This window comes from Nicotiana tabacum, chromosome 21 (assembly GCF_000715075.1).
Source record: "Nicotiana tabacum cultivar K326 chromosome 21, ASM71507v2, whole genome shotgun sequence".
NCBI lineage: Eukaryota > Viridiplantae > Streptophyta > Magnoliopsida > Solanales > Solanaceae > Nicotiana > Nicotiana tabacum.
In genome coordinates this window covers 25,894,504-25,966,592 of record NC_134100.1, presented here as the reverse complement: position 1 = coordinate 25,966,592, position 72,089 = coordinate 25,894,504, and the positions used below count along the sequence as shown (strand labels likewise).

General features: G+C 39.8%; 1 protein-coding gene across 2 annotated transcripts; it reads right to left on the bottom strand.

The window, feature by feature from the left end:
• Positions 1 to 23,591: 23,591 nt before the first annotated feature.
• Positions 23,592 to 28,431, bottom strand: LOC107791637 (uncharacterized). Of its 2 annotated transcripts, none has more exons than XM_016613734.2 (3): positions 27,969 to 28,431; positions 26,393 to 26,889; positions 23,592 to 24,660 (listed from the first exon to the last, which is right to left on the bottom strand). In XM_016613734.2, the coding sequence occupies exons 1-3, from the start codon at positions 28,009 to 28,011 to the stop codon at positions 23,821 to 23,823; spliced, it is 1,380 nt and encodes a 459-aa protein (XP_016469220.1). In that variant the 5' UTR covers positions 28,012 to 28,431; the 3' UTR covers positions 23,592 to 23,820. The 2 variants fall into 2 exon arrangements, with proteins under 2 accessions (XP_016469220.1, XP_016469219.1); XM_016613733.2 differs by having other exon boundaries at positions 26,393 to 26,949; positions 27,969 to 28,429.
• Positions 28,432 to 72,089: the final 43,658 nt, after the last annotated feature.

The following is a 72,089-nucleotide window of genomic DNA, read 5'->3' as shown; positions in this document are numbered from 1 at the left end:
CGTCTATCGGATTTGTCCATTAAACTTGATAAGTTTTCCTTAGCTATTAAGGTGATAATCTGATCAACAACATCTGAATAATGCATTAGAACAATTATTAACTGGTCATTTGCTCAAATTTGAACTACCGTGTTTGGCTTAGTCACGTGGGCTTAACCATTTTTTTCCCCCAAGAGGTGTAGTCTCCAGATAGATAAACGAGCAACCCAGGTCCCATTTTATGACTGCATGCGCTTGGGCCTGGGCTGAGATATACGGATGGCCAGTTTCGAAGCCCGATGCTTGGCTTTGGTACATCATAACCAATTAGTCTGCACCAACCCCGTAACAAATCGATTAGGACCTTTTTTTACTAGAGATCAACAAAAAATAGAAATCATAGTTACTTTAGGATTTTCCCTTTAAAACAAATAATAGAGGAGACGAGCCTCGCCAAATAAACGAATAAATTGTGGGGCCCTCAATAAAGGGGTAAAATAAAACATTTAGACTTCGGGATGGGCCATTTAACAAAAGTCCACGGCCTTCCCAAAAATGACGATACGCTAGTCGCTTTAGGAGCGCCTTTAATAATTGACTTTCTTAAACCCGGACGCACATTTATGTGACCCGAATCCAAATCTCAACGGAGTTGAAATGTGTCGATGACCACGGGTACATTGATGTGACGTGGTTCGAGATACGTTTTCACAACATTGCAAATCTCTGTTAAATAATAATGATAATGACAAAAGCGATTAAAAATTAAAATTTGCACATAATTGTATAAAATCAGATAATTAAGCCGAATATGACAATTGAGCGACCGTGCTAGAACCACAGAACTCGGGAATGCCTAACACCTTCTCCCAGATTAACAGAATTTCTTATCCGGATTTCTTGTTCGTAGACTGTAATACAGAGTCAATCTTTTCCTCGATTCCGGATTCAACCGGTGACTTGGGACACCATAAATCTCCTAAGTGGCGACTCTGAAATAAATAAATAAATCTCGTTTCGATTGTCCTTTAATTGGAAAAACTCCCTTTTACGCCCCTTTGCGGGTGTAGCCGAAAAAGGAGGTGTGACACACCTCACTATCATTGTCATGGGGTACCTTATATGGTACTAGTCCGTAAATACCGGGTATCATAGCTCGGACCATATTTTATTCCAAATTAATAAACTTCGACGAAATTTATTTTCTTCGATTTGCTTACCCTCTCACCTTCACGAATTTACTTATCACTTGATTGAAATAACATAATACTTATAATCCCAAAATAATCTCATTCGTGAACTTACGACAATTAACTTACGACGAACTTTAACGTACGAAAATGCAAGATGTAACAATGGGGACTCCTTACGAGAAGGTTGTGGAGATAGCTCGGAGGATCGCGGGTATTCGTTAGTAGGGCCGAAAGCGGGCGTCGAAGGACAAATGGTTTCGATATTCTAGAGGGTTCAGTGGTGCTCCATCTAGGGGCAGAGGTCAATTTGCGAGGGGCCAGTCTAGCTTGCCCACGTATCCTGCACCGCCACCTTCTTGGGGTGCTCTTGTGTAGCCCTATTTCAGTGCCATTCCAGAGAGTTCCTATCATCCACTAGCTATTTAGAGTTCCTCCAGTGGGAGTTCAGGTCCTCAGAATCAGGTTCAGGGTCAGTCATCTTGCGCACCGAGAGGTTGCTTTGAGTGCGGGGATCTTGATCATGTGAGGATATTCTGCCCTAGGTTTCGGGGTAAGGCAGTACATCAGGGTCATCAACCCATGATTACCGTATCAATTGCTGCAACAGTCGTCTAGCCACCCAAAGACGGATGGTAGGTGGGTAGTGGCCGCCCTAGAGGTAGAGGCCAGTCAGGTGATGCACTAACTAGGTTTTATGTCTTTCCAGCCAGACCAGATGTAGTAGTCTACGTATTCATATGCTTTATCTCTGTTTGTTCATTTTCTGGGTATTCCTCGCGAGTCCTTAGGTACTTTTGTATATGTGTCCAAGCTATTGGGTGATTTTATTGTGGTGGATCAGATTTACCGATCCTGTATCGTAACTTTCTCTGGTTATGAGACCAGAGCAGATCTTCTGTTGCTCGACATGACCGACTTTGAGGTCATCCTGGGCAAGGATTGGTTATCCTCATATCATGCCATCCTTGAAAGCCATGCCAAGACTGTTACCTTGGCAATACCAGTGATGCCTAGATTGGAGTGGAAGGGCTAATCTATCAGTGCATCTAGTCGGGTCATCTCTTTCTTGAAGGCTCGACACATGGTCGAGAAGGTTTATTTGTCTTATCTAGCTTATGTTCGGGCTACTGCTGCAGAGACTCCGACAATTGATTTAGTGCCCGTGGTGCGGGAGTTCTCCTATGTGTTTCCTTCTGATCTACCAAACATGCCACTAGATCGTGATATCGATTTCTGTATTGATTTTCGAAAGAGTTGAAGGAGTTGAAAGAACAGCTTGAGGAGTTGCTATCAAAGGGGTTCGTCAGGCCGAATGTGTCTCCCTATGGTGCACCAGTGTTGTTCGTGAAGAAAAAGGGTGGGACTATGCAAATATGTATTTATTACCACCAGTTGAACAATGTTACCATTACAAACAAGTACCTGTTGCCGTGTATTGATGATTTGTTTTACCAGGTGCAGGGTGTCAAGGTGTTCTCTAAGATCGACTTGAGATTAGGGTATCATCAGTTGAAGATTCGTGCTTTGGATGTACCAAAGGCGGTTTTCCGAACTAGATATGGACACTATGGGTTTCTAGTGATGTCCTTCATCTTGACCAACTCCCTGACGACGTTTATGGATTTGATGAACCAAGTGTTCAGGCCATATATTGACTCGTTTATCATTATCTTCACTGATGACATATTGATCTACTCGCATAGCATGAAGGAGCACGAGCAACATTTGCGAGTTGTTATTCAAACCATGCGAGGACAGAAGCTATATGCTAAGTTCTCCAAGTGCAAGTTTTAGTTAGATTCTGTGGCATTCTTGGGGCATGTTATGTCAATTAAGGGTATTAAGGTAGATCCCAGGAAGATCAAGGTAGTCCAGAGTTAGCCTCATCCTACTACAGCGACCGAGATCAGGAGTTTCTTGGGGTTAGCAGGTTATTATCGCCAGTTTGTAGAGGGCTTCTCATCTGTTGCAACACCTTTGACTAGATTGACTCAGAAGGGTGCTCTATTCTAATGGTTCGATGATTGCGAGTCGAGCTTTCAAAATCTCAAGATAGCTTTGACTACAACATTGGTCTTAGTGTTTCCTTCCGGTTCAAGGATGTATACTGTGTATTCTGATGCTTCACGCATTGGCCTGGGCTGTGTATTGATGAAACATGGGCAAGTTATTGCATATGCTTCATGTCAGCTAAAGCCCCACGAGAAGAATTACCTCGTACATGATTTGGAATTGGCTGCGATAGTTCGTGCTCTCAAGATCTGGAGGCATTATCTTTATGGGGTGTCATGTGAGGTTCACACCGATCATCGTAGCTTGCAGCATTTATGCAAGCAGAGGGATCTCAATTTGAGGCAGCGCAGGTGGCTTGAGTTACTAAAAGACTATGATATTACCATCCTTTATCATCCGGGCAAGGCGAATGTGATTGTGGATGCCTTGAGCATAAAGGTCGAGAGTATGGGTAGTTTGGCCTTCATTTCAGTAGAGGAGAGGCCATTGGCTTTGGACATTTGGTCCTTGGCTAACAGACTTGTGAGGTTAGATATTCCAGAGGCCCAGTCGAGTTCTTGTATGCATCGTCGCTCAGTCTTCATAATTTGAGCAGATCAAAGCTCGTTAGTACGATGATCCGCACTTTCCGGTTCTTAGAGAGATGGTACTACAAGGTGGTACCAAAGAGGATACTATTGGTGAGGATGGTGTTCTACGACTCCAGGGTCGTCTATGTATTCCTAATATTGATGGATTGAGGGAGAAGATTCTAGAGGAGGCACACAGTTCTTGGTATTCTATTCATCTAGGTGCTATGAAGATGTATCGCAACCTAAGGCAGCATTATTGGTGGCGGTGGATGAAGAAGTACATAGTTGAGTATGTAGCGAGATGCCAAAAGTGCCAGCAGGTTAAGTATGAGCACTAGAGGCCAGGTAGCCTACTTCAGCAGATGGCTATACCTAGTGGAAATGGGAGCGCATCACCATAGACTTCGTAGTTGGGTTCCCGCGGACGCTGAGGAAGTTTGATGTCGTTTGGGTCATTGTCGACAGGCTGACCAATTTGGCACACTTTATTCCGGTCATGACTACGTACATTTTAGAGATATTGGCCCAGATTTACATCCATGAGATTGTTCGGTTGCATGGTGTGCCTGTTTCCATCATTTCAAATAGAGGCCCTCATTTCACTTTGCACTTCTAGAGAGCAATATAGAGCCAGTTGGGTACAGGGGTAGAGCTCAGTACATCCTTTCATCTAGACCGATGGGCAGTCAGAGCGAATGGTTCAGATATTGGAAGATATGATAAGAGCATGTGTGATTGATTTCGAAGGGCAGTGGGATCGATTCTTGCCTTCGGCCGAGTTTGCTTATAACAATACTTATCAGTCCAACATTGAGATGGCTCTATTTGAGGTTTGTATGGTCGACGATGTCGTTCTCCCATCAGATGGTTTGAGCCCGACGAGGCTAGGTTATACCGCAACTATTTAGTGAATGATGCCTTGGAGAAGGTGAAGTTAATTCAGGAGTGACTTCGCATAGCACAGTCCAGACAGAAGGGTTACGCAGATCAGAAGGCACGTGATTTATCATTTATGGTAGGCGAGAAGGTTCTCTTGAAAGTCTCGCCGATGAAGGGAATCATGAGATTTGGTAAGAAGGGCAAGTTGAGCCCAAGGTTTATTGGTCTATTTTAGGTCTTGAGACGAGTTGGGGAGGTTGCTTATGAGCATGCTTTGCCCCCAATCTATCGGGAATTCATCCGATCTTCCACGTGTCTATGCTCCAGAAGTATCATGCTGACAGGTCGCATGTGTTAGACTACAGCAGAGTTCAACTAGATAAGAGCCTAGGTTGTGAGAAGGAGCGAGTTGCCATTGTTGACATGTAGGTTTGCCAGTTAAGGTCTAAGATGATCTCTACGGTAAAGGTCCAGTGGAGGGGTCAATCGGTCGAGGAGGCGACTTGGGAGACTAAGGAAGACATCCAGAGTAGATATCCACACCTATTTAGCACTCTAGGTATGATTCTAGGCTCATTCGAGGATGAACGTTTGTTTAAGATGTGGAGGATGTAACAACCCAACCGGTCATTTTGGTTTTTTGGATCCCTGTTCCCCTAATTAAGACTCCACGTACGTGTATTTACTATTTATGACTTGCGAGGATGGTTGGTTTGGGTTTGGAAGGGTTCGGGTTAAAATTGAAACACTTAGTTCCTTAATAGTGACTCATAATGTCCAAGTTTGACTTGAGTCAATGTTTTGAGTAAACAACCTTGAAACCAGGATTTGACAGTCCCAATAGGTTTGTATGATAATTTTGGACTTGGGTGTGTGTTCGGATCAGGTTTCGGATGAACCGGGAGTGTTTCGGCACTTAATGTTGAAAGTTGGCGCATTGAAAGTTTTCAAGTTCTTTAAGTTTGGTTTGGAGTAGGCTTTTGGTGTTATAAAGGTCCGTTTGGGATTTTAAGCATAAAAATAGTTATGTATGGTGATTTATGACTTGTACACAAAATTTGGTGTCATTCTGAGTAGTCTAACTATGATTCGGCGCATACGGAGTAAGTTGGAAAACTTGAAGTTCATAAGTTGATTCGATTTGGTTTTGGGGTGCGATTCTTAGTTTTGATGTTGTTTTACGCGTTTTGAGGGTTCGAGCGAGTCTGTTTTATGTTTACAAAGTTGTTGGTATGTTTGGTGAGGCCGTGAGGCCCCCGTGTAGGATTTGGAGGGTCGACAGAGCTTGATTGCTCTTTGGAGAAGAGATGAAGGTGGTTGGCATCTGGTGCGTTCGCACCTACGGTGGGAACGACCACATGGAGCGGCACCGCAGGTGCGGTGCCTTGTTCACAGAAGCAAAAATGGAGGGAAGTCAGCGAGGTTCGCAGAAGCAAAACATTTCCGCATATGTGGAAAGAGGTAGCCTGGCCATGGTCGCATGTGCGCGAGGCGAGTAGCAGAAGCGGTCTCGCAGATGCTGGACTTGGACGTAGGTGCAGCTGGTCGTAGGTCATGCGTGTTTCGCAGATGCGGACAATCGAGCGTAGGAGCTATCCCGCAGAAGCAGAGATTCTTCCGCAGGTGCAGAAAACCGTCGGGCAGAAGGGGTGAATTTAAGTCAAGACTTAGGTTCATTTCTTCATTTCTCTCACTTGTTGGTCGAATTTAGAGCTCTTTGAGGAGGGATTTTCACCTAGCACTTTGAGGTAAGTAATTTCTATATAATTTCAGTTTAAATCATGCATTATGGGTAGATTTTAATGTTGAAATTGTGGAAATTATAAGTTTAGTGGAAAAACCTAAGTCTTTGATAAAAATGGGATTTGACCATGAAAATGGTTATGGAATTGAGTAGAAATTATATATTTGGGTTCGTGAGGCTATGAGTAATATTTATCTTCGAAAATTTCCCGAATCCGTGCATGTGGGCCCGAGGGCGAATTTTAGGAATCTTCCAATTTGGGTTGGGTTATGACTCTACAAGCTAAATTATGAACTTTTGGGTATATATGGATTAATTTAATAATATTTGACTAGTTTTGGATTGTTCGGCATCGAGTTGGGGATTTTACAGCGAATTTATGGACTGGAAAGTGAGCTTGGGAACGAGGTAAGTCTCTTGCCTAACCTTGTAAGAGGGAATTTACCCCATATATGTTTTAATTACTATTTGCTGCTAACTATGGGTGCTACTTACGCACGAAGTGACGAGAGTCCGTGTAGCTACAAATCATGCTTGTGTCCGGGTAGTTTTAGGAGTCTATCGTGTAATACTTGTATTAATTTAATAATATTTGACTAATTTCGAATTGTTCGGCATCGACTTGGGGCTTTTAGAGCGAATTTATGGACCAAAAAGTGAGCTTGGGGATGAGGTAAGTCTCTTGCTTAACCTTGTAAAATGAAATTTACCCCATAGATGTTTTAATTACTATTTGTTGTTAATTGTGGGTGCTACGTATGCACGAAGTCATGAGAGTCTATGGGTAGCTATAAATCATGCTTATGTCCGGGTAGTTTTAGGACTCTATCATGTAATACTTGTATTATTTGCACTCTACTTGTTAATTTAAGTGCTTAAATTATATTGAAACTTGATAAAGGATTTATAAAGATCAAACTTCATTTACTTTGAGTTTTTGGTAGGTTAGTTGAACGTTGGTAAAAATTGTGCCTCCTTGTGTATTAGTCTTGTAGTTAGCCGTTAAATTGGAGTTTGTAGAGTACTCGCTCTTCTTATGGAGCAGGTCGAACGCCTCAGCAGTATAATAGATGTATCTATGGTTCGTGCCGGTCGACCCTCGGTAGTGTATACATTATTCTGGCTCGGGCCGTACGACCTCGACATAAATAGTGCGTAATAGTGCTCAGAGTCCGATTACACTTGATATTACTTTTATGACTTGAGAAATTATAATTTACCTGATGGCTCGTATTTGTTGAAGTTAGTAGGTGCTAATTGGGAGCTCTTAATTGACATCTAGTTAAAGAGTCATTTATTTATTGTTCATTGTTGCATTATTATTATTGATGTATTCCATGCCTATTTAGAATTTTTGTACTTTATTTATTGGCCCATATTTAGTGTCGATGTCGATCCCTCATCACTACTTCTTCGAGGTTAGATGTAACGATTCGACTGGTTATTTTGAGCAATTGCATCTGGTTCAGCAGTTTGAGGTTACGAGTAGCTTCACACAGTGTATTATGACTTGCGTGCATCATCGGCTCGGGTTTTTGAGAGGTTCGGAAATGATTTTAAGGAGTGACTCTCATTTGAGAAGCTCAAAGTTGAAAGAATTGACCTGATTTGACTTTTAAGTATTTGACCTCGGATTGGAGTTTTGATGGTTCTGATAGGCTAGGATGGTGATTTTGACTTAGGCGTGCGTCCGTATTTGGAATTGGAGGTCCGTAGGGCAATTGAAGTGTTTCGGCAAAAATTGGAAAGTTGAAGTTTTAGAAGATTGAGAGGTCTGACCGAGAGTTGACTTTGGTGATATCGGGGTCAGAATGCAATTCTGAGAGTTGGATTAGCTTTGTTATGTCATTTGGGACTTGCATGCAAAATTTGACGTTATTCTGGATTGATTTGGTATATTTCGGCACGAGTTTTAGAGGTTGGAAGATTTGAAAGTTTATAAGTTTGATCCGTGGTGTGATTCGTAGTTTTGATGATGTTTGATGTGATTTGAGACCTCGAGTGAGTTCGTCTTATGTTATGGAACTTGTTGGCGTGTTTCGATGGTCCCGGGGGCCTCGGACGTGTTTTGGATGGGTTATGAGCCATTTCTCCATGATGTTGGACAACTATTTTGCTGGTGGTTTCCTTAATCGTGTTCGCATCAATTCCTCTGCGTTCGCATAGCGTAATTATGGAGGCAAGAATAATTGTTCTTCGCATTCACACACTACATTCCACGATCGCGTAAGTGTGCATTTTCCTTCAACGCGTGCGCGTTTAACCGTCCGTATTCGAGTAGCACAGCCCTATCTGGTTCCCTTTTGCGACTGCATTCTATCTTTCGCGGTCGCATAGTGCATTCCTTGGGCATAAGAATTTTCCCTCCTTCACGATCACACTCATCTGTTCGCGATTGCGTAGCATTAATTATGGACAATAGCTATTTCCTTTTCGCGACTGCAATTGAAATTTCGCGATCGCGATGTAAAAATACCTGGGCAGAATATAAAAGTACTTTATTTCAAGGGTTATCCATTTTTATCATTTTTGGAGTTGTAGAGCTCGGTTTTGAGCGATTCATTGTGGGTTCTTCAAGCAAATCATTGGGGGTAAGTGTTCTTCACCCGAAATTTATTATATTCCATGATTCTATCTTTATTTTTATCTTATAATTAGTGATGTGAGTTGAGAAAAAATGGGAATTTTTGAAGAAACCTTTCAAAATATAAAATGATGATTTGAAGGACAAATCGGTATCAAAATTTAATAATTTTGGTATGGTTGAACTCGTATCCGAATGGGTGTTCGGGTTTTGTAAATTTTATCGGGTTCCGAGGTGCAGGCCTGGGGGGTTGACTTTTTAGTTCTTGTTAAAGATTGAAGCTTTATTATCCACAAATATTTTCTATGAGTTTTATTTATGAATTGAAGTTATTTTGGCTAGATTTGAGTCGTCCAGAGGTTATTTTACTCGAGCAGGTCATTTTAGAGTATCGGTCTAGCTTCTTCGAGGTAAGTGTCTTGTCTAACTTTATGTGGGGAAAACTACCCCTTAGGAATTAAGTTAATTTTACTATCTTGTTATGTGAAAGTCATGCGGTCTATATGTGGTAATTGACCAGTGCAGGGTGTCTACTATCTTTCCATGCCTTTAATTGAATTGTCATAACATGTGATATCTCGTTATTAGTCTACTCTCACATGCTCTATTTGATGTTGTTAGCACTGATAGTACCTCTTAATCGTTATTTGACCCTTTGATGAGAGGCTATAATGGTGTATTTTGGCCACTAATTGCACTCTAATTCGCTGCACTTTACTAATGTTTGAGCTTTAAATGGTATTAATTTGCACTATGTATTTTATGCTTTGCAGGATAGATTCCGGGCTACGATGAGGTTAGGGAGCATTTTTGAGCTAGTATGGAGCTTTGAAGGCTAAGTAAAAGCTTATGGAGTAATTTGGGATTATGTTCGAGGATCAAAGGACGTTAGCGCACTTAAAAAGAAGAACGAAAAAGAGAGTAGAAAGTTGCCCAGGTATGCTGACATGCACTGGTCGCACATGACAAGCAAAAATTGGCCAAAGTGCGCGGCCACATGCGTGGTCACCTGCCCAGGTGCACGGCCGCACACGTTTGTCCGAAAAATTTTCCCAAGACTAATTTTGTAATTTTGGAGGTGAATTCCCTTGACCTATATTGAGCCCAGCTCGTCTAAAAGAGGGTATTCGAGATTTTGAGAGCAACTTTGGAGGGAGAAGAAGGACGGAAGCAACGAGAAAGTAAGATACTTGATCCAATTCACTCAATACGAATATTTGTTTGAATTTGGGAATTGTAATGTCTTCTTGTTCTTCTAATACTCTTGCTATGGATATTTTCTCCATTATGGAGTAATTCTCCATAGTGTTATTGATGGATGTTGTGAATTGACTATTGTTTTGGGTGTTACTCTTTGTTAATTGCCCCAATTTATTGAATGAGTTACTAATTGAATTTCAAGGCTTACTGTAGTTTTACTTTAATCGAAAAAGAAGTTTTGCTGCTATTTGCATTGTACCATCTTATTTGGGTTGATTTCATATCTCTTATAGGTAATCAAATGAGCTTTAAGAGTTATTGATTAACCCAGTTCAAAAGAATAACCGAGAGGTGCTCTTTGAAAGATCGTTCATTCAATATTTTAGTGCATATATTCATAGGACCTATTGTTAATCTAATTTAAGGAATCAAATTTACTCGGAAGAAGAATTTAAACCCCTGAAGTGGCCTAATCATCTGTTGAAATCGAAAGAGTTAACAGAAGTTAAGAGTGAATTTAACACAGAGTTGCCCGGAACACTAGTTGATCACACATCTTGTCATTGTCGTTATTTCTAGCACTGATAATCCATCGTTGTTACTAATTATTAGGGTATAATTAGTTTCTTACAGTCGATAATATTAGTTTTATTTGCAGTAGATAATAACATCAATCAAAAGGTTTATTATCGTGGATAGTGTTGAGCTAAAAACTTAATAGGACATTATTGAAACCAATCGCTGTGGAGATGATTAAATATTGTACTATCTTTGACTAGCGAGTTTACGTTTTATACATGGATTTTGCGCTCGTCAAATTTTGGCGCCGTTGCCGGGGATTGGCAATCAATTGTGTTTAAATTAATTTTCAGCGCTAATTCAGGAACAACTTTATTTTATTTTTGTTTTTGCCGCTCTTCTCATCTGTGTGCAGGCAACTCAGCGATGTATGAGTCAATCCTCTTCAAAGGACTTGGGTCAGCCTTAAACTCAAGATACAATGGTGAACAATGACGAGATAGTAGACCTAGCCGCTAGAGAGGCGGCTTAGAAACATGAAGCACGGTTAGCGGCTGAAGCAGCCCGTAGAATTGCAAATGAAACGGTTGATGGGGATCGAAGACTCAATCCCAACTGAATTATCGAGGATGCATTTGAAAATGCAGTTCCTAGGCCTGGAAAATCACTGGGTGATTATGCTAGACCGGTGTACAACCAACAACAGTCTAGTGTGAGGCCCCCACCCATCGATGCCAACAATTTTGAACTCAAACAGGGAGTCATCTAGACCATTTAGAACAATTGCATTTTCAGGGGCAAACCCAATGAAGATCCCAACAACCATTTGATGGAATTTGATGAAATTATGAACATATTACGCTACAATGGAGCATCACATAATGCTATATAAGCATTCCCGTTCTCACTGAAGGATGATGCAAAGCAGTGGTTGAGAAGTCTACCCACAAGGTCAATTCATACTTGGGAGGAGATGACTACCAAATTTCAAAAATACTTCTCGGCTACTAAAACTGGAAAGATGAGGAAGGAGATTCACAATTTCAGCCAAGGTGAAGGAGAGACAGTGTTTGAGGTATGGGAAAGATTTAAGGAGCTATTACGGAGGTGACCTCACAACGGAATGGAGCAATGGATACAACTTCCGAACTTTTGGGGCGAGCTAAATCCGTCATCAAGGAGATTGCTTAATAGTGCAGTTGCAGGTCCTCTGATGAAGAAAACTCTGGAAGAGATTGAACTATCTGAAGATGCAGATCAATGGTCCACAGACCAAGAGGATCAGAGAAAATCAACAGGGGTGCACCAAGTAGAATCGTCTATAGCTATGCAAGCCCAAATTGTATCTATAGCTAAGGACATCAAGCAATTGACTATGGCTCAGGTGCAAAATCAACTACAGGTGGGTTGTGACATCTGTGGGCTGGGACACCCTACACATGAGTGTCAAGCTACAACTGAGGAGGTCAACGCTGTGGGAAACTTTAATAGAAGAAACTACCAAGGTGGGAACAACTTTAATGTTATGGGTCAAAGACATCCAGGTTTTTTGTGGAGTTCACCTAATGGGAGCTTGAACTCATGGCAGCAAAACAATCTTAGACCCCAGGGTCAAGGACCACCAGGTTTTCAGAACTAGCAAAGGCAACAATACCAGCCACCATAGCCAAATCAGTCAAATATGGAAGATCTCATGAAGGCATTCATTAACAAAACAGATGAAAAATTCGAGACTCAGGGCACGGCTATCCGAAACTTAGAAAGGCAAATGGGACAGATTGCAAATTTGTTGTCTGAGAGGGCTCCTAGGACTCTCCCATCCGACACTGAAAAGAACCCAAAGGAAACAATCAAAGTTGTGTCTCTGAGAAATGGAAAAACATTGACTGACCCAATAGTGAAGGCTAAACCTGAGGTAGTTAACAAGCATATTGAGACACCAGCGGAGAAAAAGAGTGAAGAGCAAAAGAGTCAGGATAGCGGGGTACAAAAGGAGATTGAAGAAAGTAGACATATGCCAGCTCTACTGTTCCCTCAAAAGATGAAGCGGGAGAAACTTGAAAAATGTTTTGGGCGATTCTTGGAGATGCTCAAATAACTTTATGTGAACATTCCCTTCACAGAGGTACGCACTCAGATGCCTACTTATGCAAAGTTCTTGAAGGAAATCCTATCCAGCAAGAGAAAATTAGAGTAGACAATAGTGGTCAAGTTGAATGCCCACTGTAGTGCCATATTGCAAAACAAAATTCCCCAAAAGTGTGGGGACCCAGGAAGCTTCACCATACCATGCTCGTTGGAGAGTGAAAAATTTGACAAGGTCCTTTGTGATTCTGGTGCCTCTATAAATCTAATGCCTCTGTCTGTATTCAGGAAATTGGAAGGTGAACTTGGAGTGATCAATTCAATACTAGTGTCCCTACAATTGGCCAACCAGACCACCATTCTACCTGAGGGAATCATTGAAGATATTCTAGTACGGGTGGACAAGTTTGTGTTCCCCATAGACTTTATTATGGCGGATATGGAGGTGAACAAGGAGTTGCCTTTAATTCTAGGGAGGCCATTTTTATGTACAGGTAGAGCCATCCTTTATATCTATGAGGGATAGCTTATGCTCAGAGTGGGCAATGAGAAAGTGGTGTTCCAGATGAAGAGAATGATGAAATATCCCAATGATGAGGCATTTGACTACTCGTGTTTCAAGCTAGATGTCATTGGGGAGTTGGCCGAAAAGTAAAAGTTTGACAAGCTTGTGGGGGATACTTTAGAGAGGTGTATTACTCAGTCTATCACAGTGGAGGATGAAGATCCTGGAATAAAGAAAGAGGTTGAAGCTCTTGAAACTGAGGATCAAGTGGTTGATGAGGAGGAACTAAAAGAGGAGGCTTCAAAGCCCAATGTGAAATTGAAAGTCCTCCCCACTCACTTGAAATATGTTTTTCTCGAAACTAATAATTTTCTTGTGATTATTTCTGCTGACTTGACAGGTACACAGGAGCAAAAGCTGGTGGAGTTGATGACAAAGCACAAGAAGGCCATTGGTTGGAGCATAACTGATATTCGGGGAATCGGTCCAGCCATTTGCATGCATTAAATTCTATTGGAAGAAAATAGCAAGCTAGTGGTGCAGCCTCAATGCAAGTTGAACAAAAATTTGGAGAAGGTAGTGCATTAGGAGATCATCAAATTTCTAGATGCGAGAGTGATTTTTCCCATCTCTGATTGCCAGTGGACGAGTCCAGTGCAAGTTGTACCTAAAAAGGGGGGCATGACCGTGGTGAAAAAGAAGATAATGAATTGATCCCCACAAGAATAGTCATTGGGTGGAGAATGTGTATTGGTTATAGAAGCTGAATAATGCAACAAGGAAAGATAATTTCCCACTTTCCTTTATTGATCAAATGCTCGAGAAAGTGGCTGGACATGGATGCTACTGCTTCTTGGATAGGTATTCAGGCTGCAATCAGATATTCATTACCATAGAAGATGTTGATAAGACCACATTCACTTGCCCATCAGGTACTTTTGCTTACAGGAGGCTGTCGTTTGGGCTATATAATGCACCTGCCACTTTTCAAAGGTGCATGATGTCTATATTCTCCGATTTAAACGGGAAGTGTCTTGAGGTGTTCATGGATGATTTCACCCTTTTTGATAATGACTTTGAGGATTGCTTGATGAATTTGAAGCTCGTGCTTGAACGTTGTGAAGCCACTCACTTGGTTCTTAATTGGGAGAAGTGTCACTTCATGGTGAAGGAGGGAATTATCCTAGTCCACAAAGTAACTGCTCATGGAATTGAAGTCGACAAAGCTAAGGTTGATATTATCGCTAGGCTCCCTCCCCCGGCTTCGGTGAAGAGCATAAGAAGCTTCTTGGGATATGTTGGGTTCTATAGGAGGTTCATCAAAAACTTTTCCAGCATTACCAAGCCATTAACAGCATTGCTAGCAAAAGATGCCAAGTTTATTTTCAATGTGGAGTGCTTAAGAGCATTCGAATTGATAAAGGAAAAGCTTGTTGGTGCTTCTATTATGGTGACACCTAATTGGAGCCATCCATTTGAGATAATGTGTGATGCTAGTGATGTAGTTGTAGGAGCAATTTTGGGGCAACGAAGAGATAAAATGTTTAGGCCCATCTAATATGCAAGAAGGACATTAAATGATGCCCAAGTAAATTATGCCACTACTGAGAAGGAGTTTTTTGTTGTGGTCTTTGCTTTTGACAAGTTTAGATCATACCTTGCGGGAAGTAAGGTGACTGTACACACTGATCATTCAGCATTGAAATACCTATTAAGTAAGAAGATATCCAAGCCACGTCCGATGCGGTGGGTGTTATTGCTCCAAGAGTTTGACTTGGAGATAAAGACAGGAAGGGCACGGAAAATCAAGTCGCAAATCATCTATCTCGACTTGAGAAACCTCCAGTTGAAATAGTCAAAATAAGGGAAGAGTTCCCTAATGAGTAGATTTTCTCCATAGCTGCGATCTCCGAACGACAGCCTTGGTATGTGGATATATCCAACTATTTTGCCCCATGACCTCACTCATGATCAAAGACGGAAGCTTCAAGGTGAGGTAAAAAGTTATTTTTGGGATGACCCTTTCTTTTTTAAACTGTGTGCAGATAGTGTGATTCGAAGATGTGTGCCTGAAGGAGAAATGACAAGCATTCTATCTCATTGCCATGATGGAGCAGCTGGAGGACACTATGGTGGAAATCACAATGCAGCAAAGGTCATGAAAGCTGGTTTCTTTTGGCCTACTCTGTACAAAGATGCAATGGCGTATGTAGCTGTATGTGACAAGTGTCATAGAGCATGTAATATTAGCAAGAGGGACGAAATGCCTCTCAACTCCATTATGGTATGTGCAATTTTTTATGTTTGGGGCATTGAATTCATGGGTCTGTTCCTAATGTCTCATTCTCATGAATATATCCTAGTAGCCATTGATTATGTCTCTAAATGGGTCGAATCAATTCCTACTAGGACCAATGATGCTCAGGTGGTATGTGAGTTTTTGCGGAAAAATATCTTTACCTGTTTTGGGACACCTCGAGTGATTATCAATGACAATGGATCACACTTTGTGAATAAATAGTTTGCCGCACTACTGTCCAAGTATGGTGTCACATACAAAATAGGAACCTCGTACCATGCCCAAACTAGTGGGCAAGTCAAAGTAGCCAACCGGGAACTTAAATGAATTCTTGAAAAGACGGTTAGTGTTTCTCGTAAAAATTGGTCTGTCAAGGTGGATGAAGCTCTATGGGTGTATAGAACTGCTTTCAAAACAATCATAGGGACTTTGCCATTCAAACTAGTGTATGGAAAGTCATGTCACCTACCTGTTGAGATAGAACATAAGGCTTATTGGGCAATTAAGATGCTTAATCTTGATCTTAGTCTTGTAGGTTATCACAGGTTGGCGCAAATAAATGAATTGGAAGATCAGGCTGGATACGTATGAAAGTGCAGATCTTTAAGGAAAAGACTAAAAGGTGGCATGATAGTCTGATTAAGCTAAAGGAGTTTCATAAAGTGGATAGAGTCGTAATGTACAATAGTAGACTCCAATTACTTCCCGGAAAATTCAAGTCTAGATGGGAGAGACCATATGTGGTGAAACATATATCACCATATGGGGCAATTGAGATCCAGAACCAAGACGAAATAGAAAGTTTCAAAGTAAATGGGCACAGATTAAAATTGTATCTCGTTGGGGGATTTGCACAGCAATCCTCGAGCATCAAAATCAATTGAGGATGCCCGGTTGAGTCAAGCTCACAACTATAACTTAGAACTACCTCTAACCCTTCCTCTAATTAGATTTTCTTTTTTCCAATTCACTTTTGTTTACAACATAGAATAGATAGAAATTAGTGTATACTACGGTGTAGTAGGTACAAGAAGGCACATAACGCGAAAATTACAAAAAAACGTGCACAACCACACACTGACCGTGCATATGACCACGCATTTTCAGACCCCCACTGCCTCACATGCGCGGCCGCACACTGACTGCGCATATGGCCGTGCATTTTCAGACCCCCACTACCTCACGTGCGCGGCCGCGCACTCACTGCTCACTGACCATGCACAAGTGAGCTATTTTTTGTTTTTTGTTTTTAATTTCAAACCCCACCCTTGTTCTAAACTACCCCAATTTCGTACCCCCCTTTCTAAACACACCCAATTTCAAAATCCCCCCCCCCCCCTTCTTCTAAACAACCCTAACCTTGCCCCTTTCTCTCATCTCTTCTCTTAAGCCTCCAATCCTACCATCATTAGACAATGCCCTCCTTCCTCTCCCCACATCCTCACATGTTTCCCCTCAGGTAAGTGAGATATTTTCTCCCTCTTAGTTTAGTTTATTCTCTTTTTTTTCTTGTGTTGTAATAGATTTTTGTTAGTACTTTCTTTCTAGTTATACTCGCTTTCTTATAGGGTGGGAGTTGAATTTCACCATGGATGGGTAGGTGTGACATTGGTGTATCATTCGTCTAATTGGGGATTAAAATAGTTTTGTATGGGGGTTTGGCAGAACTGTGCATATCAGGTGTTCGTATAAATGCCACAAAGAGTTTGGGACTGTAATTTTGTGACCAAGTGTGATGGTTAAGTCTAAATAACCTCTCTTGGTTCACCACTTGTTCTTTTCACTAATATTGGGTATTTGTTACATGTATTATGACGTCATCTAAGAAACAAAAAATCGCAAGTGCTTCCTCAAGTGGTCACGCTGGCTCGTCCCGGTCGCGAGCTTCTGCTATTGCTCGCTTGTATGATACTACCAAGTTCATCTTCAGTGCTGCCCAGGAACGATTCTGTAATAAGGAAAGAATAAAGCCCATACCGTAGAGGGGGATTGATATAGGATCCCACCAAAATGATTGTCCCACTATGTATCATGAATTGGTCAGGCGAGGTTTGGGGATATTTTTTGAAGAACCTGACGAGGCCAACTTAATGGTTGTTTGGGAGTTTTATGCGAACTTCTCGGAACATGTCAACCATGTCTACACAGTTTGAAAGAAGAGTGTGGACGTATCCACAGAGGCCATTCGAAGGGCCTACCGTTTGCTAGTGTTTGGGGGAAATCCTGAAACATAAGACTACTATGACACGTATAGCAGAGAACCACTCATGTGGAAATTGTTCTTTAGAACTATTTATGTGCCCAATAAGGAGGTAGTGTGACTTACACTGGGGCAAAAGTTTCATTCATCATCGCTTACCTTTGAAGGGAAGTGCTGGCTCCACATCATAAATAACCGCTTGATGCCTTCCTCAAACACCATTGAGGTGAATGGTCCCTTGACTGCACTGATTTGGTGCTTTATCAATGGCCATGATTTTGATGTGGCTAAGGTTATTCATGGCGAGATGTTCATTCGCTATCCTTTGCAGAGGTATGGTTTCTTTTTTCCATCCTTAATCACTCGGTTATGCCGTGAGGCACATGTACCAAAAAATAGGGACATGGATGGGAAAGTCAAAAAGGAACAAAAATTCTGGGCTGATAAAATGGTAATAAGGACCCTGCTAGGCCTGTAGAGGTAGCTAGCGATGAGTCTGATGCGCCTGACGATGGCAATGAGGTGCAAGCTGAAGATGTTGCTGCCTTCCCGCCGCACGAGCAGGATATTGGGGGAACCTCAGGGGGAAGATGGGAGACAAGAATGAGCGCCTTAGATCAGGAGATGGCGGGAATGCGTACCTCTATCACAGACTTGGGAGCTCGATTGGATGCCCTTGCTACACAAAATGCCAAATCTGAGAGGAAGATCATGGCATGGTTGCGTTAACTTGGTCGGGCTTTCCATTTAGACCCCGGAATTGTCTCCGACACCGACTGACTCTATTAGGGAAGTCTTCTTTACCTTGCATTTTTTTGTGTGATATGGGGACATGTCACCATTTAAAGTGTGGGGTGGGGGCTATGTGTGTTGTATGTACATGTAGTTGTAGTTTCCTCTTGGTAAGTTGTAGTTTGCCTTATCTTTGCTAGTGCATTAGGTAGCAATTAATTGAAAGAAAAAAAAATTAAAATTTTTGTCTTTTCCTGACGATGGATATCAATTCGACGGGTTTCTTGAGGGATTAAAGTCGAAAGAAAAAAGACAAAAAGATATTCTTTTGTTAGGTAGTGTATTAATTCGCCCTTGATTTTTCTTTGTGCCGCGATTCTTTTCCAAGAGTTTTATTTGAATCGGGTGTAGTTAGTTTTTGTTTTCTTTAGGAGTAAGGAAACCTTGCGCTATGAATTGAATAAAAGGAAATATATTTTGACTTGATCATTCCTTGAGAATAGTGAGTGCTTTGGTTGTGACGCTTAGGCTCAAGTTTTGACTCTTGTACAAGTACCTTAACTTGTATGATCTTAACTTTGCTTAACTACTTTGACTAGGGTGTCTTGATGAGTCCAATCTTGAGTGAATTATGTGCCATATGGGTGCGAGGTTTGTGTTATTTTGTGCAATGCATTTGATTTCTAGAACTTGCCCTGTGTATTTGCAAAGCAAAATAGTAGTTTTATTCAGTCTTGGAAGTGATATAGGCATTGAGTCAGTTATAAGCCTTTGCCCACCTAATTGTTATGTATCTAAGTTAACCCCTTTGAGCCTATAATCCTATTTCTTTGACAACAACATTACAAACCTTACCCAATTATTTAAATTGACAATCTATTTGAACCTTGTACCTCTCGTGAGCACTTGAATTTATTATAAACTGTGTAAAAGTTGAAGTGTGGGGTGGTTGGTTTGGCTTTTGAGTGGAACTAATGAAATAATGAGAAAAGTGCAAGGTTTTGAAAAAGTGTGAGCCACTTGAATTGAATAAGAAAAGGAAAAATAATAATAATTCTATATGTGTGAAGAATATTCCTTGATAGTAGTGACTCTTGATGCAATTGTGCTTAAATAATTTGGGAGTTGATGTATATTGGTGTGAAGGTAGAGTTTTTGTTTGACATAAGTGTGGGGTTTTAAATTTTAAAATGTATATATTAAAGTGCTTAGGGAGGTGTAGTCACTCTTATATCTAAATATATCATACCCGTCCGACAGCCTACATTACAACCAGTTAAAGTCCTGCTTGATCCTTGACTGAATGAGTTCAATTAGTAGAGTAGTACACTACGGGCAAGCCTATGGTTCATCTTTTGTGGCATATGAATGTTGGTTCTGAGAGTGAGCGAATTCTTTCATTCATGAGTTCCTACTTGTTCTTAACTTTTATTGTATGTGGAACTACTCTCTTTTGTTGTGTGAGGGTACTTGATTCATGAAGGAAATACAATGTTATTGACCTCTATGTTAGAGAAAGTAAGTTGGTTATAGATAATGCGTGGTGTTGTGGAGTCAAATTTTGAGGTTAAGATGTCACAATATTGTACTTAATCTGTTTTAAAGAGTGTTGAGTGTTGTTGAGAAGGGGTGTATTTAGGTGAAGTATAGTTGGATTGCTCGAGGATGAGCAATGGTTTAAGTGTGGGGTGGTGATGTGAGGCTATAATAGTGTATTTTGGTCACTAATTGCACTCTAATTCACTGTACTTTACTAATATTTGAGCTTTAAATAGTATTAATTTGCACTAACTGTGTATTTTATGCTTCGCAGGAACGATCCCAGGCTACGATGAGGTTAGGGAGCACTTTTGAGCTAGTATGGAGCTTTGAAGGCTAAGTAAAAGCTTATGGAGTAATTTGGGATTATGTTCGAGGATCAAAGGACGTAAGCTCACTAAAAAAGAAGAACGAAGAAGAGAGCAGAAAGTTTCCCAGGTGCGCGGCCGCACACTGGTCGCGCACGACCAGCAGAAACTGGCCAAAGTGCGCGGCTACATGCGTGGTCACCTGCCCAAGTGCGCGGCTGCGCACTTTTGTCAGGAAAATTTTTCCAAGGCTAATTTTGTAATTTTGAAGGCAACTTCCTTTGACCTATATTGAGCCCAACTCGTCTAAAAAGAGGGTATTCGAGATTTTGAGAGCAACTTTGGAGGAGAAGAAGGATGGAAGCAACATGAAAGCAAGATTTGATCCAATTCACTCAATAAGAAAGTTTGTTTGAATTTGGGAATTATAATGTCTTCTTGTTCTTCTAATACTCTTGTTATGAATATTTTCTCCGTTATGGAGTAATTCTCTGTAGGGTTATTGACGGAAGTTGTGAATGGACTATTGTTATGGGTGTTACTTTTTGTTAATTGCTCGAATTTATTGAATGAGTTACTAATTGAATTCAAGGCTTATTGTAGTTTTACTTCAATCGAAAGAGAAGTTTTGCTGCTATTTGCATTGTACCATCTTATTTGGGTTGCTTTCACATCTCTTATAAGTAATCGAAAGAGCTTTAAGAGTTATCGATTAACCCAGTTCAAAAGAATAACCGAGAGGTATTCTTTGAAAGATCGTTCATTCAATATTTTAGTGCATATGTTCATAAGACCTATTGTTAGGCTAATTAAAGGAATCAAATTTATTCGGAAGAAGAATTTGAACCCCTGAAGTGGCCTAATCATCTGATGAAATCGAAAGAGTTAACAAAAGTTAAGAGTGAATTTAACACAGAGTTGCCCGAAACACTAGTTGATCACACATTTTGTCATCACCCTTATTTCTAGCACTGATAATCAATCGTTGTTACTAATCATTAGGGTATCATTAGTTTTCTACAGTCGATAATAGTAGTTTTATTTGCAGTAGACAATAACATCAATCAAAAGATTTATTATCGTGGATAGTGTTGAGCTGAAAATTTAATAGGACATTATTGAAACCAATCCAAGTGGAGACGATTAAACACTATACTATCTTTGACTAGCGAGCCTACATTTTATACACCGGTTTTGCGCTCGTCACCCTTATATACCTTAGTTGAAATTATTGCCTTCCTTGTTGTCTTGTTACCTCTAAATTGTTGGATTTCTTCTATGACTATTGCTTATTTGCTATATGTCCTAATTGTTGTGATTGCATTCTTAGTTATCGTGTGCCTTACTTGTCCTGTCATTTTATAAAGTTTGTTGTATTCCTCTGATTCTTACGTGGCTCCTTTGTTGCTGTGTACTCATATCCTTGATTGTAGAAATTCTTGTAAATTGAGTTATTGAATTATTGATGTTAACTTAAAGTATTGTACGGTGGGATCGGGTTGCATGCCTCAACAAGTGAAATAAGGGTGAATTGTTATGGTGAAATAAGGGTGAATTATGGCATTGACTCTGATTACATGGTGGGATCGGGTTGCACGACGCAACATATATTTATTTATTAAAATTGATATTTACATGGTGGAATAAGGGTGGATAGTGTTGTGCGGTAGGATCGGGTAGTGCGCCACACACATTTTATTTATTATTATGATATTGATATGTTGGGATCGGGTTGCTCGCCGCAACAGGTGAAATAAGGGTGAATTGATATGGTGAAATAAAAGTGAATTATGATGTTGACTCTGCTTATATGGTGGGATTGGGTTGTGCTCCGCAACATATATTTATTTATTAAAATTGATATTTATATGGTGAAATATGGGTGGATAGTGTTGTACGGTGGAATCGGGTTGTGCGCCGCAACAAGCTTATGTGCTTGTATTCCCTGTTGTATTGTATTGGTTTCGGTTCTTTCGTATGAGACTCTGAGAATTTTTATTTTCGATTTTTCACCGGTTTTCGAGGATTGAATTGTTGTCATTGATTAATTGCCTTGTCGTCATTTCCTGCATTCTTTTCCTAATACTATTATTTTGGTGAATTGATTTTCAAGATGAATTTAATGCGCTGAGTTGTTGGTAATATAACGATTTTAAATAAAGAAATTAATAATATGCTTACCTTATGTGACTTTTAATTTAAAACTCATTGTTTTATTCGGTACCTTACCATTTATAATCGTTGTCATATTACTTTAATTGATTTCTCAGCTCAATCTCCTTACCGTGTTTGATGTTTTTACTTCACTTAAAAAGGAATTGCTATTATGTTTTAATATAATAAATTCTATATTAAATTCAGTAGCTTATCTGATGTTGTATTTTATTTGAAAATTGTATTTTCTTCACCCAAATGATTTCTAGAATAAACTCATTTTTCTCATTGATTTCCTACTTGGTTCAGAAACTGTAATTTTACTTTATGATATATAAATAAAATCCATGAACACCCTAAATAGCATTGGTCAGGGATATTATGTACCGGTTAGCACGTGAATTTTGCTGCGAAGTGAGATGGAAAATGTGGGCACAAGGTGCCATGAATGTTAAAAGGATTTGAAGTTATGATTAATGATGTGAAATAACGGAGAAGTGAGATTGTTGAAATTATGTATTAGAAATGATTTGATTGGTTGAGTTGACATTGTTTTCCCTATGCTCTTACTCATTTAGCCTTAACTTCACTCTCATGCATGGTGCAACCAAAGGTAGTGTTGGATAGATTTCTGAACATCACATTCTATTTCTATTATATAGTCAATTGAAGCTGTATTAACGATGCACAAAACCAAAACCAATTACGCTTCAATCTAATCAGTTTAGGTCGGCTATTCGTATTTTTACAATTCAGGTCACTCCAATTAATAAATAGGTACTATTTGTGCGTCATGCCTCTTTACAATTTTGAATTTAAGAAAATGACCTTTATAGATCTCTTATGTATAAAAGAGAGATCTCTAAGTGTAAAAATAAATCTCCCATGTGTAAAAAAAAAGAGATAGATTCAAAAAACTAAAAACAAGTTTATAAAGAGTCAAAAAACCAATTGACCTGTCTCAGTCTGATACTATATAATTTTAGTTTCTCTAACATTAGAAGATCTCTACATTTTCTATTTACATATAAGTCTCTACATTGACAATTTTACAGAAACTACAATGTGAACAAATGCCGATCCTGGTTTCACTCACAGAAAAAAATGATTACAGCTGAAGAAATTACACTGTACATTACATTTACATATAATGAATGTTGGGTCCAGCCTCTGCATATTTACACCTATGATTATCTTTTCAAAAATCAACAATATTAACTATAACACATGATGTGGAAGAATACTAAACAACACAAAAAGAAAAGAAAACATATTTTACAAAGAAATCAGAGTGTAAAACCCCTATTTACATTTTTCACCTCCTATAAGGAAGTCTCCATTTCTTATGCCAATATATTGACACTCTAGACCACAAAGGGAACCCAAAGTTGTACTCTATAGGACGGTCTAACGGTCTGCCCACTGTTAATGGTAACCACACATACCTCGAATCCCTTAAGTCAGCCGGATTCCACCTATCAGCCATAAAAATAAAGAGACCAGGTATTCCGGGCAATGGAAGCACAAATGTACTCTGAGCAAAGAAAGTAGTTAGCCGAAAATTTTTGTTCCCGCCAATGCATGGGTTTCCAATGGTCTCCCACGGCCCCATAATCGATTCGGATGCGTGAGCTAGGGCCTCATTTGGAGACCAACTGGTGCAGCCGGATGTGATCATGTAATATGTTCCCTGGTGCTTAAATAGAGCTGGTGCTTCCCTGTGTTGTCCGACAAGAATCCTTCTCACGGTTTCAGTTACATCTACATAATCTTTGTTAAGTGGACCAATATGAAGCTCACTGTTTTTGTCCGATGAGTAGACAAGATATGCAACGCCATCATCATCTTTGAAGAGTGTCATGTCCCTACTATCATATCCATGAGGTCGTTTGCTATACAAATAATTGAAGGGGCCAGTAGGAGAGTCACTAATGGCAACACCTACAGAAGCTTTAGTGTAGTTTGCATCATCAATATGCATCCACATTATGTATTTACCTGTCTTCTCATTGTATATTACTTTTGGCCTCTCTAGCACATTCGATTTGTATAAATCATGTGTCTCGTTTTTTTCTTCAGCTGCTAAAACAATGCCTTCATTTTTCCATGTCCACAAATCTTTTGACGAATAGCAACCGACACCAATGACATCAACCTGCAAGACAAAATTACGGAGATGAAAATCTTCTAACCATAAGGCACGACTGATTATCGACAAAGAAAAGATATTTGGCCTTAGTCAAAAAAACTGATATGACCACCAATATCAGATAATGGATAAGACATCATTTTTAAGGAACTAATGAATTCCCAGTACCTACCTGATTCAACAGTATTTGAGGAAAAGAAGATAAGAAAGTTTTTATAATGGCCTATGCACATAAGATTATATTGTCATGGTTTCACTAAAGCACTTCATGGGCTGTGGAAAATTTTGGTCGACATCAGAAAAATCTAGTCTAATCATGATCAACATTAACAACAACTAAGTCACATTTCATATATGTCACAGTTGCCTGAGAACTATATCTCTAGAATGTCTGAGATTCCCGAACACATTTTCCAATGCTCATATCCTACCTGCCAATGATTCCTAAAGTCCTAAATGGCACAACAAGAATGCATACATTTGGATTAGCAAGTTATCTCATTTTAGCATGAAAAATGAGAGACTTTACAACCTAAGCACAAATTCCTTTATTTCTGACTATAAGGTGCTGTACCTTTTATCTTCATAGGCAGGCACTTCTCTAATGCTTTTCCTCGGTATTACTAGACTATAATTGCAGATACAGCTGCAATAAGGGCGAATTTTTGAGAGAAAATCCATCTACTACCATAATCAAGTTACAACTCACAAATTCATAGGGTAAATCGATGAGGCAAAGAGGCAATAGAACTTATCTTCCAAATTCAATTGTTAAATCTCTTAAGTTTCAGCAGTTAAAAAGGACTGGAATAATGTTCGATTTAAGGTTTTCAGGGACAAACAGCAAATAATCTCTTCTTCTACGATGATTTTATTTGATCAGGATACCGATATCATAGACCATGGGATCCTAAACACATAAATCTCTCCTCATATTCACTTTGTTCTGCCATTTCTCCTTTTCTTTTCATCTCTTCATATTCCATCTATCATCCTATTTAACAGGGATATTAAACTGCCCCCATGTCTTTTCATTCTCATTCAGTCTATATCATCTTCTTCTTTGCTATTCAGTTTACCCTGTCAATTTTGGAGAAGCAAATAGGTTTTTCTTTTCACAGAGCACTGTCATTGAGCTGCTGACATCTAAAAGATAAGAAACATGCTTGACAACCTAAAAGGTGGCTCGGTGAATCAATTGCACAGCTTTCATGAGTGTAAGTTCATCAACAGAAGGAATCAATTAAAAGAGCGTTCAGACTGATAATAGAATAGGGAGAACCAATAGATGATAATCTTATCCCATAAAATACTATTTACTGCATAATTGTCATATTATTTCATAAAGCACACTAATGGATCATAAACTTATAGAAAATGGAGAAAAGGAAGTCATAAATATGCCGATGAATCATTAACCAACAGAATGGAGGAAAGGACCATATGAGCTCTAGGACAGAATGCTGCAACGTAACTGAATATTTCATTACTGTCTAAGGAAGAACATGAGCAAGACAAAGCCATGATGATTTCTGTTTAAAGAGTGCTCTTGGAATGGCTTAAGGTTTTCTTTTGTTCTCATTTTCAGTACCGTTTATTCAAGCACATACAATATAAGAGAAGAGAGAGGAGAAGGGCCTAGGGAACAAGATGTAGAATTGACGGAAAACACGGAGTATATTGGCATTAACTAATATAAACTGATTAACCTATAACCATGCACCATTCTGAAACTTACCCTTGCTGCTCCTTTTTTGTGAGCATGGTAAGTGGGGCCGTCTTTATACTCTCCATACCAATAATACATTTTTGTCCTTGAATCATAAAGAATGCCTCCCCCATGAGCTTGTATAGGGTTCCCCTCAGTATCCAACCACATTCTTCCTGGCCGGTAGTAATAGGTATCATTCCCATAATTCTTCCTAGGATCCACAACAGTTCTTTGACCAGGGAAAAACACATGCCTTAGCTGGGAAGACTCGTCTAGGAATTCATAAATCAAGGTCGTTGGCCTTTTAGGCTTCCGTTTGGCAGCACGTGGGGATCTCTTCCTGGGTGGTGGAAGCTGTATATTCTCCTTCTCGACCTCTTCAAGCTCCCGAAACTGTGTCTGCTGGCTTATACTTAAGTGAGTCCCGCCGCTTTGCACATTTCTTTGATAAGTAAAGGAGCACAGCTGAAGTAAAAGAAGGCACCCTACTAGGCTCCATATGACAATTGGAAACAATCTGCCCCCTGCATTGCAACGTAAAAAGGTTGATTTCCTGGATTTGGTCTTGACCCTCGCGATGTACCCTTTTTATCAACAAAATTCTGCAGTTAAGAAAATGAGAGCTACGGAAATCCAAGCTAAAGTCACAACCACAAAAGATATATGTGGCGCATAATTGAGACAACAGGCATATGCTCATGAATGTAAGGACACATCTCTATACAATATATCTCTCTCGGTAAACATTACTAGTTTATCATATATGAAAGTGCAAAACTTGTACAAACAGAAAAGAGAACAGCTAGAAAAATGAGAAGGTGAATCGAGTGTCCTGAAGTCCATAAGAAGTTAATTGATGAGACATTTAAAACACTATATACAAGTGTAATCAATGAGTTCTTGACCTAAATGGTCCCTCAAGTTCGAGAGTTGTTCTATCTGACACTGAACATAAACAGCCTCCAGGTTTATATTTTTTGATCCAGTTTTGTCTCAACAGCCAACGGCATCTTTGGAGCAAACGATAACCAGATGAGAAAATTACCAAAATCAACCCTATCTTAACGGATTGGAATAAATTCATCTCAAGCATTACACTAACCAATTTTTTTAGATAAATATGACACTAACCAAGAATATCATCTAAATTATGCAGTTTTTAGACCTCTATAGGAATAACTATAAGAACTATCTTTAATCTAAAAACAAAAGTTTCAGCAGAGACCATAGAAAAGCAACATTGTTCAGCTGAAGAACCACAATAAACACCACAGCAGACCAGGTTTAAATCCTAATGGACAAAAAAAAAAGGTTCGGTGATTTCCTCTCATCTGCCTAAACCCTTATATGCAAAGTCCACTGGTTGAAGATACCAGGTATTTTTCGAGGTGCACACAAACTAACCCGGCCAAATGATTATAACATAAATCCACTTAAAATAAGAGCCAAACAAACTCCGAGAAAATAATAAAGGCAGATAAAGCAAATTATTTGTTCTCGGAAAAAAAAGGATGAAACAAACAAACAATGAAAGGGAAAAAAGGGAGTGCCAGGAAATTATAATAGCTAAGAGTTGTTTATACAACTGAAAAAAGGAGCTTACCAGAAAACAGCCTAGTCGTGGATTGAACAAAATCTCTCGACATATGTTTCTTTGGTAAATGCTCGTGTCAGCTCAAACAGCAATCTTTACTCTGCTGAGCAAAAGTTAAACTAATCATCAAGTCCTCAAGAATCCCTTTTGGGTATTTTATTTCTGTATATGAATTTCACAAAAACATCTAGTGATATAAGTTGTTAAGAACCCATTTTGGAGTATTTCATTTCTGTATAGAGTTTTCACAAAATAAGCTACAAGATTCCAAAAGCACCCATCTTGGTTACTTATTCCGGTGAATTCTTGTACCAATAAACAAAGAGAAGAAAGGGAGGTTGAGTACAAGTGTTTTTGTTGGATCTTTGAGGATAATAATGATGACGATAAGGGAAACTTCAGACCAAAGTTCCTCTGTCGGCCCCCTACTTTCCTCTCTCTCTCGTCAGCACTTTCTCTAAACTTTTTACACTAAAAAAAGAAAAAGTTTCCCAAATTACTACATTCCCGTAATTGGGATGCGTGGGAAAAAGTCAAAAAACATACAACGGGTGTTTACCCCAATTCATATTAATTTATTATGATATAATGTTAAATTAAGCCAAGAATTTGGGCAAGTTACATATATGATTGATCAGCCCAAAAATAATTATACTCTTTGTTATTCAAATATATAAAAAAATATTTAGTATATGTATATTATACATTAATATACCAAAAATATATATCTATATCTATCTATATATTATTAAAAGGAGAGAAAAAAACCCTCTCCTTAAGCCAATTGGCAGCTTAGAAAAAAGCCACATGATATAAGTAGTTAATAATTAGTTATTTAGTTAATAATTAGTTGTTGATTATTATTTTTGAATTTAAATATTTATAAAATAATAAAATAAAATATTTTATAATAAAAAACGAAATGTCTTTTGTTTACCATCACATCACTAGGAAAGAAAGTTTAAGGCCATCTCCGTCCCTCCCCCATTTCTCCATAACGGGGGCCAACTTTTGCCATAATGGAGCTCCAACCCTCTCTCATTGTTGCCCCCGAAATGGAGGATCCAAATATGGGGACACTATTCATCTCCCCCATTACTATTCATGCATATTTTATTATTTAACTCTTTTAATTTATCTCTTTATATATACCTAATTATGTTTATGTAATATCTTTATGATATTAATTTTACATCTTAACTTTGGCGTATAATTTTGATAAATTAATTTTCGTGCATTTATTATTTTTATGTAAAATTATAAGTTAGTTTTATTATAATTTATACTTGTACAAAAAATATATAATCATCTCAAAAATGAATGGTACAAATATAAAATATTAGATGATGCTAAAATTGAAAGTTTCCAATATAAAATATTAGATGTTGCTAGAGGTTATGCATTAATAGATTATTTATGAGAGAATATAGAGGTTGAAGTTGAATATTTATGTAGTATTTCGAATGAATTTTATCGTTATGTAATATGTATTTAATTAATCTTGTACCGCAATGATTTCACTTTTATTTGAATTATTAGTTAATCTATAATAATTGCTTAAAAATTATATTATTTAAAATTTTATGGAATTTTTTTAATGAGAATTATAAATTAATGAAAATAAAAGATTGAATTTGTTTAATAGAAATTAAAAAATAAAAATGAAATGGAAGATAATAATATAATATAGAAGAGAGAGAAAAAAATATAAAAAAGAATATTCTCTTTTGGGGAAAAAAATTGGGGAATGATTGGAGTAAATTATCCCGTTTTGGGGATCAAAATGGGGGTAAAGGTTGGAGATGCCCTAAAAAGAGCAAACTATCCCGTTTGGCCTTTAATAGTATAAATATTATCTAATTCATAAAATACTATTAATATTAGCTAATTGTCGTAAAATGCTACCAATCTTAGCGGAATTGATTATGTATGATTCTTAGGGAAGAAAAAAGAAAGAAAAAAAGTACAATTACCTTAGTATTATCTTAAATTGATTTAAAGATTATTAGTATTATTAATTATCTAATTCAATAGCGAATTTCGAGAAATTGTATGCATTTTGTCAAGATATTGTCTAACTTCATGGTTTATACAAAGAAAATGTTCCTTATGTGTCTTATTTGTCTACTCTTTGATGCTCGTCATCACAACCGTTTTTAGTTGGCCTTGGACTCCATTGAAAGCTATTGAAGCTCACTTATTGAATTTGAATATTTGAGTTTTAAAATTTTGAATTTGTTTTGAGTGAGTACTGTTGGAATATATTGGGTACATTTCAAGAGTTTATATCTCATTCTAGGATGATCTAGTGGAGTTTTGAGGTGGTTTAAATTAAAATTTGAGCCAAATTCGAAGTTGAAGATGAACATGAAAAAAGATGATATGTGTATCTTACTATGCATCTCCGGTGTATTTTTTGTATATTCCATATGTATTAAATGTATATCTTTTGTGTACCTATATATATATATATATATATCTATGGATACATATGTGTGAGATACATGTTAGATACACACGTCGTAAAGAAATTTATAAACTCAAGCTTGGCTAAGAATTTTTTTCTTTAAACTAATCCAAGTCACCTCCAATCTTTCTGAAATATTATATATTGTCTCATCTACGTGTTTTCAAAGAATTTCAACCATAACTATTGAAAAAATATTTTTTCCTAATTTTTTGAATATTGTATATCATTAATAATAGGAAAATATATTATGGACAAAGTGAGTGTGGCTCCTATGGAAGATAAGTTGCAGAAATCGAGGCTGAGATGGTTCGATCATGTGAAGAGGAGAGACTCTGATGTCCTGATTAGGAGGCGTGAGAGGTTTCTCATGCGAGTCAGAGGAGGGGTATAAGAAGGCCTAAGAAGAACTGGGGTGAGGTGATTAGGCATGACATGACTCTGCTCCAGCTTATCGAGGACATGACCCTCGATAGAAAGGCGTGGAGGTCGAGAATTAGGGTGGTGGGTTGATAGACAGTCTAGAATTTCGCCTTGTCTTACCGCAAGTAGTAGTACTAGTCAGGTATTTTCCTATTCCTACTCCCTTGTTTTTATACGGTGTGTCATTATTATCAGTAGGATTGACACTATTCTTGTAGTTTCGTATCCATGGATCTCTGTTATTACTCGTTGTATTATTTGCTTCCATTGTCTTATTACCTTGTTGTTGCTATTGTTTCTCTATTGCTTCATTTTTACTGTTTTTGAGCCGAGAGTCTTTCGGAAACAACCTCCCTACCTTCATAAGTTAGGGGTAAGATTTGCGTATACACTACCCTCCCCAAACCCCACTTGTGAGATTTTACTAAATTTTTTGTTGTTGTTGTTGTTGTTGTATATCGTTAATAACAAATTTTGACTCATTAGTCAAAATCACCTCCACTCTCTTTGAAATTTTGTATATTGCGTTATTTATGTATTTTCAACGATTTTCAATCATACACATTAATTTTTTTCTTTTGCTTAGATTTTTTGAATGTTGTATATCATTGCTAACTTTTTATGATTATTTTTATTAGTATGACTTAGTTTATTAAGTTGGTGATTGGAGAGTACACCCTGAACGTCGTTAGCGCTTATGCGCTGCATGCGGGCCTAGATGAGGAGGTAAAACAACGCTTTTGGGAGGGGTTAGATGAGATTGTGCGCCAGGTTCCTCCTGCTGAGAAGCTATTCATATGAGGGGATTTCAATGGTCATATTGGGGTGACCGAAAGTGGTTATGGCGAGGTGCATGGAGGCTTTGGTTTTGGGGAGATGAACGGGGAAGGTACCTCGCTGTTGGACTTCGCTAAGGCTTTTGGGTTGGTGATTGCAAACTCTAGCTTTCCGAAGAGGAAAGAGCATTTGATTACTTTTCAAAATGCGGTACCGAAGACTCAGATTGACTATCTCCTCCTCATGAGGTGTGATAGCGGGTTGTGCAAGGACTGCAAGGTGATTCCGAGTGAGACACTCACGACGCAGCATAGACTCTTGGTGCTAGATGTTGGTATTAGGTTAAAGAGAAGGAAAAGGTCTGCTCGGGGAAAACCAAGAATCAGGTGGGGAGCCTTGACTAAGGATAAAGCCCAAGAGTTGGAGTGTTGGTTGTCGGCTATGGGAGCTTGGAGGAGCAGTGGGGACGCAAACACTAAGTGGTCAGCGACAACAAACTGTATAAGGGAGTCTGCGAGAGAGGTGTTAGGGGTCTCGACCGGTGTCTTTGGTGGGCACAAAGGAGACTGGTGGTGGAATGAAGTGGTCTAAGGTAAAGTGGAAGCGAAGAAAGCGACATACCTGAAGTTAGTGGGGAGCATAGGTGAGGCGGAGAGGCGGGCGTGCATGGAGAGATATAAGGTAGCTAGGAAGGAAGCTAAACTGTCGGTCACAGAGGCTAAGACTGCGGATTATGGTCGTATGTATGAGGAAATGGGGGAAAAAGACGGGGAGAAGAAGTTATTCTGGCTGGCCAAATTGAGAGAGAGGAAGGCTCGAGATTTGGACCAATTGAGATGCATTAAGGACGAAGATGGTAGAGTACTGGCGGAAGATGCCCAAATTAAGAGGAGATGGCAGACTTACTTTCATAAACTTCTGAATGGAAAAGGTGATCGTGATATTGTTCTAGGTGAATTGGAGCATTCTGAGAGTCAACGTGACTTCGGGCACTACAAGCATATCGAGGTCGAGGAGGTCATGAGGGCTATGTGTAAGATGAGTAGGGGCAGAGCAACCGGGCCAGACGATATTCCAGTGGAGTTTTGAAAGTGTGTAGGGAGAGCAGGTGTGGAGTGGTTGACTGAGTTGTTTAATGTTATTTTTATAGCAAAAAGGATGTCATATGAGTGTAGGTGGAGTACGGTGGTTCCACTGTATAAGAACAAAGGTGATATCCAGAGTTGCAACAATTATAGGGGTATCAAACTACTAAGTTATGCCATGAAAGTATGGGAGAGGGTGGTTGAAGCGAGGGTGAGGATGATAGTGTCTGTATCCGATAATTAGTTCGGGTTCATGCCGGGTCATTCCACCACAGAAGTTATACACCTTGTTATGAGATTGGTGGAACTGTATAGAGAGAGAAAGAAGGATCTGCACATGGTGTTTATTGACCTGGAGAAAGCGTATGACAAGGTTCCTAGAGAAGTTCTCTGGAGATGCTTGGAGGCAAAAGGTGTGTCGGTTCCTTATATTACGCCAATTAAGGACATGTATAATGGGGCTAATACTCGGGTTAGGACAGTAGGAGGCGACTCTAAGCATTTTCCGGTTGATATGGAGTTACACCAAGGCTCTGCACTCAGTCCGTTCTTATTCACCCTGGTGATGGATGCGATAACAAACCATATTCAAAGGGAGGTGCCGTGGTGTATGCTATTTGCCGATGACATAGTTTTGATTGATGAGTCATGAACCGGTGTTAATGAGAGATTGGAAGTTTGGAGACTGACGCTTGAGTCTAAGGGCTTCAAGCTAAGCATAACAAAGATGGAATACCTCGAGTGTAAGTTCAGTGCCGAGCCGGGGGAAGTGGACGTGGATGTGAGGCTTGAGTCACAGGTTATCCTAAGTAGAGGCAGCTTCAAGTACCTTGGTTCGGTTATTTACGAGGGATGGGAGAGATCGATGAGGATGTCACACGCCGTATTGGGGTAGGATGGAGAAGTGGAGGTTAGCATCTGGAGTCTTGTGCGACAAGAGAGTGCCAACGATACTCAAAGGTAAGCTCTATAAAGCGGTGGTTAGACCGGCCATGATGTATGGGGCTGAGTGTTGGCCTGTTAAGAACTCACATATCTAAAAGATGAAAGTAGCATAAATAAGGATGTTGAGGTAGATGTGCGGGTACACTAGGATGGATAAGATTAGGAATGATGATATTCGGGAGAAGGTACACGTGGCTCCCATTGATGAGAAGATGCGAGAAACGAGGCTCAGATGGTTCGAGCATGTGCAGAGGAGAAGCCCTATCTTAAGGAGGTGTGAGCGGCTGGTTGTGGAAGGCACAAGAAGAGGTAGAGGGCAGCCTAAGAAGTATTGGGGAGAAGTGATCGGGCAGAATATGGTGAGGCTTCAAGTTTCCGAGGACATCATACTTGATAGGAAGTTGTGGAGGTCGAGTATTACGGTTGTAGGCTAGGAGGTAGTTGAGTCTTGCATTACTTTGTGTCTTTGTGAGCCTAGTCTGGTAGGGTTTTGTCTAAGATAGCCAGGGCCCAGGGGTAATGTCGTTTCTTACTATTTTCTATTTTCGACGCCGGTTCCACTTACTAGCCATCGTTTTTGCTTTACATTTTTCTTCTGCATTTTATGTTCCTATTTTTTCTATGATCTCCGTGATGAATCTAATATTCTCTCCTTTTGTCTTTTTATTATCTTGAGCCGAGGGTCTTTCGGAAACAGCCTTTCTACCCCTTCGGGGTAGGGGTAAGGTCTGCGTACACACTACCCTCCCATACCCCACTTGTGGGATTCTACTGGGTTGTTGTTGTTGTTTTATTAGTACTAGTATACGTACCCGCACGATGCGCGGATTGTAAAAAAAATATATTAGCATGATAATATTGCTCTTAATTATTTGCTCATTTGAATTCTATTGAAAGTATGATATGATAGTAGTAGCTTTCTTGAAATGAGAGATACATTGTGAAATATTCCAAGAGTTAAAGAGATAATTAAAGACATTCATAAGTGTACTCTGGCCTGTGAAAATATGCACTACAAATGCAAGAATGCAAAATGAACAGAAAGTAAACAGTAATGTTAGTACTAATTTGTATTCTTCATTCTCATTATGGTTTATTCAGCTAACTGAAAACTCAAATCTTTCTTGTATTATTACATAACTGTTGAACTATTCTAATTGTATCCAAAGATGGAGCTAATACTCTCAAGATTGTATATGACTGAGGTTTCTTACATCTCTACTTCAATGGATGTAGAGATGAACGAAGTGACCTTAATGGCTGACTATGAGCAAAGTAGTTCTAAGGTCTTAACTGCTAGAGCATTCTCAGTATACCCATTAATTATAGGTGCATAGGCTATCATCAAGACTTTATGGTTCATCTTCATCTTTCTTTGTTTCATGAACAAATAAAATCGAAATTATTTTAATCAAAAGCTAGATCAATATAACCTGTTCTAAAGCATAGGTCCAAAAAATTAGATTTATACATATCCAATTGTTGATCCATTTGTTTTAGCTGAAATGGAATTCCAGAAAAGGTATACAATTCATTAGTAAACCTTGCAATTAAACACCAAAATAAGTTATCAAAAAAAGAATTCCATTAATTATTTCGGTAATGGCATATAGAGATACAATATAATTAAGTAATTTAATAATTCCTAGCTCTGTACTTATTCGTTTCAGCTTCAAATGTTTTGTTCTCTTCTGTAACCATTCCGACCAAATAGATGATGTCTCATTATAATGAATAATCTTTTCTTAGCATGTCTCATTATAGTTGCTAGGCCGAAAAATCTGGTTGCTACAACTTGCATTTTTAATAAACTAAGTTGCCATGTGTTTTTTTTTAATATGTTGCCACTTGGCTTTCTAATAACTTGTCACTTGGCTAAATGAGAAGGCAAACTTTCTTACTTTAATATATACTAGTATTAGTACCCGCGCGATGCGCGGACAAAAATCATATCAAATTGTGATGTAGGTTGTTTGAATCATGTGCGAATAATCTTAAAATATAAACCTCTGAGATAAAAATTATATAACATTAGATATTAATTATGAAGAAGAATATGAAATTATTGTTCAACTCTCGTAGTTGACAACCTATTATATATATATATATTTGTATTAGCATAATCCTTAATTGTAGTACTTGCATTTCATTTTGCTGTCAATATTAAAGAATACTAAATATGTCATGTTGTGATCTGTCTTGTTTGAGCACATTAGATAATTTATTTTAATAAAATTCTTACTATCACTTTGTTTTTATCTGAAAGTCAAATATGTCTTATTTATCACATCATTTTTATGCAAATTCTTTTTTTTGTTGTTCTTTTCTTATAGTTATTGTATTATTTATTAATTAATATTATTATACTATCATATAATTTTTATTAGCTTAATAATTAAATTAATGTCTTGCTTATTATCCTTTAATAGTCCTTAACAAATATAAATATTTTATTCTTGAAATTTGGTATATTTATATGCTTGTAACCTCTTATTCGAAATTTTTTAATCATTTAAATTTATAAGTAATATTTAAAATTTATTTTAATTATTTAATTTATTTATTTTTATTTAATTTAAAGTATAAGTATCCTCACACTACCTCTATTTTTTATACACTCTCTTCTCTACTACAATATTTTAATTAGTTTTTATATTACTATTTCACCTATAACCAAAATAATATCATATTTTATTTTAAATTGTAACTTTGAATTAATCTATTTGATTGTTATGTTCCAAATGTATTGAGTTCTCTTATAATTATTTTTGTATCAACTGCAGTTAAATTTTCTTTCTTTTTAGCTTTAAGATGCAAATTTATTTTTTAATTTTTATTAGTAAAATTACCTATATTAAAATTTTATTTTAATCATAAAAAAATATTTTATAATTATTTTGAACACATTATATCTGAATGTTGTAGCAATATTTTCACTGTCATATTATTTACTTATGTAAATTTTCTTTCTCTTTTAGTTTTAAGATACAAATTTAATTTTTAATTTTTATTAGTAAAATTGGCTATATAGAAATTTATTTTTTATTTTAAATTTTTTATTTTTTATTTTTTATTTTATTTTTCATAAATAAGACTTCAACTTTGTGGTATTATCCATAGTTTGAGCATTCTCATCATAGTTTTAAGAACTCTAATCTCACATTCAAATAGTTTTTTCCTTTTGTCACACCTCCTTTTTCACCCGCGCCGCCGCAAAGGGGCGCAGAAGGGAGTTTTTCCAATTAAAGGACAATCGAAACGGGATTTATTTATTTATTTCAGAGTCGCCACTTGGGAGATTTATGGTGTCCCAAAACACCGGTTTTAATCCCGAATCGAGGAAAAGAATGACTCTGTTTAATAGTCTGCGCACCAGAAATCCGGATAAGGAATTCTGTTAACCCGGGAGAAGGTGTTAGGCATTCCCGAGTTCCGTGGTTCTAGCACGGTCGCTCAACTGTCATATTCGGCTTGATTATCTCATTTTATACAATTATGAACCTACGTGCAAATTTTAACTATTTACTGCTTTGTTATTATTTATTCAAAGAAATTGCAACGTCGTGAGAATGCATCTCGAATTGCGCCACATAAATGTACCCGCAATTTTTGATACGTTCCGACTTCGTTGAGATTTGGATTTGGGTCACATAAATGTGCACCCGAGTTTAGGAAAATAACATTATTAAATACGCGCCTAAAAACTAACGCGTTGTTATTTTGAGAAAAGTCGTAAAGTTCGCTATGCGGCCTGTCTCAAAATCTAAGCATTCGAAATAACTATCCGTTGAGGGCCCCGCAATTTGTGTATTCTTGTTTGTCGAGACTCATCTCATTCATTTTTAAAAGGGACAATCCTAAAGTGACTACATTTTTATTAAGTTTGTCTCTAGAAGAAAATCTCCAAATTAATTACATGCTTAAAAAAAGGACGTGACTTATTAGTTATTAGTCTAAGACAAATGCAAATGGGAAATTGTAATCGAGCTTGTACAAAGGGAGATTATTTCGTTCCTCATTCTATTAGTTAATAACACTAAAGTTGAGATTATGAATAGAATACGAGATTGACACCCGGTAATATCAAAACAAACCAACTATTCTTTGATTAATTTAAACTAACATTATTAGATGACTTGAACTATTGGAATTGACTATGTGTAATACAAAGCCATTTTTTTTTACTCTTTTTACGACTTGTCGAAGAAATGCGTCAATGCTTAAAAAACCGACATTAGGCTAACATCAATCACTAACATTCGAGAATATTAGTTACTAACATTATTCACATGTTTGTAGAAATAGGTTCAACAGTCCAGTTTATGCATTCCGCAGGCATTTGCATGATATTAATGAATGAGATATCCTAATATACAAATCAGTAGAAAAGCTAGATCAAACTTAAAACTTCAAATCTTCATGTATATTCATGCTTATGTTTTCGGCTTACAAATGACCAAGGTTACAGCTGTGTACCTGGAAATGGCAATACAAGAAGATGAAGGAGCAGTCAGCAACAGTAATAACACGGCAAGACAATATCAACCCAACAGCAGCAATTCAAACCAGATTCGAGGCCCGGAAAAATTTGAAGAAAACCAAACAAACTCAATAGAACAACCCCAAAAGTTTGTAAAAGACTAAACTGCAACAACCAACATCACCACAAACAGACTCAGTGTATTAAACCCAAAAACTAAACTCGTAGACTACTTTGTTTTTGTTTGCTATTTTTAAACTCTCCAACACTCTCTTAAGATTTTCAGAAAAATGTTCAACCCCTCTCCAGATTTCCAGAATGTCTTCCTCTCCCCCCTTTAACTTGTGTCAACCTCTTCTTATTTATAGCCAAACTTGAAGCATTTAAATTAATCCCACCATCTACTCCCTATCCCCCTTTTGAATCCCACTACTTAATGTTTTGTCCCCCACTATATTAAACAAATATATTAGTTCACACTACCACATATCTTTTCTTTATTTAATTCCCTTATTGCCCCACTACCGCATGTTTTGTCCCCCACTATATTAAACAATGTATTAATCCCACACTACCACATATCTTGTCCCCCACTATGTATTAAATAATGTATTAATTTAATATTATTAGTACTTAGTGGACAGAACACTCAAATTAATCATTTTTTAAAACTTAAAATCCCGAAAATGCCCCTGAAACTACTGAAATTACCATTCTACCCCATCAGGTATATCCAATTCTCCTAAATCAATCAACCAAACTGTAGCAACTATAACCAATTCATTTAATCAATTTCCAACTAATAATCTAACTCTGCATAATAAACTCCTAATCAACGTACTGCCTCGACGTATGACTGAGCATGACCTCGGATGCATGACCTCGACGTACTGCCTGGAGATGGAGTTGGAAGCAGAACGATGGGGTCACTGGTTGCCGACATTCGTGGATGAAGTTGGACATTGCATAGGCGATGGTGGTCTCTCATGGCTGGACGTAAGGTTTTTCTGGCGACTGGAGGAAATGACGAAGGAGATGAAGTTGGTTGTTTGGACGAGCTGCTGGTCGACGAGCTGCTGGTGGCGAGGGGGAAGGCAGTTGAAGACGAAGCAGCAGCCATGGTAGCTGGCTGGAGCTCGACGGACTGTGAGGTTTGCTGGAGGTCGACGAGGCAGCGGAGATGATGAAGAAGAAGAAACAACAACGTTTTGTTGCCGGCTTAGTGGTTGCTCAGAAGCGAGTTGGGGCTAGCTGGGGTATTGGTCGTCGATGCAGACGAAGGATAAGGCAGCCATGGTCGTTTGGGACGAAGGGTGAATGGGACGACGGGGAGGGCAGCCATGGACATGGTGGACGTGAGGAGGCCGTTGGTGGTCAGCTGGAGGACGATGAAGAAGGAGATGAAGGTAGCCATAGGAGGGTAGTTGGAAGAAGAAGGAGAAGGGGCAGCAGCTGTTATGGAGGTGAGAGGACAAACGGGGGTGGTTTGGAGAAGATGAAGGGAAAGGGGGGCGGGTGGTTTTAGGGTTCTCTTTTGGTTAGGAGATAAAAAATAGAAAAGGGGGGGTAGGGTTCGTTTGGGTTATGGGGCGGACTGGGTCGGGCCGACCCGGTGGGGGTTATTTGGTTTGGGCCTGGTTGATTTAAATTAAAAGGTGGCCCAATCCGATTTTCTTCTTATTTCCAATGCTTTTTTTTTTTCTTCTTTTATTTTTTCTTAAACTAAAATTAAATTCTAAAAATCCTAAATTATCCTATAGAGCTAAATTAATTTATAAAAGTGCAAATTAATTCTTAATAACAATTAACACACAATTAAATAATAATTACGATAAAATCACACAATTTGGACATTAAATGCTAAAAATGCAACGTACATTTTTTTAAAGATTTTTTTGTTCTGGTAAAACAAACTTAATTTCTCCTAATTGTAGAATCAAATCCTAAATGCAAATGCGACATATTTTTGTATTTTTATTAATTTAACAAATAAACATGCACGGACAAATACAAATAATTATCCAAAAATGCCACGAAAATTCTCAAAATTGCACACTAAGGAAAATTGTTTTATTTTGAATTTTTTGGGAGTAATTCTCATATAGGGCAAAAATCACGTGCTTACAGCTGCCCCTCTTTGTCCGAAAACACGAAGAGTTTTCGTGCAAAGATAAAGTGAGCAGATACGAGCGATTTTGCTCATCCGAGTACTCCTTGTGAAGCAATTTTTGAAAAGATTTAACCGAGCCTTTGCTTCAAAGGTTTCCTACATATCCCTGGCTAGAAGGGAATCAGGTTAATGTTGTTCGGGAAGTTTTGGTAGCTGGGACTACCATGGGACTGCAATGTTACTGCTGTTGCATGCTGTTATTACTGCTTGCCGACCTCCTTATTACACCATGCTGAAAGAAAACAAGAAGCTAGACTAAACTATAGTCTATGAATTACAAAATCTTATCTAGATCTTCAGTCGTGCTCTTGTGTCTCTTGTTGCTTTGATGTCTCGATGATTCCTCGGGTATTTCTTTACTGCTGATTTGTCTTGTATTCTCCCTTGACCGCCGATCTCAAACTGCTTATGTCCTTCTCGGGAGCTTCGCATTATTTTCCATCGAATCTTGAACTTCCTTCCTCTGCTGGGAATTTTTGTTGTTTCCCGCAGGGGATTTCGATTGTATTCCTCTGCTTTACTGACTTCAAACTTCCATGTATTCCTATGTTATATGGGCGGGCTCCCAACTTCAAAATTTGAAATTTAACAAACTGAAAGGTATTCCTCTGTTATATGGGCGGGCTCCCAACTTCCAGACTTAAAATGTAAAGACTGAAATGTATTCCTCTGTTATATGGGCGGGCTCCCAACCTCAACCAACAACTTCGAAAAATAAATCGACATTCTGTTCTTCAGGGGGGGCTCCTGACTTCAACAACAACTCCGAAAAATAAATCGCCATTCCACTCTTAGGGCGGGCTCCTGGCCTCGACAACAACTTTGAAAAATAAATCGTCATTCCGTTCTTCAGGCGGGGATCCTGACTTCAACAACAACTCTGAAAAATAAATCGTCATTCCGTTCTTCAGGGGGGCTCCTGACCTCAATCAACACCTTCGAAAAATAAATCGCCATTCTATTCTTCAGGGGGGCTCCTGACCTCAACAACAACTTCGAAAATAAATCGCCATTCCTTTCTTCAGGCGGGCGAGATTTCAACAACTTCAAAAAATAAATCGTCATTCTGTTCTTCAGGCGGGCGTTCCTTGATTTTAGGAAAACTAAACATTGATAATCTTAAGAAGACTAAAAAATGACTCCTTTTTTTCAAATTCAAACTACCTTTTTTCAAATTATCCTAGGAGAAAATTCGTCAGACTAGGTCTTCTATCTTAGGAGAAAAATTCATCAGACTAAGACGTTTATCCTAGGAGAAAATTCATCAGACTAGGTTTTCTATCTTAGGAGAAAAATTCATCAGACTAAGATGTTTATCCTAGGAGAAAATTCATCAGACTAGGTTTTCTATCTTAGGAGAAAAAATCATCAGACTAAGTTTTCTATCTTAGGAGAAAACTTCATCAGACTAAGACGTTTATCCTAGGAGAAAATTCATCAGACTAGGTTTTCTATCTTAGGAGAAAAATTCATCAGACTAAGACATTTATCCTAGGAGAAAATTCATCAGACTAGGTTTTGTTATCTTAGGAGAAGGATTCATCAGACTAAGATTTTGATCCTAGGAGAAGATTCATCAGACTAGGTTTTCTATCTTAGGAGAAAAATTCATCAGACTAAGATTTTGATCCTAGGAGAAAGTTCATCAGACTAGGTCCTCTTTTTGTTATCTTAGGAGAAAGATTCATCAGACTAAGATTGTGATCCTAGGAGAAAGTTCGTCAGACTAGATTTTCTATCTTAGGAGAAAAATTCATCAAACTAAGATTTATATTGGGAGGAAAATCCATCAGACTAGGACTTTTTATCCTAGGAGGAAAATGTGAAGATCAATGGCAAGATTTTATGCATAGTAGCAAGACAAATAAAGGCAAAGATTTGAGAAACTTCCCTTTGTCGGCTCTTCTCGTCTTTTCTTTTTCTCTTTTTTTTAAACCATTTTCCTTGCTCTGCTTTGTTCCTGTTTCACACAAAGAAAAATTTGTCAGTTTTGAAAATGGTGGTCGGTTTGTGGCCTTGAGTCTTGAGCAGCTTGGCTTTTGCTCGATCAGTCTCAAGAAACTTTTCTTCTGCACCAACTCTGACTGTTTCACACCCGGTATCATTTGTATTTCTGGCTCAATCAGCATTATCCCAACTGAAGATCTTTTCTTAAATGATCCTTTCTGATATCTGAGCACTTTGTCTGTCAGAGGGAATCACAAGTTATCTTTGTTTGCGTCAACCAGGCTGACAAGAGTCTTTTGGGGGAGCCTTTGTATGAATCCTCAAGGCATGTTGACATTAACAACTGAGTTTGCTGGCAAATTTACTTTGTACAACTGAAAAGCTGGTAGCAGATTTTGACATCTTTTCTTGCTTGTTTTGAGAAGGACTGACTCTGGGTGAAGGACACAATGACGCAAAGAAACAAAATATTAACAAGAAATGCCCCTGTCGGAAGGACAGAAGGAAGATTTTTTTTTTCAATAACTAGCCTTAATAATCATGACATGCATTTGGACTTAACAGCCAATCTGTCAAACTGACCAAATCTTCCCTTTTACCATTCTTATGTTCTTTAGAGTCGGGCCTATCCGTGCCAATCCTTTGCATTAGCTTCACGACTCACTTTCGACTAATGGTGCCCCGAGGAGTTTTCACCAACAAGTCTCTCTCATCTATTCATCTCTGCTTATCGTCGCCTTACAGTGCCCGTGAGGGTTTTCACTAGTAAGACTCTCTCATTTTTCTTCTCTATTTTTCTTTTTCTTTTGTTTCTTGCGCAAACATCCTGACAGTGTTATATGTTGCGTGACAACCATTGCTCATTGCATGCTTCTCTTGGCATTCTTGAAGGCATATCGGAAGGTCTTTATTTGGAAAGTTTTGGATAGGGTTGGAAAGAAGGGTCGATATGAAGGCTCAAAGTAGACTCAAAATGAGGGGTTGTAGACTTACAACTCTTGGAATCGATTCTTTCAAAAGTGAAATAAAATTTTTGCCCCAGTTTCAGATGCTGGGGATTTTTGGATATTTCTATTTTTTTAATTTTTTTTTCTTCTAAATTCTTATTTGGTTGGACCGAACCGTGAGACTGCCTATGTATCCTTATTTTTTAAGGAATCAGGTCGAACGTAGTTCAAACATCTGACCTAACTATAATTTTCATCATTCTTTATGCATTTTTTTTTCTTCTTTTTCTTTTTCTTTCCCTTTTTCTTTCAAAACAAATTGCCCCAGCTTCTATTTTTTGGAGCCAGACAACCTTTTTTTTTGAACTTTCTAAGAATTGCCCCAGTTTGTACTCTTGGGACATGGACTCTTTTTATCTTTTTCCTTTTTTTTTCATTTTTCATCTTTTTCCGACTCTAAACTTGATTCCAAAAGAGGGTGGCCAAAGAAAATAACACATGCTCAAAGGGGTGGCAAAGGATATAAAGTGTTTGGGTAGCGGAAAAAGGGCCTCCTAGCCTCGAGAATGCCAATCGTGCTATCTTTTCGCGATCCCAGCATTTACGAACATGTATGTCTTCTTGGTGTGTCGTGGTCACAAGACACTTCTCATCCCTTAATGTCAAACTTTCCAACAAACTTCAATTGATTCTTCCTCAAGCCCGATCTTCACAATGATTTGAAGGTGAATTTTACTCGAATTCCAGATTAAATCAGTTTCTAAGATCTGGCCAAAATTTCCGCATGCATGTCATGTCATTAGAACTAGCGAGAAAAGAACTAGAAATAGAATGACACAAAAGGACAAACTATATTTTATTGAATAAGGATGGAAGCGTTTGACAACTAAACAAGCAACCTAAAATCCGAGTACAACCCTAAAATAACCCGGCTAATAGAAACAGAACAGACAGACAAGACTCATACAAACAGAATGGAGGGATAGAAGGGTTTGACTCAATAAAACAAATAAAATCTGGATCACAACCCTGAAATAACCCAGATAAAAAAAAATCAAAACAGGCTATCAAGATTCCTTCCTCGGAGGAGGGAATGACTTTTCAATTATTAGGCTTGACATTTAGCCACAAATTTGTTCATCAAAATCAGTAGGGCCTTCTCCAATTTCAACATCCTTAGCTTCAGTTAGCAAGCTCCCGGGATGATTCTCAAACTCCATGTCACCAGGCATCTTCCCTACAAAGTGTGCATCATGATGTGCAGGTAAAGGATTCTGCGCGATATTCTGGGTGTCGCTATCTTGGATCACAATCAGATTTTCCTGGATCATCCTTTCTATTTCTCTTTTCAAATCCCGACAGCTTTCAACATTGTGCCCCTGGGCATTGGAATGGTATTCACACCTTTTAGAAGGGTCAAAGCTTCTTGCACGTGGGTCCATATGATTTGGAGGAATAGATGCAATCATGTCATAATGCTTTAACTTCTCAAATAAGCTTTCATAGGACTCTCTTATTGGTGTAAAATTATCTTTCAACCTTCGTTCCCCTTTATACCTCTGGCTTGGATGTGGGTTATAGGGCACCTGAAAATTTTGTGGAGGCTTCTGGAGATTTTGTGATGCTCGTGCTCGCCTTCTGGGGTGTTTTGGTGGCTGGGCAACATACTGAGGTGGAACAACAGAGTGTTGTGGGTTCTGAGGGGGATAATACTGCTCAGGGGATTCATGGAAAACTTGAGGAGGCTGCTCATACCTTCGAGATGTTCTCTTGGGGCCTCTTCTTGACCCTGATGTCATCATGATTTCTTCAATCTTCTCATTTGTGTCGCTAAAATTATCAGACTTAACCCGGATAGCTTGAGTTGCGGCTTTAAAAACTTCTTGACTTATAATTTTGCCTGTCTTAAGACCATTCTCTATCATTTCTCCCATTTTGATTGCTTCCGAGAAGGATTTGCCAACTGCGGACATCATGTTTTGAAAGTAATCTGGCTCTTGCGCTTGAAGGAAGACAGTTATTAGCTCGTGGTTGTCACACCTCCTTTTTACGTACCCGAGAGGGTGCAAGGGAGTTTTTTCCAATTAAAGGACAATCGAAACGGGATTGGTTTATTTATTTCAGAGTCGCCACTTGGGAGATTTAGGGTGTCCCAAGTCACCAAATTTAATCCCGAATCGAGGAAAAGGATGACTCTATATTACAGTCTGCGTGCCAGAAATCCGGATAAGGAATTCTGTTAACCCGGGAGAAGGTGTTAGGCATTCCCGAGTTCCGTGGTTCTAGCACGGTCGCTCAACTGTTATATTCAGCTTGATTATCTGCTTTTATGCAAATGTGAACTTATATGCCAATTTTATCTTTTAACCGCTTTTATCATTTAATGTTATTTTTATCAAGAATTGCAATATCGTGGAAAACACACCTCGAACCACGTTACAATCAATGTACCCGTGGTTAGAGCTATGTTTCAACTCTGTTGAGATTGAGATTTGGGTCACATAAATGTGCACCCGAGTTTAGGAAGATAACGTTATTAAATACGTGCCTAAAGCAACTAGCGTATTGTTATTTTGGGAAAAGGCCGTGAAATTCGCTAAAACGGCCTGTCCTGAATTCTAAGTATTTTGATATATACATTTGGAGGGCCCCGCAGCTTGTGCATTTTTGTTTGTCGAGGCTCGTCTCATTTATTATTAAAAGAATTTGCAACGTCATGGAAATGCATCTCGGACCACGCCATAATCAATATACCCGTGATTAGAGACACATTTTGATTCCGTTGAGATTTGGACTTGGGTCACATAAATGTGCACCCGAGTTTAAGGAGATAATATTATTAAATACGCGCCTAAAGCAACTAGCGTATTGTTATGTTGGAAAAGGCCGTGAAATTCGCTAAACGGCATGTCCCGAATTCTAAATATTTTAAGATATACATTTGGAAGGCCCCGCAGCTTGTGCATTTTTTATTTGTCGAGGCTCATCTCGTCTTTATTTTTAAAGGATATCCTATAGCGGCTATGTTATCTTGTCGCATTTGTTTCTACTAATTGAAAGTAAAACGATCCTACTCAATTACATGCTTGCAGGTTATTTATAGCAGGATTCAGAATGCTTTTACACGATCAGAATCACGGCCACATACACAGGCCGCGTCCCGAATATTATGGGCCCAAACCCAGCCCACACAGTATCGGCAGGGCCTGGGCCACTGCTTTTCCGACGGAAGCCTGCTTGGTTCGTTCGACTTGGGCCCAACCTTCGTGAGGTTGAGAAATGCAGGCTTGTATTATTTATTTTAAAGGCAATGATTTGCCAATTATAAGGAGGCAATTTATCAAAAGGAAATGAAATCAACTAACATGGATAGTTTGATGCAGTTAAGGACATGCTAAACATAATTAAATAAAGTCTAAGATACACCCTACTGCATTGAGAATACTTTTATCTATCAGCCTACTTATACAAACTAACATTCAATCACCATACATTGCTATCTATCGGGCATGCAGGCTACCTTACATGATCCAAGCAAGAATGTAGATTATTATACATTACATGATGTTCAATATAACAGTCTATGTATGAAATAAACATCTTCAGATCTTCTCTTTTGTATTCATGCTCAGCTTTCAAGTTACATTGACACTATTAATCGTGTACCTGGTATAGCAAAGCAAAAGAAGAATGAGAATGATCAGTTGAGTAGTATACAACAACACAGCAACAACAGGTAAGCAGCAATCAACAATCAACAGCAAACAAGCAGCAACAAACGCCACCAATAGTCCACAGATAAACAGCAGCTGTCTCAACAACAAGGGAAACCCAATAGTTGGTCAAGCAACAATCAAACAATCTCAGACACAGAATGATGAAACAAACAGAAAGCCAGAGTACTCAATGTAACGGCACCAGCAGTTCGACAAAACACAAACAGCTCGACAAATAACCCACAAACAATTAGCAAAGACAGCTTGGCCAACTTGAACTCCTAAGCAGTTTTCAGACAGTGTTTGGTTACAATATTCTGAAAATTTCTTTATATTTCTTTCTATTTCTGAAGACTAAAAGTCCAGCCCCTTTTATGTTCTAAAACAGCTTATTTATAAGCCAAACCCCAGGTCAGTCCAACTGCCTGGATTCCTGCAAGTCGCAGTCTGCCCATACCCCTTAACTCCCCATGCCTAAAGGCATCTTTCTTGGAATCCTTAATCAGCCCCCATGCTCTGTCTTATTACTCTAATCAAGGGTTATGGGTTTAGTTAAGTATTCATTTAATTCTCATACTCTTATGTCTTGTTCCCCATTGGCATTAATTTAATCCTAATTCAGTACCCTATTTGTCAGCTCACTTAAACTAATTATTTCTGTTCTTTTTAACACCCAAATTACCCCTGTTAATCCCTGGTTATCACTGTCTTGCCCTGCTTCTGCAGCAGGGAATTCGAACTTTTGAAAGTTCAATTTCTAGCTGCCCTAGCCTGGATCTTTTATTTGTTTATAATGCAGTTACAAACCACTTTCAAGTAATGTCAAGCAATCAATTAACAACGAACAGGTTCATTCACTTACGTGAAATTGTATGAATTAGAATATTTGAACATTCAGTCATAGGAAACTAATCGACGACGTTTATCGAGTCGACTATACTAATTATAACAAGGAATAATCAGTAGATTAAATAAACAACACGAATAGGGTCCCAAAGGGTTTCAGACAACTTTGCACGACACTGGGAGGCTATATGAGTTATCTATGCGACGACTAATCTAATTGAGCATGTATATCACAAGACGTATTCACATATACACAGAAGAACAAACGACCAAATAAAAGGTCTTTACGAGGATGGAAGAAATTGAAAGAAAATATCAAAAAATAACAAACAATCACAACGACACATGCTGGCAATCCTCAAGCAGTATTCAAATAAAACAGAAAAGAAAAGAAAAACTTACTGAAAACTTTAACAAAAGTCGACCCAGGTCCGAATCAGATTTGGCCCTTTGAGGCCGAACAAACTTTAATCGGGGTATTCTCAACCGAGAACACCCTGATTGAAGTCTATTAGACCCCAAGCTCCTTTATGAAACAGGTCGGATTCCCCAGGTTCTTATGTTCTAGGGTTTGAATCTTCAGATCTGGGATTTTAGGCCTCGTGGGTAGATTCGGACCAAACCAAGCTTGGTTTGGTCACGAGGGAGGTCAGGGGGTTGTCCAGTGTGTTTTTGGGTTGGTTTGGTGTAGATCGGGGTTTGGTCTCGAATCTTCAAATCAAGATTCGAGACGACGGAGTGTGATTCGAGGTATATGGTTGGTGGATTCGTGTTCAGGGTGGTGAGGTGCATCAGGGGTGTTGTTTTGGTGGTCACCGGCGTTGGGGCCGCCGGGTTTAGGGTGAGAGTGTATGGGGGCGGCTAGGGTTTGGAACGGGAAGGGGCCTGTGTTTGGGACGATGGTGTACAGTGGGGAAGGGTGGGGTTTGGTTTGGGGGGCGTGGGGTGTGATGGGAGGTTTATATACGTAATGGGGCATTTGATTTGGGCCGTTAGATCAGATGATCTCAACGGCTTGGATTCATTGGTGATTGACAGGACGGGGTCGTTTGGTATGGAAACGGGGTCGTTTGGTTTAAGTGAGGGGTTGGGTTAAACCGGTTATTGGGTCAGGTTTGAAAACGGGTTGCTGAAAGGGGTCCTGAGCCGTTGGATTGTCCTGGACGGATGGCTCAGATCAAACGCCCTATGCGGCGTCGTTTTGGGGACGTGCCTGGGCAGGCCTGGTTTGGACTGGGTCTTTGCTTTGGCTTTGGGCCTCATTTTGGGGCCCAATCCGATTTTCCCTTTCCCTTTAAACTAACAATTCCTAAAAAAAATTGTAAAAATTAAAATAAACTTACACACATATTGGTTAACACCTATAACAATTAACACACCATTTTAACATATATTTTTGATTTTCTTTTTCTTTTTCTTTTTGGAGTAACTTTCGCGAAGCAAAAATCACGTGCTTACAGCTGCCCCTCTTTGCCCGAAGACACAAAGGGTTTTTGCGCAAAGATAAAGCGGGCGATTTTTGCTCGTCCGAGTACTCCGTGTGAAGCATTTTTCAAAAAAGATTTGACCGAACCTTTGCTTCAGAGGTTTCCTACATATCCTGGGCTGAACAGGAATCAGGTCAATGTAGTTCAGGAAATTTTGGTAGTTGGGACTACCGTGTGACTGTAGTGTTCGCCGCTGTTGTGTGCTGCTTACATGCTGCTGTAGGATGTTACCGCTTACCGATCTCCTTGTTACATTGTTCTAAAAGGAAAAACAAGAAGCTAGGCTAGACTGTGGATCATAAGATCTCATCTATCTTCAACTTGTTCTTGTCGCCTTGCTTTCTTGTCGGCTTGCGTTTTCCTCCGATGCTTTTATTTTATGAGCTTGAGGGATGGTACTGGCCCTTTGCTCCTCTGAGTACCAGTTTTCATCATTTTGCTCGGTCCGCTGGGGATATGGCCTTCTTCATTAAGCTTTTCAATGGTTCTGTGGGTGGTACGGCCCTCTTCATCAGACTTGTTATGTTGGGCATGGTCTAATGTTCGCAAGCCGCTTATTTCAAAACACGTCCTTTCTTCCTTCTGACGCGTGCACTTGAGTTTGCAACCTTATACTTCCCTGTGCTGGGGGGTTTTATTGTTTCCTGCTGGGGATTCCTGTTGTAACCTTCCGCCTTCCGATGGGGTTACTGATTTCAAAATCTGCAATATAGAACATAAAGTATTCCCGCATTTTACTGGTGGGCGACCTAGAACATAAAGTATTCCCGCATTTTACTGGTGGGCGACCTAGAACAGAAAGTATTCCCGCATTTTACTGGTGGGCGACCTAGAACAGAAAGTATTCCCGCATTTTACTGGTGGGCGACCTAGAACAGAAAGTATTCCCGCATTTTACTGGTGGGCGACCTAGAACATGAATGTATTCCCGCATTTTACTGGTGGGCGACCTAGAACAGAAAGTATTCCCGCATTTTACTGGTGGGCGACCTAGAACAGAAAGTATTCCCGCATTTTACTGGTGGGCGACCTAGAACAGAAAGTATTCCCGCATTTTACTGGTGGGCGACCTAGAACAGAATGTATTCCCGCATTTTACTGGTGGGCGACCTAGAACAGAAAGTATTCCCGCATTTTACTGGTGGGCGACCTAGAACAGAAAGTATTCCCGCATTTTACTGGTGGGCGACCTAGAACAGAAAGTATTCCCGCATTTTACTGGTGGGCGACCTAGAACAGAAAGTATTCCCGCATTTTACTGGTGGGCGACCTAGAACAGAAAGTATTCCCGCATTTTACTGGTGGGCGACCTAGAACAGAAAGTATTCCCGCATTTTACTGGTGGACGACCTAAAACAGAAAGTATTGAATTTTTTTCCTCGTTTTTCCGAGAAAATTTTTGACAACGGCAGAAAATTTTCTGCCCCAGTTTTGGCGACTTCCCTGGCATCGCGTCTTGCTGCTATCATCAACCTTTATTTTCCTGCAGCAGACAAAAGGATTTAGTTAGTTTTAATCATGGTGGGCAATGGTGTCTTTCCGCTGGGAGATGATTTTTTCTCTCTTTCTCTTTTCTGGCTTTGTGCCCCCACAACTGGTTGGCGGACAAAGTTGCTTGCTGGGGGTGACCCGTATGATGGGGATGGTCTTCCATTTATCCCCCTTTTTGCTTTTCTCTTTACAGAACCAACTGTGGGAGTCTTCTTCCCTCTCGAAACCACTCCCTTAAGAGTTTACTTCCTCCCAGAATTGCAAGGCATAGAACTTTATTGCCTGGGGATAACCTTTGGGACTGTTATCTTGCATCGGATCAATTTCCCTTTCCTGTGGAGTTTGACCACTTCGGACTTGGGTCCGTGATTTATCGACATTCTGCGGGGAAACCTTCTCGGAACTTGGTCTACGAGTCCTTCACTCGTCATTTTCCGCTTTCTTTACGTCACCCTTCCTTCGATGCAATTCGACGCCTTTTGTCTTATTCTCGGTTTTTGGCCTATCCCTTTCGTATTTTGCTTTTGGACCCCTTCAGTCTCTGGTAGTAAACTTTGAAAGATCCTTTTCAAAACCAATTTTTTTAGAAAGAAAAATGAAAAAGGTAGAAAAGGAGAAAAATCTTTCTAAACCAAAAAATTTATCTGGATGATATGACTGGTCCTAATGATCATGACGTGCACCATAGATTCTTGACCCAGTCTATTTGTATCAATCATCTTGCCTGATGGTCTTACTTGCTGGGGATAAATGAGTGTCCATTTCTTTGCGAACGCGGACCCTTTTGCTGATCTGCCTTGTCGCCTCATAGTGCCCTTCGAGGGGTTTTCACTAATGAGACTCTCTCTTTTCTCTCAGCTCCCGGCGCCTTATGGTGCCTGTGAAAGTTTTCACCGATAAGACTCTCTCGTTTTAAAGACTCTCATTTTATTTCTTCAGTGGGGAATTGGAGTGCTGTTGATATGACCTTCTCTTTTTGGACTATCAATTCATTTCCAGTTTTATGATCCTCTTCTTCGCCGGGGATCAGTGTATTATTCTCGGCTTCATTTGCCTGACTTGGCACCTCTTGGATATTGATCGGGAGGTCTTTTGGACGTCGATGTTGGTTTTGGTATGGGGGCTAAAAGAAAGGCTATCAAGAAATGAAATAACTTTGATGGGTGATCTGCTACAACTTTTGGAATCAAACTTTGTTGGAATTTTAAAACATAACCTCCGCCCCAGTTTCTTGCTTGGGGGATTTTATTTTTACTCTATGTTGAGCTATGTGTGTTACGCACACTGTGCCTATTATGTACACTGTGCATGCTATGATGTACACTATGACCGAGCCGTGAGGCGCCTACGTATCCTCTTTGAGGAATCAGGTCAAACGTAGTTCCCACGGTTTTGTATTTCTTGTGATTTTTATCTCTCTCTTTTTTCTTCTTTCTTTTTTTTTTCTTTCTTTTTTTCATTTTCTCTTAAAAAATTTCTTTTCTTCTTCTTTCTCTTTTTCATATCTTTTCCGTTAGTGATTCCAAAAGAGGGGTATGAAAGAATAACTTAAGGCTCAAAAGGGGAAAACAAGGGTAAAAAGTGTTTGGATAGAAGAAAGAACTGCCTCCGTCATTTCATTATTCAATAAGTACCAAGTACAAACAAATGAACCCATAATTGCCATAATCAAAGAAATTACGCATAATATCTCTTGACTGCATCTGAATTGATAACCATGTCAACACATCTCCCCTCGATATCCGTCAAACACAAAGCACCGTTGGACAACACTCTGGTCACGATATAAGGCCCTTGCCAATTTGGGGCGAACTTGCCTTTTGCTTCGACCTGATGCGGGAGGATCCTCTTCAATACCTGCTGCCCTACTTCAAACTTCCTGGAGCGTACCTTCTTATTGTATGCCTTTGTCATTCTCTTCTGATATAGCTGACCATGGCACACTGCTGCCAATCTTTTCTCGTCTATCAAGCTTAACTGTTCCAATCGAGCTTTGACCCATTCATCATCATCAATCTCGGCTTCAGCGACAATCCGGAGGGACAGGATTTCAACCTCCGCGGGTATTACGACCTCAGTTCCGTACACCAACAAATAAGGAGTTGCACCTATGGAAGTCCGGACGGTAGTGCGATAACCCAACAAAGCAAAGGGTAATCTCTCGTGCCATTGTCTGGATCCCTCCACCATCTTTCGCAGTATCTTCTTGATATTCTTATTGGCTGCTTCGACCGCTCCATTCGCCTTGGGGCGATATGGGGTAGAGTTGCGGTGTGTAATCTTGAAATGTTGGCATACCTCTTTCATCAAGCTGCTGTTAAGATTTGCACCATTGTCCGTAATGATCATTTTTGGGATCCCAAATCGGCAGATGATGTGGGAGTGAACAAAATCCACCACTGCATTTTTAGTTACCGACTTGAAGGTTTTGGCCTCAACCTATTTGGTAAAGCAGTCAATGGTTACCAGAATGAACCTATGACCGTTGGACGCTGTCGGCTCAATAGGCCCAATGACATCCATGCCCCATGCAACAGACGGCCAGGGTGCTGACATTGTATGTAACTCTGTTGGCGGAGAATGAATCAGATCTCCATGTATCTGACACTGATGGCATTTCCTCACGAAAGTGATACAGTCATGCTCCATGGTGAGCCAGTAATGCCCGGCTCGAAGGATCTTCCTTGCCAACACATATCCGCTCATATGTGGCCCGCAAACTCCAGCATGTACCTCTGCCATAACCGTCGTAGCTTGACCGGCGTCTATACATCTTAACAATCCCAAATCCGGGGTTCTTTTGTACAAAACTCCTCCGCTGAGGAAAAAACCATTCGACAAATGCCGAAGGGCTCTTTTTTGGTCTCCAGTGTCCTGTTCCGGATATATCCCCATTCTAAGGTATTCCTTGATATCATGAAACCAGGGCTCGCCATCTGCTTCCTCTTCTACGGCGTTGCAATAAGCGTGCTGATCACGGACCTGGATGTGCAGAGGATCAACATACATTTTGTTAGGGTGGTGCAACATTGATGCTAAGGTGGCCAATGCATCCGCAACCTCGTTATGAACTCTCGGGATATGTTTGAATTTCACCGATCGAAATCGCTTGCTCAGATCGTGCAAGCATTGTCGATATGGTATGAGTTTCAAATCCCGTGTTTCCCATTCACCCTGAATCTGATGTATCAAGAGGTCCGAGTCTCCCAAGACCAAAACGTCTTGGACATCCATGTCCGCAGCCAATCGCAGACCCAAAATGCAAGCTTCATACTCGGCCATATTATTGGTGTAATAGAAATGTAGTTGAGCCGTAACAGGATAATGGCGTCCTGCTTCAGAAATGAGTACTGCTCCTATTCAAACCCCTTTCGCGTTTGCGGCTCCATTGAAGAAAAGCTTCCAACCTGGTTCCTCGGGTAACTCCAGCTCACTTGTATGCATCACTTCTTCGTCGGGAAAATACGTTCTTAAAGGCTCGTATTTTTCATCAACGGGATTCTCTGCCAAATGGTCGGCCAGCGCTTGGGCTTTCATGGCTGTCCTTGTCACATAGATGATATCGAACTCTGTGAGCAGAATTTGCCATTTTGCCAATCTCCCTGTGGGCATAGGTTTCTGAAAGATATACTTCAATGGGTCCAAACGGGATATGAGATAAGTAGTATACGAGGACAGGTAGTGTTTCAACTTTTGAGCTACCCAAGTTAGGGCGCAGCATGTTTTCTCGAGTTGAGTGTACTTGACCTCATATACTGTGAATTTCTTGCTAAGATAGTAGATGGCCTGCTCCTTCCTTCCTGTGTCATCGTGTTGCCACAGTACACAACCAAACGAATTTTCCAGGACCGTCAGATAAAGAATTAAGGGCTTCCCTGGCTTAGGCGGGACCAACACGTGTGGATTAGACAGATACCCTTTGATTTGGTCGAAAGCCTCTTGACACTCTGCCGTCCAACTTACCGCAGCATCCTTTTTCAGCAGTCGAAATATGGGCTCACAAGTTGCTGTGAGTTGAGCGATGAACCTGCTGATGTAATTGAGTCTACCCAGCAAACTCATTACCTCTGTTTTGTTCTTTGGCGGTGGCAAATCTCGGATGGATTTGATCTTGGATGGGTCTAATTCAATCCTCCGTCGACTGACGATGAATCCTAACAGCTTTCCTGAAGGAACCCCGAATGCGCATTTGGCCGGGTTGAGCTTGATATCATACCTTCGGAGTCTTTGAAAAAATCTCCTTAGGTCTGCTACATGGTCTTCTTGACGCCAAGACTTTATGATCACATCATCTACGTACACCTCAATTTCTTTGTGCATCATGTCGTGAAACACAGTAGTCATTGCTCGCATGTACGTTGCCCCGACGTTCTTCAATCCGAACGGCATTACCCGATAGCAGTAAGTTCCCCATGGCGTAATAAAAGCTGTCTTTTCCGCATCTTCCTCGTCCATTAGGATCTGATGATAACCCGCATAGCAATCCACAAATGATCCGATCTCGCGCCCAGCGCAATTATCGATCAAGATATGGATGTTGGGTAATGGAAAGTTGTCTTTGGGACTGGCTTTGTTGAGGTTGCGGTAGTCGACGCACACCCTGATTTTCCCGTCCTTCTTTGGAACTGGTACCACATTGGCCAACCACTCGGGATATCGAGTGACCCGAATGACCTTCGCCTGCAACTGCTTAATCACCTCTTCTTTGATCTTTACACTCATTTCTGTTTTAAATTTCCTTAGCTTCTGCTTGACCGGAGGGTATACCGGGTCAGTGGGCAATTTGTGAACCACTAAATTGGTGCTTAATCCCGACATATCATCATATGACCATGCAAAAACATCTTTGAATTCCACGAGGATTTTGATCAATTCTTCCCTGACATTCGGCTCGATATGGATGCTGATTTTGGTTTCTTGGACATTATCAGCGTCTCCTAGATTTACAGCCTCAGTGTCATTTAGGTTAGGTTTGGGTTTTTCTTCAAATTGGCACAGTTCTCGGTTTATCTCTTCGAAGGCTTTATCTTCGTCATATTCAGATTCATCGTCGCAAACGACCTCTAGTGTCATTAAGTCGGATTCAGACTGATTTATTAGACTAGGTCGAAGATCCGCTGTGCATGCCATGTCGTTAGAACCAGTAAAAAGGGAACTGTTCAGAAAGAAAAAGAACAAAACAAAATTAAAATGAGACAAAAGAAGAGAACTTTATTAAACTTGCGGGATAAAAGGGTTCACACTTTTACAAAACAAAAGTAAAATTTGGATTATACCCTGGAATAATCCGAACAAAACAAAACAAACAAAACATAAATCAAAGCCTACTACCAAGACTCCCCTCGGACAGGAAGATGAGTAACTGTCCAATTGTTGGTTTCGGCCTCAGGCCCCACAAACTGTATCTCTGCTCTGCTGGAACCTTCTCCAGCTTCTACCATACTGACATCAGCGAATAGCTTCTCGAAACTCTGATTCAGGTCCCCATCCATACCAATCAATGGTCCTAGAATCTTCGGGACTGGTGACCCCTTGGCACTTGCTCTGACAAAAGACCTTGAGAGACGTGGCACAGGTTTGGGAAGATACCAGACTTTCTTCTTCATTTTCTGCGCTTGCTTTACATCTGCTGCGGTTTGTTTGAACCCCAACCCGAAAGTTTCCAGATTTTTAGGCAGGGAGACAGGTTGGACAATCCCCTGAAGCTCGACTCCCAGGCCCTTTCCCGGCACGAATCCATTACCCAGCATTTCCGAGACCATCATGACTGTCGCGGCAGCTACCCTAGGGTGCGGGATGATTTTTCCTTCAGAAATTTTGTTTGCCGACACTGTATCGAAAATCTGGTAGACCCAAGGACCTTTATCATCATCGGTCTCTATGAAAGGTACAATGGCGCCACCCATGGTGCACGTCGTGTCCTCGCCGTGTAGCACGACCTCTTGACTTTCCCACTCGAACTTCACTATCTGATGTAAGGTGGAGGGCACTGCTTTGGCTGCATGAATCCATGGTCATCCTAACAGAAGGTTATAGGATACTGTGGCATCTAACACCTGGAACTCCATGGTGAACAGGACTGGACCGATGGTCAATTCAAGTACAACATCCCCTATAGCGGCTGTTCCATTTCCGTCAAATCCTCGGACACAGATGCTATTCTTGTGGATTATTCCGTGGTCGATCTTTAACTGGTTCAGAGTGGATAATGGGCAGATATTGGCACTTGAACCGTTATCCACCAATACCCGAGTAACTACCGAGTTTTCACATTTGACAGTTAGGTAGAGAGCTTTATTATGCTCCGTACCTTCCATCGGCAGGTCATCGTCTGAGAATGTTACCCTGTTCACTTCAAAAATCTTGTTGGCAATGGTTTCCAGGTGGTTTACAGAAATCTCGTTGGGCACATGAGCTTCGTTCAATATCTTCATCAAGGCCCGACGATGCTCCTCAGAATGGATTAGTAATGACAGCAGCGAGATCTTGGCCGGTGTTTTCCTCAGCTGTTCGACCACGGAGTAGTCCTGCACTTTCATCTTTCTCAGGAACTCCCCCGCCTCTTCTTCGGATACATGTTTCTTGGTTGCAGCTGGGTTGGTTCTTCTCAGCTCTACCGGAGCGAAACACCGTCCTGATCGAGTCAGCCCTTGCGCTTCACAACTAACCTCTTCCACTTGTTTTCCTTTGTACATCACTACCGCCTTTTCATATATCCAAGGCACAGCCTTGCTATCAATCATCGGCAGCTGGACTACAGGCTTTATGGTGACCAGTTCCCTGTATACCCCCTTCAACACAACTGCAGGTGTGGGCGGAGTCCCTGATATTACCAACTTGTTTGGCTTGGGTTTGCTTGTTATGGCGGACGGGCTCTTTCCCAATATCACTACTGGCTTGCCGACTTCCCCCTACGACTGTACCCTCGTTCCCCCACTGGTTGATCCTTCTTTCGGGGTGGCCTGGATCGTCATCACTGTCTGTGAGGGTTTTCTCAGCTCTCCTCCCTCATACACCAACTCAATCATGTGAGTCTCGTGGTGCGCTGGCAGTGGGTTCTGGTTGATGTTAGGAGCCTCCGGTGTCTGGACCTTGATCTATTGGTGTCAATCAGATCCTGTATGGCATGCCTCAATTTCCAACACTTTTCGGTATCATGCCCCAACATCCCTGAGCAGTATTCACAACTTATTGATCGATCCAAATTCTGGGGTGGGGGATTTGGTTCTCGAGTCTGGACAGGACTAACCAAACCCAATTGCCTCAATTTGTGGAATAAAGCGGTGTAGGTTTCTCCCAACTCCGTGAAAGTTCTGTATTTCCGCAGCCTGTCATTCCTAGCATCTGGATTTCCCCGAAAGCCTGCCCCTGGAGGGTTTCTATACGCCCTTGGTGGAGGATAGGTATTTTGTGGTGCATATGTATTCTGGGGAGTCGGTGAGCGCCATTGCGGGTGGACCGAAGGCTGAGTGTATGTCTGGGCCTGGTGTACGGAACAATGTTGTTCTCGAGGCGGATAGCAATGTTGTGGTGGGTTGTATGGGTAGTTTGGCCTGTGAGGTCTGGGTTGGTTGTAGTGTGGCTTGCCAGCCCTGGACCAACTGCCTGCCTCGATCGTGGCAATTTCTTCTTTCTTTCTTCTTCCCAGCGCACCTCCCGTGCCGCTCTGAATAGCCTGGGTCGTGGCCTTGAGTGCCGAATAATTCAAGATTTTGTCAGACCTCAAACCTTCTTCTATCATGACCCCTATCTTCACTACCTCGTTGAAGGATTTTCCAACTGTCGTCACCAAGTGACCAAAGTAGGTTGGATCCAATGTTTGCAAGAAATAGTTCACCATCTCTCCCTCTCTCATGGGAGGATCGACTCTGGCCGCTTGCTCTCTCCAGCAGAACCCGAACTCGCGAAAAATTTGCCCGGATTTCTTCCCAGTTCTCAATAATGTGAGACGGTCAGGGACTATCTCGAGATTGTATTGGAAATGACACGCGAAAGCCTGCGCCAGATCATCCCAAGTGTACCATCTACTGGAATCCTGCCTGGTATACCATTCTAGTGCAGATCCGCTCAGACTTTGGCCGAAATAAGCTATCAGCAGCTCATTTTTGCCGCCTGCCCCTCTCATTTTGCTACAGAATCCCCGCAAATGTGCCATGGGATCACCGTGCCCTTCATATAAATCAAACTTAGGCATCTTGAACCCAGCCGGGAGTTGGACGTCCGGGAATGGGCATAGATCTTTGTAAGCCACGCTGACTTGGTTTCCCAATCCGTGCAGGTTCCTGAAGGACTGCTCCAGGCTTTTGAACTTTCTCAATACCTCATCCTATTTAGGGGCTTTAACCGGCTTTTCAATCTCTACCGGTACCTCCAAGTGCGGATTGTAGGACTGTGGTTTGGGGGCATGGAATGTAGGCTCAGGGGGATAGTATTGCGTATCGTGAGCCTGAAACAATGGCTCACTGGTCGTTCTTTGCAAGGTGGCTGATGTGGGTCCCCCAAAAGTGGGAATATTTGATGTTGGGAGAGGTTGATGGGGTGGTGGAGCTTGGGAATCATGTGGGCTTCTTTCCTGATGATAACGGGGATTCGGGAGGCTTGTTGAAGGGCCGGAGTGAGGGTATTCCGGCATGTGCCCCAGTGGCCCAGGGCTCTTTTGTGCTTTGGCTAGAGCCAGCTGCATTGCATTCATCTCTAGTCCCATCCTTTCAATCTTTTCCATCGCTTCTTTTAACAACTGGCTCATCGGCCTTTCTTCCTCGTTACTATTCTCTAAAGTAGTCATGCTTGTTGCTACTGGTCCTTTGGATCTGGTTTGGTAAGGGTGTGTTGCCAGAATTCTTTAACAACTAACTGTCTGGTACCAGACAACAACAAACTTTGTTAGCGTTAGAGCTTAACAGATTTGATCATAACACATAGAGGATGCAATGCTCCTAGGCAGTTAACCGTTTCTACATGCTTTGCTTCGAACAACATGTGTCATCCCGGCTTGCTCATTTGTCCCTTTTTAAAGTACTTTGGGAAACCCTGTATTTTATTTTACTATTTCTTCTTCTCTCCTTTTATAAAAGCGGTCGAATCTTATGGGGATTGCCTACGTATCACGTCCCCGCGCGAATCAGACCGGGCGTAGTTCTGCCATAAAGTAAAGAAATGCAAAATTCTTTTGGAATCATTAAATTCATTCTCAAAATTTTGCTATTACAAGTTACTTCAAACAAAGAATAGAAATAGTACAGACTCCTCAGTTCTTAACCCGATTTGACTAAAAGAAAAGAAAACAACATATGGGAAAACATCAAAGCCTAAATAAACAAGACTCGACCAAAGATTAATTTTCCAACTTAAGGGCCCGCGAGGCATCATTCGGCCTTTTCGCGGTTCTAGGTGCGAGATCCCTTTCGAGCTGCTCCAACTCGTGCATGGTCTGTTTGACATAACCCATCACTGCTGAGAGAACGGCAACGCTGGTCATGTTCTCACACCGTAGACACCGTCTGATGATGGCGTGGGCAATGGCCCTGATCTTATCTCTGGTTTGTTTCTTCTCTATGAGTAGGCGTCTTATCTGATCACTGCACGTCTTGAATACCTGAGAATCCTGTATATGCTGATTCTTCAGCTGCCGCACTTCTGTCTTCATTTGGGCCAACAAGTCGTAACAGTATCTACTCTCCAATTGGAAATCCTTGGCCTGCTTAACTGCTTTAAACTCAAGTGTAGCCATCTCTCTCTTTATTTTGGCAACAGTTTTCTCGTGGTCACGTTTCAATTGGTTCAAGTATCGGCGATGCTTATCTACTCTTGTTCCCCACTGTGCCTTGAGCTCTGCCATGACCTTTTCGGATTCTTCTAAACCATCTCGCCATTCCGTGATTTCTCTTTTCAAACCCTTTATCAACTGCTGGTCTGATCGACTTTTGGGCTGTTCATCGAGAGACAATCTCAATTTTTGGATTTGGGCCTTAAGTTCTTCATTCTCTTGGATCAATCTATTCTTTTTGCTTCGATCCGCCGCGATTTGTACGCTGTTATTGAATTTCAGACTGTCCATTTGTAGCTTCAAATCACCGATCTCTGCCCGATAACCCTTCTCTTTTGCTAACCAGTTCCATTGCCCTTGGGACGATTCTACGAAATCTTTGAGATGCGGTCTATTAGCCGGTCTTTCGTAGGACAGGCTACCTCTAAACCAAGCGTGATACCCCGGGGCGACTTCCCCTTTTGCTGTATCAATCACACAAGTGTTTGCTGTCAGATGTTGGCACTCACTCCAGATTTGGCGAACTTCTTCTTCAGGGAAATGACCATTCGGACTGATTTCAATCACTTGGGTACTCAAATCTTCATCTTTCGGCACCACTTGATACCTCCCAAGTTGCCTCAAAACCCGATACGGTGCATAGGGTTGGATGCTTTTAAGTCCCATCAACAGAAAGTGAGGCTTGGTTGCCGGCATGTATATGATTTCCTCAATAGGTGACCATCTGAGCGTCCACTGGAGGAGAAATGAGGTCCATGATGTGACTCCCTCAGGTAAATTGAGCCCTTTGATTCTCGTGTAGAATTCTCCAATACAAGTTTTCTCGGGCGAACCATAACCCAAGAGCGAGGAGCGATGGCATAAATGATCGGTCATTCACATTTGCAACAGTAGGTTACATCCTTCAAAAAAGTCGCCCCTGGCTCGTCAAGCAGTGAGAGCCCGGAAAATGTCAGCCATAATCATAGGCGCCAGAGTACTTTTATCTTGGGTAAGCAAAGTATTGACGACCCCGGTTACCTTTAGGTCAATGTTTCCATCTTTCCTTGGGAACACTATAAGACCTAGAAAGGCTATCATAAAAGCCACTAGCCTGTGTTCGTCCCACTTTTGACGGTTTCCTCTACTGCATAGTTTGAAATCCGGCTTATTGAATCCGCCCACGTGGCCGTATCCAGCATATATGAGGTGGAGACTGCAGAATCCTTTGGCAAGATCTGGATGGTGGAACGTTCGAGGTATTTTTAGGAAATCCAGAAACCGGTGTACCGTGACAGCCCTAGGTGCAATCAAGTATTTGAACCTTAAAGGGGCTTCATCACTTCCGATGTATCCCGCTATTTCTTCCAATGTCGGGGTGAGCTCAAAGTCCGAAAAATGGAACACGTTGTGTGCGGAATCCCAACAAGTGACCAATGATCTGATAATATCACCCCGAGGCTGAACGTTTAGTAGATCCGGGAGATCTTTCAGATATTTCCTTACTTTGTCTTGCCCTTCTTTGCCTAAGTCGTTCCACCATAATCACAACTCAAAAGGGATCTTGGTCATTACTGAAAAAGGTTCGTTTTGTATCGTGCTCATCCTGCACATTTATTAGGGTGATTATGCCAAGTGAAGAAAAAAAACTTTATTTAGATCTTTTTTTTTTCAAAGACTCCTCTTTTTTTTGAATGGGAGGTTGGACCCGATAAGAGTTTCCTACGTATCTCACACCCTGCGAGAATCAAACCGGCGTAGTTCTCGCAATCAAGAATAAGTAGATGAACTAACTTTTTTTTTTTTTGAATTTGTGAAAGGACTACTTTAAAAGGAGAAAGGAGGTCTTTTTAAAAAATAATTAAAAGACTTTCTAAAGAAGTTAATAATGGAAAATATTTTTGGATATTGTTTTATTTTTTTTTGAAAATTGGGGGTCTAAAAACTTTTCAAGACTTTTTGGCAAGACAAATATTTTTGCAACAAATAAAGACATATATATTTTGGAAATAAAAACTTTTGGATTTATATATATATACATATATATATTTGTGACAAATAATGAAAGACTTTTTTTATTATTATTATTATTCGGATTTTCATAAAAATAATAAAAAAATATTTTTTAAAAATAAGACTCTTTTTCATCTTCATTTTTATGATAAGACAAACTATATATTTTTTCTATATTTTTTGAAAAACAAAACAGAACAACGACCTTTTTTCTTTTTCTATTTTTCCTTTGCTTTTAATAAAACAAACTAATAAGACGTTTTTTTTTCATTTTTTCAAAATTTCGGCAGAGTTTTGACAGTATTTTGGCATTATTTTTTTTTCAAAAATAAACAATTAACTCCCTAACCGCTATTTCTTCTTCTTTTTTGTTTCCAATTTCACATTATTCATAATATTCAAACACCGGTCATCATGCGGGCGCGAGACAAATAAATGCACGGAAAACAAATAGGATGCATTAGGATGGTCCTTTCATATCAGGTTGCTAGTCCTAGACGGACCCAACCCCTCTGTTGAGTCCCCTAAGTCAAATGCAACGTGATGCAAATAAGCGTTCCTACTAGGGATCCGGCATGGAGTTTCGTTATACTAGGTTTATAACCTGGGTATATGTTCTAGACTGTGTACCCGAGCGGACAACTCGAGTCGAGGAGGGGGCAACTTACCGGGAACCAAAAGGCCGTCCGGCTTCGTAACTTATCCATCATCTTTCTTATTTCGGGTATTGACACTAACAGAATATGGAGCCTCGACCAGCAAGCTTCTCCCCGGAGGTAAAAAGAGAGAGGTTTCGGCACAATTTATATACAGTTCAAATAATATCGAAGTGGTAAAAGCAACATTTAGCACATTAGGCTCAAATATGTAAAAATCAGATAAAACCAAATATAACAATTTATCTAAGCTCGAATTCTAACCCTGAACCAGTGGTTCTGAGTTTTGTCCCCAGTAGAGTCGCCAGAGCTGTCACACCTCCTTTTTACGTACCCGAGAGGGTGCAAGGGAGTTTTTTTCCAATTAAAGGACAATCGAAACGAGATTGATTTATTTATTTCAGAGTCGCCACTTGGGAGATTTAGGGTGTCCCAAGTCACCAAATTTAATCCCGAATCGAGGAAAAGGATAACTCTATATTACAGTCTGCGTGCCAGAAATCCGGATAAGGAATTCTGTTAACCCGGGAGAAGGTGTTAGGCATTCCCGAGTTCCGTGGTTCTAGCACGGTCGCTCAACTGTTATATTCGGCTTGATTATCTGCTTTTATGCAAATGTGAATTTATATGCCAATTTTATCTTTTAACCGCTTTTATCATTTAATGTTATTTTTATCAAGAATTGCAATATCGTGGAAAATACACCTCGAACCACGTTACAATCAATGTACCCGTGGTTAGAGCTATGTTTCAACTCTGTTGAGATTGGGATTTGGGTCACATAAATGTGCACCCGAGTTTAGGAAGATAACGTTATTAAATACGCGCCTAAAGCAACTAGCGTATTGTTATGTTGGGAAAAGGCCGTGAAATTCGCTAAAACGGCCTGTCCTGAATTCTAAGTATTTTGATATATACATTTGGAGGGCCCCGCAGCTTGTGCATTTTTGTTTGTCGAGGCTCGTCTCATTTATTATTAAAAGAATTTGCAACGTCATGGAAATGCATCTCGGACCACGCCATAATCAATATACCCGTGATTAGAGACACATTTTGATTCCGTTGAGATTTGGACTTGGGTCACATAAATGTGCACCCGAGTTTAAGGAGATAATATTATTAAATACGCGCCTAAAGCAACTAGCGTATTGTTATGTTGGAAAAGGCCGTGAAATTCGCTAAACGGCATGTCCCGAATTCTAAATATTTTAAGATATACATTTGGAAGGCCCCGCAGCTTGTGCATTTTTTATTTGTCGAGGCTCATCTCGTCTTTATTTTTAAAGGATATCCTATAGCGGCTATGTTATCTTGTCGCATTTGTTTCTACTAATTGAAAGTAAAACGATCCTACTCAATTACATGCTTGCAGGTTATTTATAGCAGGATTCAGAATGCTTTTACACGATCAGAATCACGGCCACATACACAGGCCGCGTCCCGAATATTATGGGCCCAAACCCAGCCCACACAGTATCGGCAGGGCCTGGGCCACTGCTTTTCCGACGGAAGCCTGCTTGGTTCGTTCGACTTGGGCCCAACCTTCGTGAGGTTGAGAAATGCAGGCTTGTATTATTTATTTTAAAGGCAATGATTTGCCAATTATAAGGAGGCAATTTATCAAAAGGAAATGAAATCAACTAACATGGATAGTTTGGTGCAGTTAAGGACATGCTAAACATAATTAAATAAAGTCTAAGATACACCCTACTGCATTGAGAATACTTTTATCTATCAACCTACTTATACAAACTAACATTTAATCACCATACATTGCTATCTATCGGACATGCAGGCTACCTTACATGATCCAAGCAAGAATGTAGATTATTATACATTACATGATGTTCAATATAACAGTCTATGTATGAAATAAACATCTTCAGATCTTCTCTTTTGTATTCATGCTCAGCTTTCAAGTTACATTGACACTATTAATCGTGTACCTGGTATAGCAAAGCAAAAGAAGAATGAGAATGATCAGTTGAGTAGTATACAACAACACAGCAACAACAGGTAAGCAGCAATCAACAATCAACAGCAAACAAGCAGCAACAAACGCCACCAATAGTCCACAGATAAACAGCAGCTGTCTCAACAACAAGGGAAACCCAATAGTTGGTCAAGCAACAATCAAACAATCTCAGACACAGAATGATGAAACAAACAGAAAGCCAGAGTACTCAATGTAACGGCACCAGCAGTTCGACAAAACACAAACAGCTCGACAAATAACCCACAAACAATTAGCAAAGACAGCTTGGCCAACTTGAACTCCTAAGCAGTTTTCAGACAGTGTTTGGTTACAATATTCTGAAAATTTCTTTATATTTCTTTCTATTTCTGAAGACTAAAAGTCCAGCCCCTTTTATGTTCTAAAACAGCTTATTTATAAGCCAAACCCCAGGTCAGTCCAACTGCCTGGATTCCTGCAAGTCGCAGTCTGCCCATACCCCTTAACTCCCCATGCCTAAAGGCATCTTTCTCGGAATCCTTAATCAGCCCCCATGCTCTGTCTTATTACTCTAATCAAGGGTTATGGGTTTAGTTAAGTATTCATTTAATTCTCATACTCTTATGTCTTGTTCCCCATTGGCATTAATTTAATCCTAATTCAGTACCCTATTTGTCAGCTCACTTAAACTAATTATTTCTGTTCTTTTTAACACCCAAATTACCCCTGTTAATCCCTGGTTATCACTGTCTTGCCCTGCTTCTGCAGCAGGGAATTCGAACTTTTGAAAGTTCAATTTCTAGCTGCCCTAGCCTGGATCTTTTATTTGTTTATAATGCAGTTACAAACCACTTTCAAGTAATGTCAAGCAATCAATTAACAACGAACAGGTTCATTCACTTACGTGAAATTGTATGAATTAGAATATTTGAACATTCAGTCATAGGAAACTAATCGACGACGTTTATCGAGTCGACTATACTAATTATAACAAGGAATAATCAGTAGATTAAATAAACAACACGAATAGGGTCCCAAAGGGTTTCAGACAACTTTGCACGACACTGGGAGGCTATATGAGTTATCTATGCGACGACTAATCTAATCGAGCATGTATATCACAAGACGTATTCACATATACACAGAAGAACAAACGACCAAATAAAAGGTCTTTACGAGGATGGAAGAAATTGAAAGAAAATATCAAAAAATAACAAGCAATCACAACGACACATGCTGGCAATCCTCAAGCAGTATTCAAATAAAACAGAAAAGATAAGAAAAACTTACTGAAAACTTTAACAAAAGTCGACCCAGGTCCGAATCAGATTTGGCCCTTTGAGGCCGAACAAACTTTAATCGGGGTGTTCTCAACCGAGAACACCCTTATTGAAGTCTATTAGACCCCAAGCTCCTTTATGAAACAGGTCGGATTCCCCAGGTTCTTATGTTCTAGGGTTTGAATCTTCAGATCTGGGATTTTAGGCCTCGTGGGTAGATTCGGACCAAACCAAGCTTGGTTTGGTCACGAGGGAGGTCAGGGGGTTGTCCAGTGTGTTTTTGGGTTGGTTTGGTGTAGATCGGGGTTTGGTCTCGAATCTTCAAATCAAGATTCGAGACGACGGAGTGTGATTCGAGGTATATGGTTGGTGGATTCGTGTTCAGGGTGGTGAGGTGCATCAGGGGTGTTGTTTTGGTGGTCACCGGCGTTGGGGCCGCCGGGTTTAGGGTGAGAGTGTATGGGGGCGGCTAGGGTTTGGAACGGGAAGGGGCTGTGTTTGGGACGATGGTGTACAGTGGGGAAGGGTGGGGTTTGGTTTGGGGGGGCGTGGGGTGTGATGGGAGGTTTATATACGTAATGGGGCATTTGATTTGGGCCGTTAGATCAGATGATCTCAACGGCTTGGATTCATTGGTGATTGACAGGACGGGGTCGTTTGGTATGGAAACGGGGTCGTTTGGTTTAAGTGAGGGGTTGGGTTAAACCGGTTATTGGGTCGGGTTTGAAAACGGGTTGCTGAAAGGGGTCCTGAGCCATTGGATTGGCCTGGACGGATGGCTCAGATCAAACGCCCTATACGGCGTCGTTTTGGGGACGTGCCTGGGCAGGCCTGGTTTGGACTGGGTCTTTGCTTTGGCTTTGGGCCTCATTTTGGGGCCCAATCCGATTTTCCCTTTCCCTTTAAACTAACAATTCCTAAAAAAAATTGTAAAAATTAAAATAAACTTACACACATATTGGTTAACACCTATAACAATTAACACACCATTTTAACATATATTTTTGATTTTCTTTTTCTTTTTGGAGTAACTTTCGCGAAGCAAAAATCACGTGCTTACAGTGGTCATCCATGGATGGCTTAACTCGAGCTGTTTGCTCTCTCCATTTAATGGCATATTCCCTGAAACTTTCACTTGGTTTCTTCTTCAGGTTTGAAAGGGAAATGCGGTCTGGGGCAATGTCGATTCTGTATTGGAACTGTTTGACAAAGGCCTGTGCCATGTCATCCCAGACATACCAGCGAGACGTGTCTTGATCCATAAACCATTCGGAGGCTACTCCCGTAAGGCTTTCCACAAAATAAGCCATCAACAATTCTTCATTTCTTCCCGCACCTCTCAGTTGATTGCAATACCTTTTCAGGTGGGCTATGGGATCTCCATGTCCATCGTACTTTTCAAATTTGGGAGTCTTGAAACCAGGCGGCAAGTGGACATCAGGGAACATACATAGATCTTTGAAGGCAACACTCTTTTGACCTGCCGACCCTTGCATATTTGTCAACCATTGTTCTAAGCTTTTCACTCTTTAGGTCATTTCTTCCTGTACCGCCTTTCGGGCAGGCTTCTCAATCTTTGCAGGAAGATCAAACGAGTACAAGTGGTACTCAGGAGAGTGGTACTGCTCTTGTTGTGTCGCAAATTGTGACTCATGACGAGGTTGTCCTTGACCACTGGCCCATGCTCGACACATTTCGGTCATTTGCTGTTTCAGTATTCTATTTTTCTCCAGCACAGTAGACTCTTGTTGAACCCTCTGACCCAGAGTCTCTTGAGCACTTGCAACAACTTCGATGTCAGTTATCATTTTCCTTGGATCTGGTGTTTCCATCTTACCACAAACCGACCACCTCAGCTTTCTTCACAATTCAAAACATGTTAGAATGAACTCAGTCGGTCCTATTATTATCAATATTTTTCATTTCTGCATTTTTTTTACTTCTTTTTAATGGTGATCAAACCTGATGTGGGTTGCCTACGTATCATGTGGGAACATGAATCAGATCTTGCGTAGTTCGGAAAGATCTGGAATAAAGTAAATAAACCAACTTTTTTTTTTGGATTTTGAACTTTTCGAAAGAAAGACATATAAAGAAGAAAGAAAATATTTTTTGGATTTTGATTTTTCTTCAGCATTTTTGCAAAGAAAGACTTCTAAAGAAGAAAGATTTTTTTTTCTTGAATTTTCTTTTCCTGGAATTTTGAAAGAAAAACTTTTAAAGAAGAAAGAAAATATTTTTGGAATTTTATTTTGAATTTATGAAAGAAATGCTTCTAAAAAATATTTCCGAATTTTGAAATTTCTTTTCAATTTTCGAAAGAAGAATGAAAATATTTTTGTATTTTTTGATTGTGAGAAGCCACTAAAAGAAAATATTTTTTTTTGTATTTTTAAAAGTTGGGGTCGCAAAGAAAAACTTTTCTAAAGAAGGAAGTAAAAGATTTTTTTTTTTTTGGAAATTGGAGGCCGGAACCGATGAAGTTTGCCTACGTATCTCACATCCGATGAGAATCAGACCCGCGTAGTTCGCCGAACATAAACTAAACTTGTAAACAAGACTCCTTTCTTTTGTTTTTCAAATAAATCAAACTAAAAAAGACAATTTTTTTCATTTTTCAAAATTTCGGCAGGGTTTTGACACTACTTGGACATTGGTTTTATTTTTCTAAAAATAAGTAGTTACCTCCCTACACTGCTATTTTTCTTTTTCTCTTTTTCACAATTTTTCAAAAATTCCCGATTTCAGAAGCCGGTCAGCATGCAGATCTGAAGCAAATAAATGTGCAAAACAAACAGGATGCAACATGATGATCTTTTTTCATTTCAGGTTGCTTGTCCTAGACGGACACAACCCCTGTGTTGAGTCCCCTAAGTCAAATGCAACATGATGCAAATAAACGTTCCTACTAGGGATCCGGCATGAAGTCAAGTTATTCTAGGTTCAACCTGGGTATATGTTCTAGACAGTGTACCCGAGCGGACAACTCGAGTTGAGGAAAGAGCTCCTTTCCGGGAACCAAAAGGCCAGCCAGCTTAGAAACTTTCCGAGCCTCTTTTATTTCAGGGTATGACACTAACAGAATAGGGAGTCTCAAACAGTAAGCACATCCCTGGAGGTGAGAAGAGAAGGTTTCGGCACAATTTATATGTACAGTTCAAATAATATCAAAGCGGTAAAAAACAAAAGCATCATTTTGCACATAAGGCCAAATTATGTAATAAGATCAAATAATAAATAAAGCCAAATATAACAATTCATCTAAGCTCGAATTCTGAACCCTGAACCAGAGATTCTGGGTTCGTTCCCCAGCAGAGTCGCCAGAGCTGTCACACCTCCTTTTTCACCCGCGCCGCCGCAAATGGGCGCAGAAGGGAGTTTTTCCAATTAAAGGACAATCGAAACGGGATTTATTTATTTATTTCAGAGTCGCCACTTGGGAGATTTATGGTGTCCCAAGTCACCGGTTTTAATCCCGAATCGAGGAAAAGAATGACTCTGTTTAACAGTCTGCGCACCAGAAATCCGGATAAGGAATTCTGTTAACCCGGGAGAAGGTGTTAGGCATTCCCGAGTTCCGTGGTTCTAGCACGGTCGCTCAACTGTCATATTCGGCTTGATTATCTCATTTTATACAATTATGAACCTACGTGCAAATTTTAACTATTTACTGCTTTGTTATTATTTATTCAAAGAAATTGCAACGTCGTGAGAATGCATCTCGAATTGCGCCACATAAATGTACCCGCAATTTTTGATACGTTCCGACTTCGTTGAGATTTGGATTTGAGTCACATAAATGTGCACCCGAGTTTAGGAAAATAACATTATTAAATACGCACCTAAAAACTAACGCATTGTTATTTTGAGAAAAGTCGTAAAGTTCGCTATGCGACTTGTCTCGAAATCTAAGCATTCGAAATAACTATCCGTTGAGGGCCCCGCAATTTGTGTATTCTTGTTTGTCGAGGCTCGTCTCATTCATTTTTAAAAGGGACAATCCTAAAGTGACTACATTTTTATTAAGTTTGTCTCTAAAAGAAAATCTCCAAATTAATTACATGCTTAAAAAAAGGACGTGACTTATTAGTTATTAGTCTAAGACAAATGCAAATGGGAAATTGTAATCGAGCTTATACAAAGGGAGATTATTTCGTTCCTCATTCTATTAGTTAATAACACTAAAGTTGAGATTATGAATAGAACACGAGATTGGCACCCGGTAATATCAAAACAAACCAACTATTCTTTGATTAATTTAAACTAACATTATTAGATGACTTGAACTATTGGAATTGACTATGTGTAATACAAAGCCATTTTTTTTACTCTTTTTACGACTTGTCGAAGAAATGCGTCAATGCTTAAACAACCGACATTAGGCTAACATCAATCACTAACATTCGAGAATATTAGTTACTAACATTATTCACATGTTTGTAGAAATAGGTTCAACAATCCAGTTTATGCATTCCGCAGGCATTTGCATGATATTAATGAATGAGATATCCTAATATACAAATCAGTAGAAAAGTTAGATCAAACTTAAACCTTCAAATCTTCATGTATATTCATGCTTATGTTTTCGGCTTACAAATGACCAAGGTTACAGCTGTGTACCTGGAAATGGCAATACAAGAAGATGAAGGAGCAGTCAGCAACAGTAATAACACGGCAAGACAACATCAACCCAACAACAACAATTCAAACCAGATTCGAGGCCCGGGAAAATTTGAAGAAAACCAAACAAACTCAATAGAACAACCCCAAAAGTTTGTAAAAGACTAAACTGCAACAACCAACATCACCACAAACAGACTCAACCACGCGTGTATTAAACCCAAAAACCAAACTCGTAGACTACTTTGTTTTTGTTTGCTCTTTTTAAACTCTCCAACACTCTCTTAAGATTTTCAGAAAAATGTTCAACCCCTCTCCAGATTTCCAGAATGTCTTCCTCTCCCCCCTTTAACTTGTGTCAACCTCTTCTTATTTATAGCCAAACTTGAAGCATTTAAATTAATCCCACCATCTACTCCCCATCCCCCTTTTGAATCCCACTACTTAATGTTTTGTCTCCCACTATATTAAACAAATATATTAGTTCACACTACCACATATCTTTTCTTTATTTAATTCCATTACTGCCCCATTACCGCATGCTTTGTCCCCCACTATATTAAACAATGTATTAATTCCCACTACCATATGTCTTGTCCCCCACTATGTATTAAATAATGTATTAATTTAATATTATTAGTACTTAGTGGACAAAACACTCAAATTAATCATTTTTTAAAACTTAAAATCCCGAAAATGCCCCTGAAACTACTGAAATTACCATTCTACCCTATCAGCTATATGTAATCCTCCTAAATCAATCAACCAAACTATAGCAGCTATAACCAATTCATCTAATCAATTTCCAGCTAATAATCCAACTCTGCATAATAAACTCCTAATCAACAACATTCATGAATTACTAACAAAGTCAGATTCATATCAACAAACTTAACAGGACAAACAAGTAGATTTAAATCACTAAACTCAACATCAGTTGAACTCAAACTAAATAAAACAACATCATAACAAAGATGAATGATTCAAACTAAATCCAAAACTAAAGACCAGCACATAAACACTCGACATTAAATCACTTGATGAAAAACTAACGAACTTCAAACAAAAATAAACACGAATT

Excerpts from the sequence above, each read along its gene's own strand:
- LOC107791637 (XM_016613733.2), bottom strand. The coding sequence starts at position 28,011 with ATGTCGAGAGATTTTGTTCAATCCACGACTAGGCTGTTTTCTG. Across the intron at positions 26,950-27,968 it reads CACGACTAGGCTGTTTTCTG|GGTACATCGCGAGGGTCAAG; the intron begins GTAAGCTCCTTT and ends GTTGATAAAAAG. Across the intron at positions 24,661-26,392 it reads ACAAAAAAGGAGCAGCAAGG|GTTGATGTCATTGGTGTCGG; the intron begins GTAAGTTTCAGA and ends TTTGTCTTGCAG.